At 42.6% G+C, this 61,277-nt stretch overlaps 2 protein-coding genes across 2 annotated transcripts; one reads left to right on the top strand and one right to left on the bottom strand.

Moving 5' to 3' along the window:
• Positions 1 to 610: 610 nt before the first annotated feature.
• Positions 611 to 15,185, bottom strand: LOC133516971 (ethanolamine kinase). The gene is made up of 7 exons (XM_061850057.1): positions 14,777 to 15,185; positions 14,543 to 14,697; positions 14,163 to 14,346; positions 13,255 to 13,343; positions 4,807 to 5,033; positions 3,873 to 4,101; positions 611 to 2,437 (listed from the first exon to the last, which is right to left on the bottom strand). The coding sequence occupies exons 1-7, from the start codon at positions 14,909 to 14,911 to the stop codon at positions 2,371 to 2,373; spliced, it is 1,086 nt and encodes a 361-aa protein (XP_061706041.1). The 5' UTR covers positions 14,912 to 15,185; the 3' UTR covers positions 611 to 2,370.
• A 1,506-nt stretch (positions 15,186 to 16,691) lies between these two features.
• On the top strand, positions 16,692 to 43,023 carry LOC133516979 (97 kDa heat shock protein). Its single transcript, XM_061850071.1, has 15 exons — positions 16,692 to 17,076; positions 17,475 to 17,715; positions 18,364 to 18,505; positions 19,121 to 19,257; positions 19,510 to 19,664; positions 20,033 to 20,235; positions 20,340 to 20,458; positions 21,284 to 21,430; positions 24,046 to 24,163; positions 24,264 to 24,505; positions 25,429 to 25,557; positions 31,264 to 31,473; positions 34,694 to 34,836; positions 37,748 to 37,916; positions 39,875 to 43,023. Exons 1-15 carry the CDS (start codon positions 16,961 to 16,963, stop codon positions 40,010 to 40,012), a joined length of 2,409 nt encoding a protein of 802 aa, XP_061706055.1. The 5' UTR covers positions 16,692 to 16,960; the 3' UTR covers positions 40,013 to 43,023.
• Positions 43,024 to 61,277: the final 18,254 nt, after the last annotated feature.

The following is a 61,277-nucleotide window of genomic DNA, read 5'->3' as shown; positions in this document are numbered from 1 at the left end:
TTCTGACTCTCACGGTAGAAGGCCGCATAATACCCAACGCCGAACTGCAAAATATTGGCTTGAAATCCAACATAATGTAATCACGGCTCTCCTACTGCTGGGCCCTTTGGATTCACTCGAAAGCGCAACTTGATAGGATGTTTTTGGTTTTCGGCCTTTGCGGGGGCCCATTATAACACTTAAATAAATCGCCTGGCCATCCACCCCGATGGCAAGATTTTTTACCATGAGCTTGAGGGCCTCCGCGTAAGGTCAAATCAAAGGCTTACGTTGAAGGCGTGTTTACGTGCCCTTAGCCCCTTACCATCTTACTCTTACGTCCCTTCGTTATTTGATGGGTACTTACATACGTACAAACGGTTTCAGAACAATACTCACTACGACTGCGATCCTGATACAGCCTATGCGTTTTTTTGCGTCCGATTTTGGTGCCCCCCCTAGACGTGGTGCCCTAAGCAAATGCTTATTTTGCTTAAGGTTTAATCCGGCACTGATCGTCTAAGATACGCGCGTATGGGCGTCTTTGGCGTCAAAGGAATGACTGTTGTATGCTACATATTTTTTCTCAGACGGGCGGTAGGCAATTAATTCTAATAAAAAGAAAATACAGTTTAATAATGCTTTGCATTGTATTAATTAATAATTTTATATATTAATTTATATATTACATATTTCTTAAAACAGGTTAGTCATTGGTATAATTTTATACACTGCCAAGTCGATGCAGAATTAGAGTGTCTGTCTACAGACAGCCGCACCGGACCGCGACCTTGCAGGTGCGGTCAAAATATCTCTTTCTCGCTCTCACTTATAATTGCGTCCTTAACGCACGTACGGCACGGCGGACCACCTTAGACGCGTGACACGATCGACCGTACGTACGTCGCGACCTTCAAGTGCGGCCGTCTGTAAACACTATTATAAAATAACAAATATTATAGCTTAGACGGGCTCTAGTGAAGTCCGAGCAGAAAAAAAGAGGGCGCTATTGATCTTCAACAGTCAACACAAGCTGCAAACATCCATCTCCTTCTGCCGCATATGCACAATTGGCAACATTTCATATTTCTGACCGATAATTTTATTGGTATCCTTATTTTGTTTAAAAGGGGAATACGCTGACAGTTTTTTTTCACTAGGGCTTGCATTTAATGTATAATATAAATATGTACTTTTTCTAAAAATAGCGTAACTACAGTTCTACAGTTCTACAGTAGAATAGACCCTTTAGTCTTATCTCGATCGAAAAAGCGATATTAAATTTAGGTAATACTTATGTAAATATTTTGTAAAGTGTTCAGGAGCCGAAGTGCTTCCGAATTATATACAAAATATTAGGTGTTATAAAAATGAAATGTTGTCAATTGCACATACTAAGAGACTCAGAGACGCCACAGGAGATCAAAGAGCTGGCAGCTTCGTCGCTCAACGCATCAGTCTAACGATCCAGCGAGGAAATGCTGCCAGCGTCTTCGGTACTATGCCGCAGGGGCCATTTTTAGGGTTCCGTAGTCAACTAGGAACCCTTATAGTTTCGCCATGTCCGTCTGTCTGTCTGTCTGTCCGAGGCTTTGCTCCGTGGTCGTTAGTGCTAGAAAGCCGAAATTCGGCTTGGATATATAAATCAATAAAGCCGACAAAGTCGTACAATAAAATATAAAAATTTAATTTTTTTGAGGGTACCTCCCCTACACGTAAAGTGGGGGTGAATTTTTTTTTTGCTTCAACCCTACAGTGTGGGGTATCGTTGGAAAGGTCTTTCAAAACTAATAGGGGTCTTCAACAAACATTTTTTGATAAAGTGAATATATTCGGAGATAAGCGCTCCGAAAGAGAAAAAAAAATGTGTCCCCCCCCCTCTAACTTTTGAACCATAGGTCCAAAAAATATGAAAAAAATCTTGGAAGTAGAGCTTAAGAAAGACATGAAATGAAAACTATAGCGGACATGATCAGTTTAGCTGTTTTTGAGTTATCGCAAAAAGTTTCTCCCATAGTAAAAAGACTTACTTTAATTAGGTACTGATTATGCAAATTTGCCTATTTGATTAACTCGCGTGAAAGGTACCGTTTCATCCCTTGGTTAACAATTTACTATACTTTAAGCTCCAGTTTAGCTTATTGTGACGGAAGAGTAACTACGGAACCCTACACTGAGCGTGGTCCGAGATGCTCTTGGCCGGTTTTATTAGATTTATTTTACTTTTATTTTAGATTTAATTTAGTCATATTTTAGTTTTAGTTTACATTATTAATTGTAATAATTACTTTTAAAAATTCATTTTATTGCACATACTCATAGTTGTTACATCAATTATATGTACATTTAAAATTATCGCTTATTATTAACATTGACACATACGACGCGAGATCAACTCAGTTGCTTGAAGATGTCATCTTTCAGTTCGAAATATCGGTCGAACCGTATCTTGGCGTACCTGCAAAGTATAAATTAAGTACATAAAAATGGTTGAACTGAATATGCGCCGTACAGCGCCATCTACTTCAGCTGTTAACCTCGTAATGATTTTTTGCCATGGCTTAGGCCACATTTGTGGGAATAGAATCCTTCCTATTTGTCTCGGTGGTCACAGATGAGACAAATTCTATTATTTTCTGTCTCCGGCGGACTTAATTAGGAAGGAATCGTTTCTATGTAATATATATCCATTATCCGCCATCATGATCGAGCCGAGGACAGACGGGAATACACTATCAAAAGCTTCTTAAAGATTCATCTAATATCCTATAGTATGAGAATCAAATAAAATGTTTTCTATACAATAATTATATTGCATGAAAAAAGTGAACGTTTTCATATGCTCTTTGCTCTTTTATACGCCACTACTTACCAATTCTTACGCTTAACCCATTCATGGCCAAGACCCGACGAGCGTACACAATACGCCGAGCCACCATACAAACGGTTTTTAGCTAAAACGCATGACTCAGCTTATGGGTCTCGGCCCTGGCGCGCACGGTAAATAAATCGCTGCTTATGAAGCCGGCCAGTTGAACAACATTATGCAACATTTTTACTAACCACCATTTTTTTGTGCATATAAAAAAATATTGTAGTTTGTAGGAATGAACATTTTCACTTTTTACATATTTAACTTGCTGTGTTTGTTGTTGTTTTATGCGTCAAATCTTGGAAGTTTAATTTGACCCTTGCCTTACCCCTCACACAAAACAAAATGTTTTAAAAATACTTGTAAATATTTGTCACACACTATTATGATAATACAATACAATATTAGTTAGTGGTGACTGTTTCAACTGCCTTGTTTTATATTGAAAGGAAAAAAAAGAATGAATATTAACATTATTGTTAGTAGGTAATTGCCTAAGATACAATATATACAACGATCACCATATATTAACATAAAAGTACAGTGGGAGAAAATCCTCGTTGCCTTACCCCTCACACAAAACAAAATATTATTACATTACGGTTTGGTAAATGTTGCGTGCCGTCATCAAAACAGTAGTCGGTTGTAAAATGGTACAATATCAAACAGCTTCAACATGAAATAAGCTTTAAAACCAGCCAATAAAGTTTATTTTCGCTTGCTACGGAAATATTTTTAGTTTTTACAAGTAGCGCCAACCTAAGGTGACCCATACCCTGAGCCATGTCAATAACTTCTAAAATACTTGAATAATAAAATACTTTAAATATTTTATAATTGCGAGTCACTGGCCCTGCGGAACTGTTTGTGCATGACCCATAAGCTGAGTCGCTGGCCCTGAATGGGTTAAGGATCATAAAATATATGAAGATTACGAAGACATCACAATTAGATCACTAGAAATCGAGAAAGGCAGAGTAAACTAATTTTCTATGCATTTCCTATCATTTGTTCGACTTACCTTCCAAAATCGAAATCAATATCAGAAAGTTCGAATTGCACCAAAGACCACGCCCCCCACATAAAATGGGAGGCCAACGCCAGTTGCTGGACTTCCTCGTACACTTTCTCCACTGCCCTTTGGTCTGGTGAATCCACGTTCAAAAACTCCGCCAAGTACGCAGCTATCCAAGACATCTGGAACTCCTTGCTAGGATATTTGCCGTAGTCGATGTCATCTATTGACAACCCTATAAACGGAGACAAGCTTTAAGCACCTACGATTTTTAATGATAATGATGCGTTTACATCTGGCGAGTACCACACCGGCAGGTCCGGCAGTTCCGCACCTCAAAAAACACTCGCGGAATTAAGCTACACGCTTGTGACTACAAAACAACAATACTACAATAAAATCCTAATATGCATGACAAAGGAATTATTCTATATTAAAGTACTGTGCCATCTACTGACCGCTCTCTTAAACCATCTTAGATTCCTCATGAGATTACCGTTTTATATACCGGTCAACCATCATCTTCTTATCTCTTTTCCTTGACCGCATTTATAAGTATGTAAGTATTTAAATTTATCAGAAACATAATTTTTAAACTGAAACGGGAAAACGATTAATCGCATGCACTTACGTTCGACGTGTTGTCTCTCTGTCGCACTTGTAAAATCTTACGTAAGTGTGACAGGGAGGCAACACGTCGAACGTGGTTCGCGGTAAGCCCTCTGTTTTAAAATTATGAATGTAAATCGTGTTAGTTGATTTAATCAACTTATCAGAAACACTTAAAAAGTGGTCGGAATTTCTACAAAATGCCTGAAAATGCTGGCTGAGTCTATAGAAAAAAAAAATAGTTTTCCACGAGGCACGGGAATAAAAGAACAAGAAACTTTGGTAGAATTCGCCAAATGCAAACACCCAAGACATTAAGAATTCAACTTACCAACAAATTCATTAAAATGATTTGCTATGTCAAACGCTTGATAATTATAAGCCGCGTATTCATAGTCTATAAAAGATATGGTTCCTTCATCTTGGTTGTGGATAACGTTTCCTAGAAGTAAATCATTGTGAGCAAACACGATCGGGCTCTCAGTTTTTGTTACATATGACTTTAATCGCTCGGATTCTATCCTTAGTCTGGTTAGTGAGCCAAAGCTATCGACAAATCTATAAGAGACGGACAGAAAATAATAACAGTCAATTTTAACTTGGTAGGTATAGTATAGGTATGTACCATGATGGACGGGGTGAGAAAGAGACGAAATGATATGAATGAGATTTACAAAGTAAATATCAGTAAATTCATTGTTTCTAACTGCACTAATAGGTACCTACCTACCTATTTTACTTTTGATCCTTAATAATATTTTTATTTGAAAAATAAATTAAATAGGTAGGTGTTTTATCAATCATGTAAGTGATACGGATGACCGTTTGAACTCATACTAAACAACGTTCCGTAGGTACGGTACCCATATCAATATCGCGGACAAACAGCCATTTTCTTTCTACTTCGGAGTTGGCCCCGATGTAGTGCCTCGCTTACGGCCTCGCGCGAGACCCCTTCGGGCACAATGAAAGAAAGGGGCCTCGTAGATGCGACTTCGCCCACGGCTAGATTAGTATACGCTACGCCACTGTTTGGCTCCATAGTAAAACTTGTAAATATGACATATTTGACCTAATTATTTCATACATCATCATAAGCTAAAAGCTGACTAGGTTCTGTAGAAGGAATGATTAGGAGTTAGGAGTTATAATCATATCTCCTTATTAAGAGGAAAGGGGACGACCACTTCTCCATACTAACGTAATCCATGAGGAGCGAAAAATAAATTCCATACAATTATTTTAATGCTCGTCCCTTATAATATTGAAAAATTCGTAACAATTAAACAAAGGGGCATGCTGGTTGATATACATCAAACAGTGTCAAAATATTATCAATAATGTTACTATCCAGAGAGGAAAATGAGGGCTACGTTTGTATCGAAAGGCGATTTCGCGCGGCCGTCCATTTTTTAATCATACGCTTTGAATTCGCGAGATAAATGAGTACGTTAATACTTGCGCAGTAAGGCAGTAGTATGTCACGCGTATTTAATAAGATACTATTTACCGACGTTCTGTCGTGGACAATAGCTGAAGGCATCAAGGCAATGGATTTGATAACGATAAGACAGGCAGGCGACGACGAGTGGAAATTTTGAAATATTTCTAGTCATTTTCTAGTATTGCGGACAATCACATTCATAAAAATATCAATGACCAAAACGATTGAGTGAGTAAGTCTAATTGTAATAAATTATTTCCATTATTACGGCCTTGGACATGTTTTGATTGATCAAGTTGTTGACGGGAAAAGAATAAGTACCTATATACCTACCTATTTAAATTATGAGAAGTTGTTTTCGTTACGTGGTTATCGTGTCACATTGATGCGGAGCTGCGTGAGGAAGCACATCCAACGTGAAGGCCGCTTTAGTGATAGTAGGGATATGTACCTGATATCTATATACAATTATTACCACCTAGTCTCTAATCCGTTTCTAATCTCCATGAAATAGAAGAAAAAAAAATATATTTTTACAGTACATATGGCGCTACATTACCGTACTAGTGCGATAATTGGCACATTACGTAACTATGTCGAAAATTGAAAGGGCCATATGCAGTGGCGGATTAACCGAACAGCAGAAAAAGCATATGCTAAGGGCCCCGCGCCCAGGGGGGCCCCGCACTCCGACCCTGACCATGCGACTTCGGCACGCGGAACCGGCCAAGTTCAAGTAGAAATCGCACTCCGCGGATCCTGTACTATCACATTTTATTTACAATGTATTTGTTTCGTAATCGTAAGTCAGTAACAACATTGATCAATTATTATTACTTATTTGTTATTATCATATATTTTTCTTTATGACGATACCAAATTAAAATAATTTTTAGGCTTACGCAAAGACTAAGAGCAGAGTTTAGCATAAAACCGAATGTGCAGTGTCTCAAAACTTTTGTGCATGGCTAAGCTGCAGGAAACAGCAGAGCTCGGAAACGAACAAAAGAAGATACTGTGTTAAAAACATATTAGTGAAAAGCAAGGAAGGATGATTTATTTATTTATTATTTCAAATAACACATTGCACCTTACAGCTAATGCCTAATGATGATCAGCTTTAAGCCCGTAGTAGGCCAAAGGACGCGCTCCTCTACGGCTGGCCGAGCGCCTAAAATATGCCGAGTTGCTGCAAAGCCGTTATAAAAAGAAAACAGCGGGGCCCCTATGCAGGGCTTTGTATTCGCGTAGGCCGGGTGTAAAGCCCTACATAGGGCCCGATACCCAAAGCATCCCAGCAAGTCGCACTTTCGAGCAAGAACTAAGGCCAAGCATCAGGCGAGCCGAGATCACATTGGTTCAATTCCAAACTCTGTTCTCCTGCAATTCCGCCTTTGCATGGTGGCGCGCCGCGATAGAACGCTCCGGGCCTCCGCCCTCATACGGAACTCGGCCTACGGCCTCGTTCACACTCTGGCATTGGTTTCATTCTAGGCTCTGCTTTCCTGCAGCTTGGCCTTCAGCTTCGCACGGGAACGCTACGAAATCGTTTGGTCCGGATATTCAGCTCGTGGGGCTCAGCCTTCGGCCTTGTTTTTTGGCTCACTTAGCCATTAGTTCCCACTTCTTATTGTAGATCCGACTCACGTTTCACCTATTTTTAGAAGCTTTTATTAAACTTAATACCTAATATTGATGTTGTTAAACAGTATCCCTACATGCTTTTATTTAACTTGCAATACTCGTAAGTTGTTCAAAATTTGCAAACTATTTTTTTGACCATTTGTCAAAATTTGTTGTTTAAAATTCACTTACTAGGGAAAAATCGGTGACAATACAATGTTGATCAAAACCGAAGGTTAGGAGGAAACCTATATCGAAGAAAGGAACTGTGATAAAATAACAACAACTAACAACTTCATTAAGATTAGGCACTTTTATAATGGCTAAATAAAATAAATAAATAAAAATTCTTTCGGAGCGATTATTTCCGAAAGTAATAACTAATAAAAAAGGTTTTTGGAGACCGTTATTCGTTTTGAAAGACCTTATCCAACCATATGCCACACTATAGGGTCAAAGAAAAAATATTTGGTATGGGAGGTACCCTAATTTTTGTATAGTTTTTATTTAACCGTTCTGTCGCAATGCATGATTTATGTATCCATGCCAAATTACGGCTATCTAGCACTAACGATCGCGGAGCAAACCCTCGGACAGACGGACATGGTGAAACTATAAGTTTCCAGGAGACTACGAAACCCTAAAAAATACACTGCATAATATGTTAAAAACTAATCGAGAACGAGTCGAAAAATATTAAGACATCGTAAAAATGTTGTGATGGTACTGAATCCTCGGGGTGCGAGTCCGACTCGCACTTAATCATTTTTTTTTTCGAACCAGGGGGCCCCGCAAGCTATTGTGCTAAGGGCCCCGCGCCTTCTTAATCCGCCCCTGGCCATATGTACTGTAAAAAATACATGTGCTAATAGGTAATTCGCAACTCGTATCGATTTAAAACACTCCCTTCGGTCGTGTTTTAATTTATCGCCACCCCTTTCGAATTTCCTATTTTTCGCACTTGTATCGTAATGTACTATTATATTTCACGTTAGTATGGGCTATTGACTCGGAGAAGGTGGGATTGGGAATCGGTACATTTATAATAGCTACTCGAATAGGGAGTATTACTGCAATATTCTGCCGCCAGAGTGCAGCACTAGCACCTATCGTAAACCATAATAGACTAACTTATACATACTATGCCTTAAGAGCCCTTAATCCTTGGAGCGTTCTCCGATTTCACGAAATAACGCTCGATAGATGGCGTTGGCGCTCGGTACGCGAGCGCCGGCAACGCGACGCGCGTTTCAATGCAGACTAGAATAATCTTGATAGTTTTCAATATAATTTCAAGGAACATTAATTTTAGTGTCATATGATATCATATGGGCACTCTTTATTTTATTGTATATGCACAGTAGTTTTTTTTATGTACACTACTACTAAGTGTACAGACTACAGAGTGTACTATAACCCTTGCTCTTTATTCTGTCTCTTTCACACCAATGGAAAATGAAGAAGTTAGTAAATGACTGCAGGTATAAATAAAGTATATTAGTGCGATAGAGAGACAGATAGCGTTTCGTTGTCGTATCGTAAACGATTGGCATGTTGGCCACACACTTGCTTGGTGCCTAGGCAAAATACCAATCGTTTGCGTATATTAGTGCGATAGAGAGAGAGTAGTGTTTCGTTGTCGTATCGTAAACGATTGGCATGTTGGCTACGCACCCATGATACCTAGCCAAGAAGCCAATCGATTGCGCATATTAGTACGATAGAGAGACAGATAGTGTTTCCTTGTCATATCGTAAATGTTTGGCATGTTGGCTACGCACCCATGCTGCCCAGCCAAGATGCCAATCGTTTGTGCATATTAGTACGAGAGAGAGACAGATAGTGTTTCGTTGTCGTATCGATTGGCATGGTGGCTACGCACCCATGCTGCCTAGTCAAGATGCCAATCGTTTGCGCACATTAGTGCTATAGAGTTTCAGTGTTATTTGAAATCACGTAAGGGTTTGTATTATTATTTTTGACTCGAATGAAGTACATCCAGGTTCTTATGATGGAGTCAGGAGTTGGTCACCAGAACTCCTAATCTACTCATTATAATTCCATCGTGCTTGGGCTCAAATGATTTGCCCTGACGAACACCATCGATCTAGATGAGGTCCAGGGTCTCATGACGGAGTCAGGAGTTGGTCACCAGAACTCCCCAGAACTCCTAATCTACTCATTATAATTCCATCGTATTTGGGCTCAAAAGATTTTCCCTGACGAGTCCCATCGATCTAAATGAAATCCAGGGTCTCATGATGGAGTCAGGAGTTGGTCACCAGAACTCCTAATCTACTCATTATAATTCCATCGTGTTTGGGCTCAAAAGATTTGCCCTGACGAGTACCATCGATCTAGATGAAGTCCAGGGTCTCATGATGGAGTCAGGAGTTGGTTACCATAATTCCTAATCTACTCATCATAACTCCATCGTGTTTGGGCTCAATAGATTTGCCCTCACGAGCACCATCAATCTAGATGATGTTCAGGGTCTCATGATGGAGTCAGGAGTTGGTCACTAGAACTCCTAATCTACTCATTATAATTCCATCGTGTTTGGGCTCAAAAGATTTGTCCTGACGAGTACCATCGATCTAGATGAAGTCCAGGGTCTCATGATGGAGTCAGGAGTTGGTCACCAGAACTCGTAATCTATTTATCATAACTCCATCGTGTTTGGGCTCAATAGATTTACCCCGACAAGCAGGGCTCGTCAGGGCAACTCTATTGAGCCCAAACACGATGGAGTTATGATGAGTAGATTAGGAGTTCTGGTGACCAGCTCCTGACTCCATCATGAGACCCTGGACCTCATCTAGATTGATGGTGCTCGTCAGGGCAACTCTATTGAGCCCAAACACGATGAGGATATGATGAGTAGTTTAGGAGTTCTGATGACCAACTCCTGACTCCATCATGAGACCCTGGACCTCATCTAGATCGATGGTGTTCATCAGGGCAAATCTATTGAGCCCAAACACGATGGAGTTATGATGAGTAGATTAGGAATTCTGGTGACCAACTCCTGACTCCATCATGAGACCCTGAACCTCATTTAGATCGATGGTGCTGGTCAGGGCAAATCTAATGAGCCCAAAAACGATGGAGTTATGATGAGTAGATTAGGAGTTCTGGTGACCAGCTCCTGACTCCATCATGAGACCCTGGACCTCATCTAGATTGACGGTGCTCGTCAGGGCAACTCTATTGAGCCCAAACACGATGGAGTTATGATGAGTAGATTAGGAGTTCTGGTGCCCAGCTCCTGACTCCATCATGAGACCCTGGACCTCATCTAGATTGATGGTGCTCGTCAGGGCAACTCTATTGAGCCCAAACACGATGGAGTTATGATGAGTAGAGTAGGAGTTCTGGTAACCAACTCCTGACTCCATCATGAGACCCTGGACCTCATCTAGATCGATGGTCTTCGTCAGGGCAAATCTTTTGAACCCAAACACGATGGGATTATAATTAGTAGATTAGGAGTTCTGGTGACCAACTCCTGACTCCATCATGAGAACTTGGACTTCATCCGGGTCAAAAATAATAACGCAAACCCTAACGTAATTTCAAGTGAAAATGCGTTTTTCAGAAAATCGCTGCCAAATAACACTAGACCTTACTCATAGTGTTGTGTTCCTGCCGGTGAGTAAGGTTGCCAGAGCTCAACGAGGGGCGGGAGGGGGTTAGGGTCGGCAACGCGCATGTAACTCCTCTGGAGTTGCAGGCGTACATATGCGGGCCGTATGCTTGTTTGCCACCGACGTAGTATAAAAAAAAAGTAACACTGAAAATCCATCAATAAGCGAGTCTGTTGTTAGGCATACAATGAACTTATATTAAGATTTTCTAATCGCAGTATATAGCACTTCTCGGAACTCCGTAGCTGATTACGAACTCAACGAATGCCTGACAATCGAGCACAGGTCCGTCCTCTAAGCGCGCTCCGCGCGGACTGAGAGCGGGGCGTCGCTGCTGCGTGATTTATACGTGTTTTAAAAAAATATAAATTTACGGCAATGTAGGTCCCATAGTTACGATTTTTTTTTTATAGGTTAACATAAAGTTATAGTTTGCTATAATATTATTTTTAAAGCAAAATATGCGTACAATGTGCGGAAATAAAATATAATAAAACCCTGTTTTCGCCAAAAAAATGAAGAAAACTCGGAAGGTATTTTATCAGTTTTTTCAAATGAATCTTCGATTGTTAATCATTCCAGCCCCTCGTACGAGATATGTTGAATCAAATTGTAGTCATTCATGTACCAAATGATTCTTGTTTATAGCAAAATTGAGAACCGAAACGCCACATCTCACTGCAAAATTTGGAAAAGACTCCCAAAAAACCTCATTAAAAAAGAGGTTTAAAAGAGAAAATGAAAATTAGAACTGTTGGAGCCCCTAGTTTAGGAAACGATTATTTAAGTACGTTATCAGTTTTTTAATAAATACTAATAGTTACGTCGTAATCTTGAATGAAAAAGGAAGCATTTTACAAAATACGCTCGTCTGTAGGAATAAGGACTCTTAAACTGCTTTTTGACAAGTTTTCACTTTTATTAAAATATATGACATTGATGCATCAAGGCGGTTTGTTTACGAAGGGCCTACCGGGAGACGCGAAAATCAAACTGTAGTTAGATAACAAAATTTCGATTTTCTTGTTTCGCGGTAAACTCAAAAATCGAAAAAAGACTAAAGTAGCATCAAATTGAGTAAAAAAAAATCATGATGTCAATATCCAGAGAGGAAAATGGGGACTACGTTTGTAATATAGAGAAGCGGCCGTCCACTATCCTCTTAAGCGTGCGCAACACGACGTTTCACTACGAGTATTACGAACGTAATGACGATATTCCCACGCATGTTTGAGATTATGATGATGTAAAAAGACACTAAAACAAGTCTTGGATACCAACAAGCCTTGTAGCTGTAGGCTTGCGAGTCGTACGTCTTGAATCTTTATTTTTTTTATATCATTATGGACGCATAATGTTTAGCAAGAGTAAAACAGTTCCTTATCAAATCGTTGAATAACCTCAAAACATGATTTTAAGATCGGTGACAACTAGGTCTAGGTGCGTGTGAGCCTTGGAATATCTGTGCTCAATTAGAATGACTCCTCTGGAGGCACATCCAAACTCCAAAATCGCATTTGTCTATTGCTGTACAATGTACAGTCAAAATCAAAAGTAACAGATCAGACTACGCGTCAAAATTATCTACCATTCTCTAATACAAAAAGATATGAGCACTGACATATTCGCTAACATCTGTGTAACTTAAGTTTCTATACATTTCGTTTGCACTAATATGCTAGTACGGGTGGCAGATAGGTACTTTCGCAGCGTTGTTTCATCCGCTACTATTGATGCTGACTGTACATCTGACCTACGTAATATTAGAGTTGCCGTACGTCCCATATACATGTCCTGTACCTGACCCGTTTTTGTCCTGTATAATAGATACTTACATAAATGGTCACAATCATCTGTATGTGTATGTAACCAGTTTGTACAAAGTGAGATGGCAACAAAGCTATGTGAATACGTATTTGCAAGACGAGAACCGCAATTTTGTATTGACATTGCCAGTTTTATCTCTGGCATTCTGCGGTTATCTCTAGCATTGAGAATGATTGAATTTTAGAATAGTGAGAATTATAAAAACTAAAAAATATTTTCCTTTCTTCATGTTACTGACCTCCTCTGTTTAGTTTCGTCCGTAAATGGCTCTGGTAATAAATTTAAAAATTGATCAATTTTATCCCATACCATTGGATTTTTTGACACCTGCAAGAAAATAAAATAAACAAATAACAAGGCCATTCTAAATTTTGTTTAACCTTTTGACTGCCAAGAGCATACTCGTACATGGCACCAAACATCAACCATAATGTGTATACTTACACATCAAAAAGTAATGGACAATTTCTGTAGTAAAGAACTCTCCGAACGTGTTTTGGTAATTTTACTATAGATAAACTTAAAATATCACATTGGGGGCTTATGGCATTAAGGTAGCACTAGTGATGAGACGTGTTTTTCAATTGCCGTTTCAGTTAAGATAAAATAACTAATGAATATCTATTGGGTCTCAACCTACATAGTTGTAACATATCTGTGAAGAAGCAGGTTTGATTGCTATTTAACACATAGTGATTATATGCTCTTTGCTATTTAACAACATCAATTGTCAATTATATGTATGTCATTGTTATTAATTCAATAATTATGAAAAGACGCATTAGATTTACAAAAACACACTGCAACATGACAGAAGAATGCTTTTCTTACCAATCACTTTTGTTGAAGTTGAAAGATCGTTTTCGTACACTAAGTGGATTTTCACAGAGAGAAGATATAGAATAACTTCTTACAATTTGGGACAAATATTAATTGTGTATCACAATTGTCATATATTAAATTGACATTTTTTTCTTCTAATCATCTTTTTTTTTTTAGTTTGTACCGCACTCATACCTACTCGTAAAAATACAGTTACATCACTAGTCTGTCAGAAACGTCAAATCCAACCTAAATGCCACGAGGCCTCGATATTTAGTCATAACAAACAAAATGCAGTAAAACAGTAATACTTCAATAACATACCTCAGGTCCCAACTGAACTTTATGCATTTTCGCCATTTGCTTTGCTACCAGTGGCCAAACTTTTGAATCCAACACAGTCTCCACATTTAGAGTTACACCTGGGTAGTATTGATAAGCCAATCCATTTTCAAATATCCCATATATTTTAGGTGCCAAGCCAAGAACATTAAGTTTCTTTATGTTCCTGGAAAAAACATGTATTTTAGTCAAACAATTGTATAGATTTAAAAACCATGATTTTCTATGATGTCAATTTCACCAGATGCATATTTGTGGTAATTGTAAGCTCACGTTTAATGTAATTCTATTTAAGTATATGTAACTTGACCAGTTTTTTTTTTATTAATAAAGAAACTTTATTTTTCATGGATTTTACTGACCTCAATTCAGCAGTTCTGTCAATAATTAGATCCGTTTTATTCCCATAGATACGAACAAGCACGACATTATTTCCACTGCTAATATTATCATTAAATTTAGCCTGGTATTGGTATTGGCATGCAACAAGTTTATTTGTGATACCATCAGTGTACAACTGTAAAAAATGATTTTATTTAGATCCTTCTAGACACAATAAAATTACCTCGGGATTTAATAATTATTACAGTACTTACCTTAAACTTTATTTGTTCCTTGGACCATTCGGGCCGTATAACTTCGAGAAGCTTGAATATTCCAGTATATATATCATTCTCATCAATTTGGACAGGCACAAAAATGTCTCCAGCAGGTAAGCAAACAGAACTCATTATCGGACCAAAACTTAACTCTTAAATCACTTTAAATAAGATATTTAAAAAAATAGGAAATTAATTAAAATTCGATAATTCGGTCGGCTGGGCAAAGACAGATATACTGCATAATACAACGCGGCAGCTGCTTATATATTATGCCTGCACAACTCGTTGGATAATAAATCTCAGTAAATTACATATTTGTTCAGATAATTTGTAGCCTATTACTGAGTACTTGATTCGCAAACGAAACGTCAGTTCGCTATGGGACTGACACTAATGACAGTGACATTGACGTGAGTGACGTGCTTGGTCGCATCATTTAAGTGCATTTTACATCCACACTTTGTCGCGAAAACCGAAAATCACAAATAGGGTTGTTTCCATCTACAAATTTCTGCCCTAAAATTTGTAGATGGAAACAACCTATCCTAACATATAGTATCCTAATAAATTCTTTTGGATTATAAGAACATGTTAAACTACTTTTAGGGGACCTGTAATGACCATATTTTTGTAAATATTGAATTTAAAATATCTTTTGGAACACGTCACGTGACCAAACTCGAAACACCATTGAAGATTCTGATGACGTCACAACTCTCGGATTGACACTGTTGACAGTTAGACGATAAACAACAAATAACATTGCAGCTACGGAAGGTGGAAATAAGGAACGAAATCTCCATATACCAAAAAGTGTCATCAAAAAACTTTAAATAGGTGGCGCTACAATACCTAGAGTACTTGAACAAAAAAATCAAATCATAGACAGCGCAATTCACTCCGTCAATAACGCCTAGGTTCTTAGCTACTCTAGCGCTACTCTGGAGAGATTTGGAACTATTATTTATAGCTGACAGCTGGACACTTTTGCAACAGTTCTACCATAAGAGATGCCTCTCCTCTTAATTCCACACTCCATAATTGCAGCATTGCAGCATTGGTTCTTAGTACACAATTTGATACTCAACCTTAGCCACTTCGGTGGTGGGCAAGCTGTGTATGTGTGCGTTTTAGGGTTGTGGACTGGTCGATTTTAATGTTATATATCGATAATCTCTACACAGCGGAACGGAATAGCGATTAATTGAAGCTTCAATATCTTCACTAAAAATTAACATCATTGAAATGCTAATGGAATAATAATTCTTTATGATATAATAGAAAAACTCAATTAATGCGGAAAACATATTTTAGTTGGTTTTGGCCTGTCTCCCATGGATTTCTACAGTTGATTATTGTAATATCAAACTCAAAAAATCATACTGGTTACTAAGAATATGAACAGTTGTGTTATAATGATTAAAGTAAAATTAAGATTGTAAAAAAATGCCATATGTGATATCGGTGAGTACGGTTGTCAGAGTTCAACGAGGTTGCGGAGTGTTAGGGTCGGCAACGCGCATGTGACTCCTCTGGAGTTGCAGGTGTACATGGGCTACGGAGACTGCTTAATATCAGGCGGACCGTATGCTTGTTTGCCACCGACGTAGTATAGTAATATGTGGCTGTGTATACATAAAATTTCAAATATTGTAAACGATGTGCTGATATTTTTAGAAACAGAAAAATATTATTTCTCTCGATTTCGGCCCTGATATCGGGCCTGATAAAGTGTGGATGGATGTGGATCAAATGTGGATGATGCCACTTTTGACTCGTGCTTGCTCCAAATCATAGATTAGTATATATTATTACTGTAACTCAAAAATCTTAAAATACCGCTCCGGACGCGAGCCTGGTGAGGCGCGAGCCGAGCCACGAGACGAGCCACTTGCCCACCGTCTAGTGACTCGGCTCGCCAAGTCACTCGCACGGGAATGTAAAAGCACTATAAAAAGTAATTCAACAGGCAACACTTTAATTCTGTCAATTTCTAGAAAATTCGGGCACGCAGCACATAGCAAACCACTAGCCATCGCGAGAGACCTGAGCGACAAACCGGCAATTTGTTCATCGCGTATTGAAAGTGATTTTCGACGTCGTGTTTTTCGTGCTTGTTAATTTGAGAGAGAGCTCCATTCGTCTTGCAATTCGACAAATAAATAATTTTGTGTTCCAATGGCTGCTATGTCTGTCATAGGTATTGATTTCGGCAATGAATCTTGCTACATTGCTGTGGCAAAAGCAGGTGGCATTGAAACAATAGCTAATGATTACAGTCTTCGAGGTACACCGTAAGTATTTCTTAAATTTAATATTCACTTCCTGACATGAAAACCGCAATCTTTTTCATTTTAATTATCCTCGCGATATTTACTCGACACTTTCAAGGATTTGATGATTTGCACGTCATGTTCATGTCGATACCTTGTATGGAAGTAAGAGTAGCCTATTTGGATAATGTACTTCATCAGACTTTTAAGTTCGTTGAAAATATATATTTTTATCAGTTCTTACAGTTGCCATTAACTTTTTCATTATATTTTTGTGGTTATTATGCTGTGTCACTCTCAGCAATTTCTTAGTGTTACAAATAGGAATTCTCTATTCATTTTTATCAGTCGTGAGCTATAAAAGGCGATTAGGTTACTCTCTTACCTTTTTGAGGTTAGATTTTTGTTTGCAATTTCAGATCATGTGTTGCATTTTCATCAAAAAATCGAATATTGGGAGTTGCTGCAAAGAATCAGACAGTTACAAATATGAAAAACACCGTTTTTGGGTTCAAAAGATTGTTAGGCCGGAAGTACTCGGACCCACATGTGCAAAAAGAGTTGAAACACTTCCCTTTCAAGGTGGAACAAAGACCTGATGATGGAATTGGTATCAGAGTCCACTATCTAGGTGAAGAAAATGTTTTCAGCCCTGAACAGGTATGATGGCCTAGTTAAAACAATTATTTCTTTTCTGAAATATGTTTTTGTATTCTTAATAGTTAGAATTTGAAGCCACTGATTAAGGTATGAAACCTCACTACAAAGCTATGTTAATTTGTTAAGGTTATGTTGAATGTCATCAGTTAGTATTGTATGAAATCAAAAAGTTATTTAGACTTGAATGGAAAACTACCTTGACATTTATGCTTGTTTGTTAAAGAAGAAACACTCCAGATAGATTTTCGTACATTGACCTGCCTGATGCTATCTCTGTTGCATACGCATAATTATATTGCTGTCAAAATCGCACAGTGACATTGACAATCATATAATTATGGGTCAGCAATAAAATTCTGCATATGCAATACAGATAGCAATAGGCGGGTCAATGTTGGAAAATCTATGTGGAAAGCGTTTCTGCTTTAGTACTAGATGGTGCCTTGATAGAGGAATCTATATGTTTGATTAGTCAGTCCTTGTTTTCTGTGGGGCAGGTCAGTTTTTTTGTTTAAAATTACATCAAGTCAGGTCAATGTAAATGCCTGTACAAAATAAGATCACAGTTCACACATCTTTACAATGCAAGTCTCGTCACAAGTAAGGATAATTGACATTATTTCACTTACTATTACATATATGTTCCAGATAACCGCAATGTTGTTTACAAAGCTCAAGGATATTGCAGCTACGGCCCTCGGTACTCAAGTGAATGACTGTGTCATCTCTGTGCCCAGCTACTTCACCAATGCTGAGAGAAATGCTCTGTTAGATGCTGCTGCCATCTCTGGTAATTCACACCTTTGATTACAATGTTTGTGTTTTTCTGTTGACCTCAAGAATCTGTTAGTTTCAAGAGATCTGATTCTCTGTCTGAGATATCTCTGTTTTAAAAGAAATCTATTTTAAATTTATTAAACAATTTAAACTGATTTCAACTAATCCTTTAAGTTGTACCACAGTTAAAATTATCTTATTCTACTGGAAAACATAAAGAGCATGCTAAATGTTCCAGGACTGGAAAAGTTAAACATTGAATATGTGTGCCTTGTTTTCCCATGTCATAAATTGTTAATTGATTGAGAGCTATTATAACTCTGAACCATTGGGATATGTTTGGTCAAGGGCATAAAGTTCATTTTGCACTACTCACTGAAGTATCATTAAATATACCTAGTATATGTAAACAATTACATTTTATGTATTTTAAATCAAAGCACTTTCTTTTATATATTTAAATGGCCCAAAGTTAATCAAAGAAAAATATCCTGTTTGTATAATCACATTTATTTGTTACGTTATTGAAAACAATATCTCTGAATTCACATATGGCTGATTGCATAGTTAATCACAAGTGAATATCAGTGAAACTGATATTGCATGATGAAATGTTTTTTGCTTCTAGGGCTTAACGTGCTACGTCTGATGAATGAAACCACTGCCACTGCTCTTGCCTACGGTATATACAAACAAGATCTGCCTGCCCCTGAAGAAAAACCTAGAAATGTTGTTTTTGTAGACTTTGGACATAGTTCCCTGCAGGTAATTTATAGAAAATATTTTAATATTGTTTTAACTTTTTGTAGGCTACATAATCTCAGAGAAACTTGTTGTCTAGTTGCATCTTTACTTAAATTTACTCTAATCAATGTATTTATATATAAAAAGCAATGCACAGTACAGACAAAGAGAAAACTGAAAACAGGCATAGCCATTTATCCTGGGATAATGTATCTGTGATTATAAAACTTTTTAGTTTTATTATTCAATGATTTTTATTAATGTTGTGTATAGGTGTCCGCATGTGCCTTTAACAAGGGTAAGCTGCGAGTGCTGGCCACCGCCACTGACGCCCACTGTGGAGGCCGCGACATAGACATGGCATTGGCTGAATACTTCTGCCAGGACATCCTAACTAGACTTAAGCTAGATGCTAGGAAAAACCAGAGGTACGAGGTTTGAAATTTGCGCCAATTTAATTCATGAAAATAATTATTGTTCTATATGAAAGGTTCATGTAAAGAACACAAGCCCCTAAATAATAATTGAAATTATAATAATAGCTTCTTCTAGCCTCATAAGTATGGTGGCCATACAAACTTTTTCTATTTTTAATTTGAACCTTTTTTGTATGGTAAATTGGTATCAATTTCGCTTGTTTGAGAAAGCAAACAAAAGAAAAGATTTTTGAAGGAGCATACATTTTAATGCACATTAGGCCTTACGCGGCTAGACAATCTACATTCATGTCCTGACTGGGTCACATGTGTCGAACTAGAAAGGGGGAAGTGTAGAGTTGAGTAATTTAATTTTTCAGGGCTTTCTTCCGTTTGCTCCAAGAGGTAGAGAAGCTGAAGAAACAAATGTCAGCAAACAGTACTAAACTGCCTCTCAATGTTGAATGCTTCATGGAGGAAAGAGATGTGTCAGGCGAGATGCAGCGCTCGCAGATGGAGGAGATCTGTGCTGACACCTTCAACCGAGTCGAGAGGACCCTAAGATCTATACTCCACAATGCTAGTGAGTTTATTTAATCAATATGATTATATGACACCCCAATCTATAGAACATGTTTATGCAGACAATTTTGTAACTTCTAAGTTATAATTGTTTTTTTTTTGTAGAACTACGCCCTGAGGACATCAACTCAGTGGAGATTGTAGGTGGATCTACTAGAGTGCCTGCTGTTAAAGCTCTGATTGAACAAGTATTTGGGAAAGTTGCTTCTACAACACTTAACCAGGTGAGTAAGATAAGTGTCAAATATGGGTTCTGTTACACACATGAGTTTGTTCTGCCCTAACCTAGGTTACAAACCTAACCTAATCTAGGCATTAACCTTGGTTAGGGTTAGGTGCGAGTTAGGTTAGGTGGCTGAGTAGCTTTTGAATTTAGATATTAGGTATTATCTACATAAAAAACTTTTTGACACCGTGCACATTTTTCCGTTCGAAACGAGTCTTGTATTTCTTTCCGATTTATTAAACAGATACTGTGTCAAAAATGTTTGTCCAATAGCTTTCTAGTGTTTGGTTTCATTCATGGTGCGAAAGAATTTATTTTAATCGTGTCATTCACTACGACGCTTGTTGTTATTAAAGGTTAGATTTGACAAATCTGCGCGTCATCGTGGATGACACAAACTATACGGTTACAACTACAGGCACACTTGAAAGAAATCATAAACCCTTTTCCAGGCATTAATAGGACGATTTATCGACTACATACGCGCCAATACAATTCCAACTTTAATATTTCGATTTATGGTTCAAATTCAATACGAGAAATGTGACTTGTCACCAAATGAATCATCTAAGCTGGATTAATTGAAATATATTAGGATTTTGGGAAATCCTCGTAGATTGCTGCGGCCTGGAAACGGGTTATTAATAAATTATTCAAAATAATGTCAAAAATTCGTTTGTTAAAGATAGACAAAAAGAAGGACGTGGGTAAGGTTCGTAAGTGAAATAGTACACCGTAAAATATTAATAGAAAAAGTATGAGTGTATTATTGTACCTAAAGGCCAATATGAAATGCCGATTAGTAGCCGTGTCCGGTTCACAGGACGAGGCGGTGTCGCGCGGCTGCGCGCTGCAGTGCGCCATGCTGAGCCCGGCCGTGCGCGTGCGCGAGTTCAGCGTCACCGACGTGCAGCCCTACGCCGTGCGCCTCGCCTGGGACGCGGCGCGCGGCGAGGACGGTGACCTGGAGGTATGTACCACTCTCGTCGCGCGGCTGCGCGCTGCAGTGCGCCATGCTGAGCCCGGCCGTGCGCGTGCGCGAGTTCAGCGTCACCGACGTGCAGCCCTACGCCGTGCGCCTCGCCTGGGACGCGGCGCGCGGCGAGGACGGTGACCTGGAGGTATGTACCACTCTCGTCGCGCGGCTGCGCGCTGCAGTGCGCCATGCTGAGCCCGGCCGTGCGCGTGCGCGAGTTCAGCGTCACCGACGTGCAGCCCTACGCCGTGCGCCTCGCCTGGGACGCGGCGCGCGGCGAGGACGGTGACCTGGAGGTATGTACCACTCTCGTCGCGCGGCTGCGCGCTGCAGTGCGCCATGCTGAGCCCGGCCGTGCGCGTGCGCGAGTTCAGCGTCACCGACGTGCAGCCCTACGCCGTGCGCCTCGCCTGGGACGCGGCGCGCGGCGAGGACGGTGACCTGGAGGTATGTACCACTCTCGTCGCGCGGCTGCGCGCTGCAGTGCGCCATGCTGAGCCCGGCCGTGCGCGTGCGCGAGTTCAGCGTCACCGACGTGCAGCCCTACGCCGTGCGCCTCGCCTGGGACGCGGCGCGCGGCGAGGACGGTGACCTGGAGGTATGTACCACTCTCGTCGCGCGGCTGCGCGCTGCAGTGCGCCATGCTGAGCCCGGCCGTGCGCGTGCGCGAGTTCAGCGTCACCGACGTGCAGCCCTACGCCGTGCGCCTCGCCTGGGACGCGGCGCGCGGCGAGGACGGTGACCTGGAGGAATGTACCACTCTCGTCGCGCGGCTGCGCGCTGCAGTGCGCCATGCTGAGCCCGGCCGTGCGCGTGCGCGAGTTCAGCGTCACCGACGTGCAGCCCTACGCCGTGCGCCTCGCCTGGGACGCGGCGCGCGGCGAGGACGGTGACCTGGAGGTATGTACCACTCTCGTCGCGCGGCTGCGCGCTGCAGTGCGCCATGCTGAGCCCGGCCGTGCGCGTGCGCGAGTTCAGCGTCACCGACGTGCAGCCCTACGCCGTGCGCCTCGCCTGGGACGCGGCGCGCGGCGAGGACGGTGACCTGGAGGTATGTACCACTCTCGTCGCGCGGCTGCGCGCTGCAGTGCGCCATGCTGAGCCCGGCCGTGCGCGTGCGCGAGTTCAGCGTCACCGACGTGCAGCCCTACGCCGTGCGCCTCGCCTGGGACGCGGCGCGCGGCGAGGACGGTGACCTGGAGGTATGTACCACTCTCGTCGCGCGGCTGCGCGCTGCAGTGCGCCATGCTGAGCCCGGCCGTGCGCGTGCGCGAGTTCAGCGTCACCGACGTGCAGCCCTACGCCGTGCGCCTCGCCTGGGACGCGGCGCGCGGCGAGGACGGTGACCTGGAGGTATGTACCACTCTCGTCGCGCGGCTGCGCGCTGCAGTGCGCCATGCTGAGCCCGGCCGTGCGCGTGCGCGAGTTCAGCGTCACCGACGTGCAGCCCTACGCCGTGCGCCTCGCCTGGGACGCGGCGCGCGGCGAGGACGGTGACCTGGAGGTATGTACCACTCTCGTCGCGCGGCTGCGCGCTGCAGTGCGCCATGCTGAGCCCGGCCGTGCGCGTGCGCGAGTTCAGCGTCACCGACGTGCAGCCCTACGCCGTGCGCCTCGCCTGGGACGCGGCGCGCGGCGAGGACGGTGACCTGGAGGTATGTACCACTCTCGTCGCGCGGCTGCGCGCTGCAGTGCGCCATGCTGAGCCCGGCCGTGCGCGTGCGCGAGTTCAGCGTCACCGACGTGCAGCCCTACGCCGTGCGCCTCGCCTGGGACGCGGCGCGCGGCGAGGACGGTGACCTGGAGGAATGTACCACTCTCGTCGCGCGGCTGCGCGCTGCAGTGCGCCATGCTGAGCCCGGCCGTGCGCGTGCGCGAGTTCAGCGTCACCGACGTGCAGCCCTACGCCGTGCGCCTCGCCTGGGACGCGGCGCGCGGCGAGGACGGTGACCTGGAGGTATGTACCACTCTCGTCGCGCGGCTGCGCGCTGCAGTGCGCCATGCTGAGCCCGGCCGTGCGCGTGCGCGAGTTCAGCGTCACCGACGTGCAGCCCTACGCCGTGCGCCTCGCCTGGGACGCGGCGCGCGGCGAGGACGGTGACCTGGAGGTATGTACCACTCTCGTCGCGCGGCTGCGCGCTGCAGTGCGCCATGCTGAGCCCGGCCGTGCGCGTGCGCGAGTTCAGCGTCACCGACGTGCAGCCCTACGCCGTGCGCCTCGCCTGGGACGCGGCGCGCGGCGAGGACGGTGACCTGGAGGTATGTACGTGCAGACCCTGGATGCTGCTGACGAGGATATCCTCGCCCCGTGCGTCGGTTGCGGAACGAGAACTACATATCGCTCCGAGTAGTCTGAACGCAATGTATGTATTTAATTTCGGCGTGGGACAATGAATTCTCAAGTTATACCGTTACACAACAGAATCATTGAATGTAACTTCCATAGTTAGTTTTTATTTAGCAAGTTATGATATGCAAATAACTATGCAACCAATGTTTACATTTTAAACAATAACTGTTTAAAAAAATGAAATTACTCGTTAAATGGTTAAATTATATTCCATTTTGTTATTTTATTTTATTTTTTATAATATCTTTTACCTCCCTAGGTGTTCCCAGCTTTCCATCAAGCACCATTCTCTAAAATGCTGACATTCTACAGAAAAGAACCGTTCTCAGTCAGAGCCTACTATACTGACCCCGTGCCCTATCCCGATTCGTTCATCGGTAAGTGGCGTCAAACATCTTTCTGTCCAGTTTTTTCACTTGGTTTTATTAGTTACAAAGCTTTTGTAATAGTAGTACTCTAGAAAACATTTTTCCATAGGTCAATGGAACATAAAGGATGTTCAGCCAACCTCTGAGGGCGAATCACAGAAAGTAAAATTGAAAGTGAGAGTGAACATTCACGGAATCGTCACTGTCGCGTCAGCGTCGTTGGTAGAAAAGAAAGCGGACGCCCAGAGCGACAGCATAGAAATGGAAAACGAGAACGCGAACAACCAGGAAACGCCCATGGAAACTAACGGGTCACAAGAGCAACAGCAGAATGGGCCCGAGAACCAAGAGGTGAGGGAAGACGATATGCAAGGGGAGCCTCAGCAAAGACAGTCGTGGACACAGAGAGTAGGATCGTGGTTCAGCGGGGTACGTGTCGGTAGCGCGAGTGTCGAGTGATTTGCGAGATGTTTGCTGACTTATTCACGCTCTCACGTCTATTCAATCTGACTTTTTACCTGATGTAACTAATATCAATACTTGCGTAGGAAAAAGCTGCTCCTAGCCTTGAAAAAAAGTCCGTCTTACTGTAACGGAATTTAGATGCTTCGTGTTTCGAAGTAGGCCCTCAAATTGTGCTAGTGGCGCCCCCTACGCAGTTTTGCGTAATATTCCCTATTGGTTAAATAACTGATTCAAAGTAATGCTATTGGAGCTAGTTGATTGACTGGTAAATAAAACAATAAGATTGAATAGACCTTCTGTAGCTTCACACTTTATTCTTGTATTATTTTATTAGACAGATATTGTAGTAACCCCGAATGAGCCAGCAGACATCCATGCTTTGTGTCATCCCCCTCCTCGCTCCGAGGCCCCATTTGCACAGTACTTTCATAAGGCTTTTGAATATCGCCTTTTAATTCCTTTTATTTTCATGCATTCGTCAAGTGAAGTTTCTTTACAGTTCTGTCTCTGTGTCCGCGCATGTTTTTGTCCTTACGGTTATATTTGTTTCTAACTTTTCTCTGGCAGCGTTGCAGATGAAGATGTAGTGAAGTAAGCTTTCTTTTATCCTAGTAGTTAGTGTGGATTTTGGAACAGCTCTGGTGCAAATGGGTGCACCGCGCCGCTTGGAAAACTATCCTCTTCTTTTTATCCTCTAGGCAGTTAAGCTGCAATAGAGTCGCGCAATAAACATAATCATTTTTCCAAGCAGCGTTGGTGATGGGGAAATCAGTCTATGAAAGATGTGAACCGTTCGTGTAATATTTCAGGAATCTGACGATAAAAAGGACAAGTCGAAAGACAAGAAGAAAGTGTTAGTAAAGACCGTCGAGTTGCCGATCGACGCGCGCACCCACGGCTTCTCGCAGCCCGAGCTCAACTCCTACATGGAGCAAGAGGTAAATAGACGTGTTATTTTTACAATTAAAGAAAATGTTAGAGGGGCGAATCAACTTTTTGACACACAGGACAACACAGTTTTGAGCGTCTCTTATGTCAGCCCAAGATAACGCGTCACATAATATTAAATAAAACCGGCCAAGAGCATGTCGGGCCACGCTCAGTGTAGGGTTCCGTAGTTACTCTTCCGTCACAAAAAGCTAAACTGGAGCTTAAAGTATAGTAAATTGTTAACCAAGGGATGAAACGGTACCTTTCACCCGAGTTAAACAAATAGGCAAATTTGCATAATCAGTACCTAATTAAAGTAAGTATTTTTACTATGGGAAAACTTTTTGCGACAATTCAAAAACAGCTAAACTGATCATGTCCGCTATAGTTTTCATTTAATGTCTTTCTTAAGCTCTACTTCCACGATTTTTTTAATATTTTTTGGACCTATGGTTCAAAAGTTAGAGGGGGGGGGACACATTTTTTTTTCTTTCGGAGCGATTATCTCCGAATATATTCACTTTATCAAAAAATGTTTGTTGAAAACCCCTATGAGTTTTGAAAGACCTTTCCAACGATACCCTAAACTCTAGGGTTGAAGCGAAAAAAAAATTTCACCCCTTCTTTACGTGTAGGGGAGGTACCATAAGAAAAATTAAATTTACAGTACATATGGGGCTACTTTATAGCACTAGTGCGAGAAGTAGCATATTACGTTACTGTGTCGAACATTTAACCCATTCATTGCCGACGCCTCATATTTTTACTCATCACGCAGTGCCGCCGCCTTCCACGCGACGACGCGAATTCGCGTCCGCGGCATTACGTTAACATTTCATGGACGCGAGTTCGCGTCCGCGGCATTAGGTTAACCTATTTCAAGGGCGCGAATTCGCGTCCGCGGCATTACGTTGTCAAGGACGCAATTTCGCGTTTTCGGCATCGTAAGTGAAATTTTTGCGCCTAAAAACAGTTTTTGTCGAAAACGTATTCAGTATAGACGTGACGGCCGTATACTTCAGACGTATATGAGTTTTTAATGGTTTTTAGTAAGATTATAAAAGTTAAAGAAAGTGTTTAAAGCAAGTGTTTAGATAATGGACAAAAATATTAAATATTAAATGCAACCCATTTTATTATAGTTAAATATACAGTCGAAAATGTTTAGTACCCCTGGACATAAACATGTCTGCGTATCTAAATTATTTTAGTAGTTTGTATTATTAATTGCCACAATCACTTATAAAGTATATGGCACATGATTAAATTACTATCATTAAATATTTTTCGCGATAAAAGGTAAATGACAATTACCTAATATAAACATAATGGACGGGAATCCGCCTCCGCTTCACCCGAAATGAAAATGTTGAGTATTACAAATGTGTTTATTTTAATAACCGGTAACAGTATACAATTTGTCTTTAAAAATTACATCTCGGGATAAGTTTTTTTAAATAAGTGTTTTTCTAGCAAAAACTATTTTTTCTAAATTACAAATGCACTGAATCCAAAAACCGAAGTATAATATTCACCTTCAAAAAATAAATAAATAGTTGTTTTCTAGTAAAAAAACGAGGCCGCGAAATCGCGACCCCGGAATTACGATCGGACGTGAATTCGCGTCTTCGGCATCCGAGATAAGAATTATGAAAATTACAAATGCACTGAATCTAAAAACCAGCAACAGTATAATATTATCCTTCATAAATAAAGTAACATTTTGGTATCAGCATTTAAGTACAGTTGTTTTCTAGCAAAAAAAAACACAACTCGAGGACGCGAAATCGCGTCCTCGGCATAACGATTACACATAACATGGGACGCGAATTCGCGTCTTCGGCATCCGAGATAAGAATTATGAAAATTACAGATGCACTGAATCCAAAAACCAGCAACAGTATAATATTATCCTTCATAAATAAAGTAACATTTTGGTATCAGCATTTAAGTACAGTTGTTTTCTAGCAAAAAAAAACAAATAACTCGAGGACGCGAAATCGCGTCCTCGGCATTACGATTACACATACATAGGACGCGAATTCGCGTCTTCGGCAATGAATGGGTTAAAGGGCCATATGTACTGTAAAACGTTGTACGATACATGTGCGAATAGGTAATTCGCAACTCGTGTCGATTTAAAACACTCCCTTCGGTCGTGTTTTAATTTATCGCCACTCGTTTCGAATTTCCTATTTTTCGCACTTGTATCGTAATGTACTATTTTAGATTTTATTGTACGACTTTGTCGTCTTTATTGATTAATATATCCATGCCAAATTTCAGCTTTCTAGCACTAACGACCACGAAGCAAAGCCTCGGACAGATAGACAGACAGACAGACGGACATGGCGAAACTATAGTGAGAGTCAGAATGGCGGGTGTACCTAAATAAAATCAAATGAAAAGCATACCATATTTTTGTACCTGATTTGTACTATTTAGTACCTCCTTTAAAAAAAATTGTACCTCACGGTTCATAAAGTTATCATCAAAAAACAGGTCACCCGCCATCCTGACAGTCAGAATGGCGGGTGTACTTTATTACGCTATGTTCCCGTGGTTATTGATAAAATCTATAAATGCCAAATTTTTGTACCTTCACATTCAATTATAATAGTTAGGGCGGCGAATAGGGGAATTTTCGGTAATACTCGAGCGTGGCAGTTTAAGATATGAGATAGATACTAGATACCTTAGACCTAATAGAACCACCTTGTAAAGTATTTAGCTCTATATGTCAGATTAAGATATTGGGGGTTGATTTTAGTGTTTTAAGACTAAATTTAACTAATCTGACGATAAGTCCTTGACGCCGCCGAGTTATAGGGTCGCGAATTTGTAAAAAAGAAACGTCAATCCGGCATTCTCGAGCGCAATTATTTTTATTTTTATTTTGAAGAATATAATCTAAAACTTACTAAAAATAAAAAATCTGCCGGTTTCCGCATGACCGGAAGTGTGGAGGAGCCATTTCGTCTTCCGAAAAACGCGTTGCGGCATATAAGTCGCGAACGATACATTTTACAAAAAAAAAAAGGTTAAATGAACAAAAAAGGTAATTTTATTTTACACAAAAAAGGTCTCTTTACATTTTTGTCTAAAGTTAAAACTTTTTGACTTGAAGCATCATAAAAACTCAAACTCCCGATCCCGGTTTTTTGAGTATATCTCGAAAACTGAGGGTGTTAAAAAAATTGATATGAAAGAACGATGATTAAATTATGTGACTTTTATTATATCTATAAATTATTATTTTTCTAAAGCTTCTCGACAATTTTCGTGGACTCGGAAAAAGTTACGCGTATCTGTATACAAAAGTATTATTAACATGATAACATGTACAGTTTCATGTACTTCGTACTACATTTCATCTACATTTACGTTGGTTGCATCTATCGCTTTATTGTCATTCTTAAAATCCCCGTTTTATCAAGGAGAAAGAAAGGAAATAAAGAAACCAAAAAAACTTTTTCGGTCAGATTAAGAGAACCCACCAACATTTTTGTCAGATTAAGAAAATATGCTTTCAGGATACCGAGATAAACCTCCCCTATGAAAATCTGACGCGCTCGAGTATTTCAAAAAAAACTTTTTTTTTTGCATTTTCAAAAATTCATCGTAACTTATCGTCACACCGAAATCGTCACTTTTTTTAAAGGGAGCTTTCTTGGGGCCTACTTAATACCCCTTCCGAAAATCAGACGCGCTCGAGTAAATTTTTTTTTTTTGCATTTTTGACTACTTTATATTCCTACCCCCACCAAGCAAACCGGCAGATTAGTATACCGTTGTTATCAGAGGCACTTGGGGCATACGTAGTATGAATATCTGACGCGCTCGAGAATGCCCAAGTAACTGTTTTTTTTAACATTTTTGAAAAACCGTACACGCCAAACCCACCGCTAAAATGGTTTTTACCATACGAGCTTTTCTTTTCGAAATTATTTTATCTTTCGATTTTGATAGGTCTCGACGGCGCCGTTGAATTACGCCATTTAGCTACCTCGCCTCCCTAACTATAATATGAGCCATTTTATTTGTGGTTTCCAAGTTATACTCATTTTATATTTTGCTTGCTATTACAATTTTGCAGGCGTTATAATTTTTCACGTTATCGATCTCATTTTTAAGAAAAAACGCTAAGGTACAATTGTTTTAATTACGCCAGGATTTAGTACCTTTAATGTTTAATATGTTAAGTTCAAATAACTCGGAAAATCATGTCTTAGAAAAGAGCAGGCGCAATTTCAAAGAAATCTTCCTAAGAAAAATCATGCACTTAAATGTTCGTTTTTCACTCTAAGGAATAAGGGCTCTTAATCAAATAAAAGCCGCAAATTATGCGTGTTTGTCGGAATATTATTGTGATGAGTTTTATATTTCTTTGGATATCAATGATGTCCTTACTTTGCTGAACAATGCAAAGTACCATATATATTTCTTCTATGACTACGACTAGTGGCTCTGTGAGATGTATTCCTCGCGATAAGATCGATATGCTTAAGCATGTAAAAACAAAAAGATTCTTCGTTGAGTCATTTTCACAGCGTACTCACAATGGTCTTAAGAGCCATAGACTGTAGTGGCACTTAAGTCCGTTACGCTAATTACCACCATATCGAACATTTTCCAAAAACCGAAACGATAGAAAAAATATATTTTTTCAGATTTTTGCTCATATCTCGAATATCTTTATGAATATTTTATAATTACTTTGGACAAAAGCTTTACCATACAATTATTTTTATATATTTATTTTTACTCTACAACCAATAACTGCACAACAGTCAAGGTATTGAGGTATGGGAGCGTGTACGTGCCCGACGGGTATGTGTGGCGCCGGCGTCGGCTCGGTCTGGCGCCGCTGACGCGCGCTGTGCGGACCCTCAACGTAATGGCGGAGAATATTGACCTATTCTCATGTGCTCTGAATGAATTCACAAAGTCGGCATTGTATGTATTATCTTATAGATGTAATGATATACTTTAGATTGTATTTTTACATATATATAAGTAGTTACATTATTGTCTTAGGTTTAGTACCTGTAAAAATAGTTGTGTGACAAGTTGAGTACAGTTGAGAGACAAAAAATAGACGATTTAAGAAAACGTCGTTTTTTCGTACATATATGTTCATCATAACTCAATTTTTTTGTTTAGAATAAGCAAGCTTAGTCACCTGCTGACCAAATATAAAAAAAAAAAGTTTGTAAGATACTGGTAGGTTTGTAGGCAGATGTGTGCTATCCAGAAATTCCAGACGTAGTTAAACCTAATCTCCCTGATTTTGGGATGGGGTATGGTATTATAGTAGCACACAAATAAAATTGTACAAAGCATCTAGGGTCCAAAAACTATTTTCACACGACACATATTGTTAACGTTAAATATGGCTTGGGCCAATTTAAGAAAAAAATACTCGTCATACCTATTTTTCTACTCCCCTACCCCCATGGTGATCATACGTGATTCTTTTCAGACCACTTTCCCGCCCTTACTTTGTATGACGTTATTAATTGATAGCCCCTCATAATTACAAAGACGAAATTTTACATCGAAGTTTAAAATTCAAAATTTCTATGAGAATCGATCCCTTGGGCCTATGTTTTCAAATTTGCCGTCTTTTTGCACTGATAAAGCTGGTTTGCCAGAATATATCTTGGATTTTTCTTATCCTATGTAAAAGTTCCCCTCACATTGGTTCCCCGCAGGGCAAGATGCAGGCGCAGGATCGGCAGGAGAAGGAGCGCGCGGATGCGCGCAACGCGCTGGAGGAGTACGTGTACGAGCTGCGCGGCAAGCTCGGCGACGGCGAGGCGCTGCACGAGTTCGTGGAGCCGGCGCAGCGCGCGCGCCTCGTGGCCGCGCTCGACGCGCTCGAGGCCTGGCTCTACGAGGAGGGCGAGGACCAGAACAGACAGGTACAGACTGGGATCAGTACGTGTGCGAGCTGCGCGGCAAGCTCGGCGACGGCGAGGCGCTGCACGAGTTCGTGGAGCCGGCGCAGCGCGCGCGCCTCGTGGCCGCGCTCGACGCGCTCGAGGCCTGGCTCTACGAGGAGGGCGAGGACCAGAACAGACAGGTACAGACTGGGATCAGTACGTGTGCGAGCTGCGCGGCAAGCTCGGCGACGGCGAGGCGCTGCACGAGTTCGTGGAGCCGGCGCAGCGCGCGCGCCTCGTGGCCGCGCTCGACGCGCTCGAGGCCTGGCTCTACGAGGAGGGCGAGGACCAGAACAGACAGGTACAGACTGGGATCAGTACGTGTGCGAGCTGCGCGGCAAGCTCGGCGACGGCGAGGCGCTGCACGAGTTCGTGGAGCCGGCGCAGCGCGCGCGCCTCGTGGCCGCGCTCGACGCGCTCGAGGCCTGGCTCTACGAGGAGGGCGAGGACCAGAACAGACAGGTACAGACTGGGATCAGTACGTGTGCGAGCTGCGCGGCAAGCTCGGCGACGGCGAGGCGCTGCACGAGTTCGTGGAGCCGGCGCAGCGCGCGCGCCTCGTGGCCGCGCTCGACGCGCTCGAGGCCTGGCTCTACGAGGAGGGCGAGGACCAGAACAGACAGGTACAGACTGGGATCAGTACGTGTGCGAGCTGCGCGGCAAGCTCGGCGACGGCGAGGCGCTGCACGAGTTCGTGGAGCCGGCGCAGCGCGCGCGCCTCGTGGCCGCGCTCGACGCGCTCGAGGCCTGGCTCTACGAGGAGGGCGAGGACCAGAACAGACAGGTACAGACTGGGATCAGTACGTGTGCGAGCTGCGCGGCAAGCTCGGCGACGGCGAGGCGCTGCACGAGTTCGTGGAGCCGGCGCAGCGCGCGCGCCTCGTGGCCGCGCTCGACGCGCTCGAGGCCTGGCTCTACGAGGAGGGCGAGGACCAGAACAGACAGGTACAGACTGGGATCAGTACGTGTGCGAGCTGCGCGGCAAGCTCGGCGACGGCGAGGCGCTGCGCGAGTTCGTGGAGCCGGCGCAGCGCGCGCGCCTCGTGGCCGCGCTCGACGCGCTCGAGGCCTGGCTCTACGAGGAGGGCGAGGACCAGAACAGACAGGTACAGACTGGGATCAGTACGTGTGCGAGCTGCGCGGCAAGCTCGGCGACGGCGAGGCGCTGCACGAGTTCGTGGAGCCGGCGCAGCGCGCGCGCCTCGTGGCCGCGCTCGACGCGCTCGAGGCCTGGCTCTACGAGGAGGGCGAGGACCAGAACAGACAGGTACAGACTGGGATCAGTACGTGTGCGAGCTGCGCGGCAAGCTCGGCGACGGCGAGGCGCTGCACGAGTTCGTGGAGCCGGCGCAGCGCGCGCGCCTCGTGGCCGCGCTCGACGCGCTCGAGGCCTGGCTCTACGAGGAGGGCGAGGACCAGAACAGACAGGTACAGACTGGGATCAGTACGTGTGCGAGCTGCGCGGCAAGCTCGGCGACGGCGAGGCGCTGCACGAGTTCGTGGAGCCGGCGCAGCGCGCGCGCCTCGTGGCCGCGCTCGACGCGCTCGAGGCCTGGCTCTACGAGGAGGGCGAGGACCAGAACAGACAGGTACAGACTGGGATCAGTACGTGTGCGAGCTGCGCGGCAAGCTCGGCGACGGCGAGGCGCTGCACGAGTTCGTGTAGCCGGCGCAGCGCGCGCGCCTCGTGGCCGCGCTCGACGCGCTCGAGGCCTGGCTCTACGAGGAGGGCGAGGACCAGAACAGACAGGTACAGACTGGGATCAGTACGTGTGCGAGCTGCGCGGCAAGCTCGGCGACGGCGAGGCGCTGCACGAGTTCGTGGAGCCGGCGCAGCGCGCGCGCCTCGTGGCCGCGCTCGACGCGCTCGAGGCCTGGCTCTACGAGGAGGGCGAGGACCAGAACAGACAGGTACAGACTGGGATCAGTACGTGTGCGAGCTGCGCGGCAAGCTCGGCGACGGCGAGGCGCTGCACGAGTTCGTGGAGCCGGCGCAGCGCGCGCGCCTCGTGGCCGCGCTCGACGCGCTCGAGGCCTGGCTCTACGAGGAGGGCGAGGACCAGAACAGACAGGTACAGACTGGGATCAGTACGTGTGCGAGCTGCGCGGCAAGCTCGGCGACGGCGAGGCGCTGCACGAGTTCGTGGAGCCGGCGCAGCGCGCGCGCCTCGTGGCCGCGCTCGACGCGCTCGAGGCCTGGCTCTACGAGGAGGGCGAGGACCAGAACAGACAGGTACAGACTGGGATCAGTACGTGTGCGAACTGCGCGGCAAGCTCGGCGACGGCGAGGCGCTGCACGAGTTCGTGGAGCCGGCGCAGCGCGCGCGCCTCGTGGCCGCGCTCGACGCGCTCGAGGCCTGGCTCTACGAGGAGGGCGAGGACCAGAACAGACAGGTACAGACTGGGATCAGTACGTGTGCGAGCTGCGCGGCAAGCTCGGCGACGGCGAGGCGCTGCACAAGTTCGTGGAGCCGGCGCAGCGCGCGCGCCTCGTGGCCGCGCTCGACGCGCTCGAGGCCTGGCTCTACGAGGAGGGCGAGGACCAGAACAGACAGGTACAGACTGGGATCAGTACGTGTGCGAGCTGCGCGGCAAGCTCGGCGACGGCGAGGCGCTGCACGAGTTCGTGGAGCCGGCGCAGCGCGCGCGCCTCGTGGCCGCGCTCGACGCGCTCGAGGCCTGGCTTTACGAGGAGGGCGAGGACCAGAACAGACAGGTGCGCCTCCCGGATCATTCAGTCGTTCGTTAATATAATCCAATCGAATCGAATCCGGTCCGGCTGATACAAGTATATCTACATCTAACTGAGCCTCTTGCTCTGCCCGAGTAGGATTCAGTCTTTAAAAAGTAAAGTAGACAGGTCCATTCTCAAGCTGTCTCATCGAAATAGGTTCGGTAGTTTAGCCGTAAACGATAGACAGAGCTATAAACCAGGGGTTCCCAATCTTTTTCAACATGCGGCGCAGTTACAAGTTTAGTATTTTGCAACGGCGCCCTTGTAAATTTAAAATCACTGTCGAAAAAGAGTGACACGACGCTATATTATTTACCGATGCGAGCGCTCAAATAGGTACCCGCGAATATTTGTGGTTTCGGATAATGATAGAACTCACGGCGCCCCTCTTTACTTTCTACGGCGCACGAGGGCGCCGCGGCGCACACTTTGGGAACCCCTGCTATAAACATTTGGTCGGTGCAGGTGTACGTGGACAAGCTGACGGAGCTGCGCACGGAGGGCGAGCCCATCAAGCAGCGGCGCCTGGAGTTCGAGCTGCGGCCCGGCGCGCTCGACGACTACTCGCTGGCCATACAGCTCGCCAAGAAGGCCGTCGACTTGTACAAGTAATACTTCATTTCTCATGCTCTCAAAGTGGGTCATTGTTGTTCTAAGTGTGCAGAAAGTGATACATTTCAACTGTAGAACATTTTATTTTTTTAAGTATGTTTTGGAATAGTTATGAACAACGCTAACCCAGACCTTATGTTTATTAAGTATAGAAAATGTCGAATATAAAGAGGGGCAAATTTCCAGTCTCGTCAGTAGTATAGGCCACCAAACGAAGGAAAAAACGGGGAAATAAATGTGTATAAGCGAATTATGGCATAGTTGTAGATAAAGGTACCTTACATAACATACTGAAAGTACTGATGGATGGGGGTGGCGCTAACGAAAAGGTTTACAGGTCCCTCTTTTAGTTCTTAAATAACTCGTAAACGGTGGCCCATAGCAAAAATGTTCTTTCACGCAAATAATGTGAGAGTCAGAATGGCGGGTGTACCTAAATAAAATTAAATGAAAACCATACCATATTTTTGTACCTAATTTGTACTATTTAGTACCTCCTTTAAAAAAAATTTTACCTCACGGTACTTAAAGTTATCACCAAAAAACAGGTCACCCGCCATCCTGACAGTCAGAATGGCGGGTGTACTTTATAACGCTATGTTCCCGTGGTTATTGATAAATTCTATAAAAGCCAAATTTTTGTACCTTCATATTCAATTATAATACGAGCCGTTTTATTTTTGGTTTCCAAGTTTTGCTCATTTTATATTTTGCTTGCTATTACAATTTTGCAGGCGTTATAATTTTTCAAATTATCGATTTCATTATTAAGAAAAGATATTTTTTAGATATTTTTAACATTGTATAAAAATAGCATAGCTACTGCGAAATACACAACACGTTCGATATCTTCTTTGATATATATATATACCCATTGGTAGTTGCCTTATTTTTTAGACACTATTCAACAGTTAACGTTTTTATTCTTATAAGTAAGTACCAGTGTTGGGCGTAATCAATTACTTGTGTATTTTTAACTACAAATTGGATTATAAGTAGTTGAATTGTTTGTAGTTGATTACGTGTAGTTACAACTACTTGTAATTAAGATTACTTTGTAATTTGTAATCGAATTTACATTAATTTATTATCAAATTTACTCAATTACTTTTTGATAGGCAAAGAAGACTAATTTAGTACTTTAGTACTCTCTCAGTAAAGAAAAGTAATAATACTCGTATAAGTCCCTTTGTACAAAATCTTGTAAAACTAACAATCCTTTTTAAATGAAAAGTCTAACTTGATATGTTAAGATCAACTTAAAATTCGTTCATTTTCCTGATTATACATAGATGATCGAAAACATTTCTTTGAGTAAAAGTAATTTGTAATCGCATAAAGTAATTTCACCGTGACAGCCTTCATGTGGAGGGTACCGTCTATCAGGGTGTTGACAAGTTCCGCTACCTCGGATGTACAGTCACCGATACAAACACCCGGGAGGAGGAGATTGCACTGCGCATTAAAAACGCACTACGATGTAGTGCAGCCCTCCATAAAGTGTTGGTGTCCAGGCTTCTCAGTAAGAGTACAAAACTAAGAATCTATAAAACCGTCATTCGGCCTATTCTTATGTACGGCTGTGAGGCCTGGACACTAACTCAAAAAGAGGAAAGTCAGCTCCTGATAGCAGAAAGAAAAGTGCTCAGGAAGATCCTGGGACCTGTCCGAAATGACGACGGCTCCTGGAGGATCCGGAAAAATGCCGAGATCGAAGAGTTGGTGGCTGAGCCCAATATCATCGGCGTAACTAAATCCCACAGACTTCGCTGGCTCGGTCACCTACTCAGAATGGGGGAGGATCGCGTAGTCAAGGAAGCGTACTTGGGGCGACCAACCGGCCGTCGACCGATCGGGCGCCCAACCGGCCGTCGACCGATCGGGCGCCCAACCGGCCGTCGACCGATCGGGCGCCCAAGGTACCGCTGGTGTGATGTCGTGGAGGCGGACCTGCGTCGGCTGAATGCCAATTCATGGCAGGAAACCGCGCTGGATCAGGACAGGTGGCGTTCTCTCGTTTCGGAGGCCAAGATTCTTTTTGGATCGCTGAGCCAAAGCACTTAGTTAGTTATAAAGTAATTTATTACAGATTAAAATTACAAAATTTAGTTATTAATTCGATTACTAACTACAAAATGTAGTTAGTAATCATTAATCAAAGGTTCAACTACTTTTTCCTAATAATTGTAATTTGTAGTTAAAACTACATCTTGTAATCATAATCGTTAATCTGTAATCCAACTACTTTTTACCCAACACTGGTAAGGTAAGAACTAAATATATGTAATCAAGAAATTATGATCTGATTTGGAATTGTTAATCTTAGACTGACTTATCGATAACATATTTTTCGATGTTTCATTTTCTCAAGCACTCGTTATTGCCACAAATACTTCTATGTCTGGCCATTATGCTTTTTCTTTTTTTTTCTTCTCTGTGTTTGTTAAATATTATTTTAGGGTCTTCTCCTAAAGGGGAGCGAAAATTTGATAATTTTTGCGCTACGAAGCATGGTTTAGGAGTTACAGCCCTATAATGTTTTTTTTTGTTATGCAGAAACCGTGCGTCTTAGCGCAAAAATAATAAAATTTTCGTTCCCCCTTTAATTGTCTCAAAGTAATAATAAAAAATACAAAAAAAAATCGGAATGGCGTGCGTCGTAGCGCCAAAATAATCACATTTTTATTCCCCTTCAGTACCCGACGCACTGAATAACCTATCACATTAGGACATGAAACAATCATCATCGTCCTATTTTTTTAAAATTATTATTTCATTACAAGTTTGAGAAAAGCACAACACAAATCTCGGCGAGAAACGGGGTTGCAGGCCAAGTAGATATAGACAGCCGAGCGTAGTCGTTCGTTTCCCGTCCTCTATAGTAATGTACTATTTTTACCCTCGCAGAGCGGGTGACGCGAAATATAACCATCTGACGGAAGCCGACATGCAGAAGGTGTCGGAGGCGGCGGGCGCGGCGCTGGCGTGGGTGGAGGCGGCGCGCCAGGCGCTCGCGCGCGCGCCGCGACACCTGCCGCCCGCGCACACCACGCACCAGATCCGCCAGGAGCGACAGGTATGGCGACATGCAGGAGGAGTCGGAGGCGGCGGGCGCGGCGCTGGCGTGGGTGGAGGCGGCGCGCCAGGCGCTCGCGCGCGCGCCGCGACACCTGCCGCCCGCGCACACCACGCACCAGATCCGCCAGGAGCGACAGGTATGGCGACATGCAGGAGGAGTCGGAGGCGGCGGGCGCGGCGCTGGCGTGGGTGGAGGCGGCGCGCCAGGCGCTCGCGCGCGCGCCGCGACACCTGCCGCCCGCGCACACCACGCACCAGATCCGCCAGGAGCGACAGGTATGGCGACATGCAGGAGGAGTCGGAGGCGGCGGGCGCGGCGCTGGCGTGGGTGGAGGCGGCGCGCCAGGCGCTCGCGCGCGCGCCGCGACACCTGCCGCCCGCGCACACCACGCACCAGATCCGCCAGGAGCGACAGGTATGGCGACATGCAGGAGGAGTCGGAGGCGGCGGGCGCGGCGCTGGCGTGGGTGGAGGCGGCGCGCCAGGCGCTCGCGCGCGCGCCGCGACACCTGCCGCCCGCGCACACCACGCACCAGATCCGCCAGGAGCGACAGGTATGGCGACATGCAGGAGGAGTCGGAGGCGGCGGGCGCGGCGCTGGCGTGGGTGGAGGCGGCGCGCCAGGCGCTCGCGCGCGCGCCGCGACACCTGCCGCCCGCGCACACCACGCACCAGATCCGCCAGGAGCGACAGGTATGGCGACATGCAGGAGGAGTCGGAGGCGGCGGGCGCGGCGCTGGCGTGGGTGGAGGCGGCGCGCCAGGCGCTCGCGCGCGCGCCGCGACACCTGCCGCCCGCGCACACCACGCACCAGATCCGCCAGGAGCGACAGGTATGGCGACATGCAGGAGGAGTCGGAGGCGGCGGGCGCGGCGCTGGCGTGGGTGGAGGCGGCGCGCCAGGCGCTCGCGCGCGCGCCGCGACACCTGCCGCCCGCGCACACCACGCACCAGATCCGCCAGGAGCGACAGGTATGGCGACATGCAGGAGGAGTCGGAGGCGGCGGGCGCGGCGCTGGCGTGGGTGGAGGCGGCGCGCCAGGCGCTCGCGCGCGCGCCGCGACACCTGCCGCCCGCGCACACCACGCACCAGATCCGCCAGGAGCGACAGGTATGGCGACATGCAGGAGGAGTCGGAGGCGGCGGGCGCGGCGCTGGCGTGGGTGGAGGCGGCGCGCCAGGCGCTCGCGCGCGCGCCGCGACACCTGCCGCCCGCGCACACCACGCACCAGATCCGCCAGGAGCGACAGGTATGGCGACATGCAGGAGGAGTCGGAGGCGGCGGGCGCGGCGCTGGCGTGGGTGGAGGCGGCGCGCCAGGCGCTCGCGCGCGCGCCGCGACACCTGCCGCCCGCGCACACCACGCACCAGATCCGCCAGGAGCGACAGGTATGGCGACATGCAGGAGGAGTCGGAGGCGGCGGGCGCGGCGCTGGCGTGGGTGGAGGCGGCCGCCCGCGCACACCACGCACCAGATTTGATTACTAATATTTTCTATAAGCGTTAAGGATACGATCTGCTTATAACGCAACCTGAGACTGATACGTCGCTAGCCGCGGATGCCTGGTCTGCTTGACCACACGCCGTGTGCGGTGGACGATTGCCACGTATCATACAAAGAGTATTAGACTGCACTACACTCATAAGTAGCATGTCTTTCTTTTCTTTGGTGATCATTTCTATTATTGACAATAGATACCGCGGGGGGTAGACGCCGTCTTGCTATGTTTGAATGCCGGTTGCCGTCCGCGGCGGGTGACCTTCGCCTCAAATAGTCGTCCCGCGTGGCGGGTGAGCCGGATCACGCATTACGGCCGGATTGCGAACATAGAATTCGGATGCCGTAGATCGCGGGCGCCCGGCAGTCACCCGCCGCGGACGGCGTCCGGTCGAGGAGACCGCAGCCTGAGCGTTTCGAAAAGTGAACCATTACCAAAGTTGAAAAATCCTCTTTCAGAACTTCGAAAGCACCGTGAATCCGATCCTCAACAAACCGAAGCCTAAGGAGAAGACGCCGCCGCCCGCCTCCACCGGCGACGGCCAGGCGCCCGCGCCCGAGGCCGCGCCCGCGCCCGACCACATGGACGTCGAGTGAACCTCCCGCCACCCCGCCACACCGCGACACCTACTCACTACTCATTCTTATTCACAGTGAATATACTATCATTTTTTTATGGCTCACATATTCAGTATCACCGTGACGATGTTATATTTTCCTACAATTTAAACCGTACCGCATGCACGGGGAGCGTTCACGGAGACTACCGCTTTGTCGAGTACCTCACCGATGTTCCACTGTGCGAAAATAACATCTGCGCGCGCACACTAGTCCCTATTTTAGTTGTAGTGATGTGGCGTCGACGTCACGTTAGGTCTTAATCCGAGATTTTGGACTCATGGGTGGCCGCAGCGCGGGCTGCTGCGTGCCATGCTACCTGTGCCTCACTTTTTTAAGATACAGTTCTGATGCTATGCGTGAGCGTTATAAGATCTATCACTATCACTGTCGGTTACGGCAAATACCGGCAACTGACAACTCGTCGTTTTAAGTATGTGACTGTGCTTTTTCTGGTGGAAAGAATATCCATAACCGACAACCTTCTTTCATAACTTGTTGGAAATAATATACTTGTCTTTATGAATACGTGTCGCTTAATATATCTTATAAATGTCTAGAGCTGAAATTATTGACTCGATACTATCCGATTGGAATCGATTTAGAAACGCTGTATGTATTATGTAATTGTATTATATTACTAAAGAGCGATTTTTTCAATGTCTGCGTTGTTCTAAATTAGTAAAGTTAGCTAAATTGTATATCTATAAATTAAAATGGAGTCTGTCTTGATAATATACTTGTACATTACAAAAATATAGAATTTAATGAACAGGTCGAGCCCAGTTTCGAACAATATCGTTGCGACGAGCTACATAACTAACTTAGGGTATGTAAGGACCACTTCTGTATCATCGCGGAGGTTGAGCTGCTAGACTGTTGGAACGACAGCGCGGGTGAAATTTTAAAGATTCGCTTGTATGTTGTATAGGTCAGATATGTGATATTATATGTATGTATCGGTCGAGTTTCGGCTCTCAACATAGCCACTGAATATAGTTCATAGTAAAAAATATTTATTTTGTAAATTGACCGAAAATTTTATGTCTGCTATTTATGCCTCCATTAAGAGCGAGATCTGCAGGGTAGGGTATTATTGCCATTGTACCCTTCCATTGGAGTTCGATGGCTAACACGATTTTACAGTAACAATAATTCTATTTGAAGTAACGCTGAATAGCATTAACCATTAATATGATTAAATTAAAATTGTGAATGAATGTCATTTGTACCGTTGTTTTGCAGTCCGCTCGTGTGATCAATCATTTATGTTGTTGACTGTGAGATAGTTATTGAAGAATTGGAAAGTGAGGTATTGTTTAGTATGCTCTAAATATCGTTTAGCGTAATTTTATTTAGTTAATGGTCTTAACTTAAAAATGTAACTGGATTTTAATGGATACTAAATTGGTACTGGTTGAATTCAGCACGCCACAGCACAGCTTTTCCAATCAGTACTGGCTTTAGATTTCCTTTTAACCGAGTTCATTCCACGAAAAAAGTTACGCGAGTCACCAAGTCACCATTGCAGTGCGTGTTTTTGTATTCATGATGTAACTTTAAGTGTAATATAATGAGTGGGATAAAACGAGAGACTCAGAAGTAAACCACTTCAATTTGCATCATGATAAAACGAAACACGCAATCAAATAGTGACTCGCGTTGCTCTTGACGTGGAATAACCAAGTGCACATATAAAGTGGTAATCACTGAGAACACTCATGTAGTCTGACACTGCATTGAAAATGACGGCTTCGTATCTAAGTACTTTACAATGAAGTTTTTGACAAAAATATTTACATAGTTAGTGCATTTGTCTGTAATAAATAACCATGTTAAGCCATGGTAACTTTCTTTAAAATAATCACTTTGGCTATGTACTATTTAACTTAAATTAAAAGTAGAATTTGGATGAAAACCCATGCATTGCTTGTTTTATCATATGATGCTAAGCACGTAATGTAATTTCTCGCATTTATTTACAATGTGTTTGGTTTTATTTTAGAATTGTTGAACTAGAGTGGAACAATCCCAGCACGTAGTTCACAAATTTAATATGCCAGCCAGCCCACAGATGGAGTTGCTCTTGGAACCATGTACAAATACTAGAGATGATGGTCAGGTATATCAACAAAAGCATATATAAATTACTATCTACTTTAACTTTTCTAACTTCTAAGAACGTTTTTAATGATACAGAGGACCATCATACGCTCGCAGGATTCAAATTCGTTATATGTCTCATAGCATTTACTTTCTTAAGTCTTATTATTGTGGTTATTTCTGTGATGAAATAATAGTCATTATTTTGTCAATTGGACTTTTCCTTCCACATCTAACAAAATTGAATACATGGGAGCTTTAACGTGTCAAAAATAGAACCACTACCACTAGAGTTCAATGAGTTGTCGTATTATTGGCACGCTGCGAGTACCCGTGTATGTACGTTGTGAAACCCTGTAATTTGTATCTTCGAACAAGTATGCATTCATTAGTACGAGGCGGTTTAACTTTTGTTTTATACACATGTTATAAGATTAACATTAGGTGATTATTATATTGTAATAAATGCACAGCATTTAATAGTGGAAGAAACCGCAGTACTTTTTTTTTACTAACGTTGCTAAACATTGCAATTTTGTGCATATTAGTCTGACGTCTTATAAACGCCGAGAGAGGAGGTCACGTTTTCGCTACCTCTTCTTCTCTTTTAGGTTTTGGTGAGATACTATCTCAATATTCGCAATAAGAATATTCTCACTATACAAACCGCCTACAAAATGTTTAGGTGATCCTATTTAATTATTTTTGTTAGCACGAGTATGTTTGAATGTGTGCTTAAAATATTTTTTAACTTAACATTATCAATGTAACACACTGGAAACGGTCCATTGGCCCATTATTTACATTCTAGCAAATGGTTCAACCATTATATGTTATTTTGTGCATTTTGAATGTTAAGAGCTTAGTAAATGAATGATTTAACAATACTTACTGTTTTATTTCCTTAAACCTTTTAATGGTTATGGTCATTTTATTTGTGGTTTCCAAGTTTTACTAATTTTATATTTTGCTTGCTATTAAAATTTTGCAGGCGTTATAGTTTTTCAAATTATCGATTTCATTTTTAAGAAAAAACGCTAAGGTACAATTATTTTTATTACGCCAGGATTTAGTACCTTTAATGTTTAATCTGTTAAGTTCAAATCATGTCTACTTTCTTATACTATTTAAGTGCTATATTCAGAGTGCGGTTCTCAAATCTTTTAAGTAATTTGTAAACAATTATGATGTCAATATTATTAACTGATTAAACCAAGCATGAGCACAACAAAAAAATCATTAATTTGAATATGGTAGAAACTTTGAATATTAATTGGTATCCCCAAGTTGTTGACATATTTTCGAGATATTTTGAAATACGTGAATGGTGGTGCTCAGCATTTAGTTGCGAAATATTTAAAAAAATTGGTAAAAAATGTTGTGACAGGTTATAGAAGTGAAAGTATAGTGAAAGTTTTGCTGATTGTGGTATATATTTTCACAGGTGAACCACAATGATTCAATTTTACGATAAAAATGCAAGACTATAATTGTCAAACTCAATAGGGTGACCTACCCGCCAGGCTAAACCGGTTGTCAATTTTAGTTCTGAGATACAAAGAGAGCGCCTCTAGTAGGATAAACGAACTTATGAAAGCGACATTTTTAGGGTTCCGTAGTCAACTAGGAACCCTTATAGTTTCGCCATGTCCGTCTGTCTGTCTGTCTCTGTCCGAGGCTTTGCTCCGTGGTCGTTAGTGCTAGAAAGCTGAAATCAATAAAGCCGACAAAGTCGTACAATAAAATCTAAAAATTTAATTTTTTTGAGGGTACCTCCCCTACACGTAAAGTGGGGGTGAAATTTTTTTTCTGCTACAACCCTACAGTGTGGGGTATCGTTGGAAAGGGCTTTCAAAACTAATAGGGGTCTTCAACAAACATTTTTTGATAAAGTGAATATATTCAGAGATAATCGCTCCGAAAGAAAAAAAAAATGTGTCCCCCCCCCTCTAACTTTTGAACCATAGGTCCAAAAAATATGAAAAAAATCGTGGAAGTAGAGCTTAAGAAAGACTTTAAATGAAAACTATAGCGGACATGATAAATTTAGCTGTTTTTGAGTTATCGCAAAAAGTTTCCCCTTCATAGTAAAAAGACTTACTTACTTTAATTAGGTACTGATTATGCAAATTTGCCTATTTGTTTAACTCGCGTGAAAGGTACCGTTTCATCCCTTAGTTAAAAATTTACTATACTTTAAGCTCCAGTTTAGCTTATTGTGACGGAAGAGTAACTATGGAACCCTACACTGAGCATGGCCCGACATGCTCTTGGCCGGTTTTATTTTGTATGGAGTTGTCGTTCGTCTCCTAGTGAGTATTGTATTCTTTGTGATAGATTGTTTTATAGGGAGCGTGCATGAACTGTAGGAGGCAGCACAGGAGCCGTCATATTTTTGGCGCGAGCGTAAATGTGATGTTTATTGTTCCGATGTAGCCCACAAGATGGCAGCACTTACGCACAAGAAAACACGTGACGTGTAAATGTACATGTATATGGTTCCGATTCAGGTCACAAGATGGCAGACCCTCCAACGCGCACGGTCTCTATCGTAAGTACGTCTAGTAAAAATAATGTATATTACTGTAATGTTCTGCCGCCAGAGTGCAGCACTAGCACCTATCGTAAACCACAGAGTAACTTATACATATTGTGCCTTTAATTAAAAAAAAAAGTTTTCACAGATAATTAACAAGATGACATTGATGCAATGGCGGTTTTACAAAGGGCTTACCGGGAAACACGAAAATTTAGTTATCTGCCTCTTTATCCCTCAAATGGGCAAGAGTGATAGAGAGGTATTTCTACGAAAAGCCGATTTTCTTGTTTCGCGGTAGACCCACAGATTGTGATGGATATGGATTGTGGTAGTTGCCCCGACTGCATAGTTTTGCGTAATTCTTCCAATTCGAGTACATTTACGTACCTCGTTCTTTTGGTGTTTGAAGTGAGTTTGAATTCCATACGCTACCATGTCACCGCTAGAAAGTATGACATGTACCACGAATAGCCATTGACAATTATTTTGATTGAATGCTCGTACTCTTTACAAATTAGTGTCAATTATGACATATTAATGAAAATAAGAAGGTCAAACGGAACTTGAGCGGTCAAATGTTATTATAAACTAAATGTTACACAAATTCCCGAAAGACATTTATAATTGGTAGTAAAATACCAATCTTCATCAATTTGATGATATCTTCTCAATGACTTCTGTTGAAGTCCTATAAATTGTCTTCCGCCTCTCTTATTTCCTCCCAACTGTGGGCCGGCCGCAGATGGTAAGAACAGGCACGCGTTCCCGGGGAAACGTACAGGTTCCATTTTATTAACATTGACGCTTTTACATTGTCTGGGATTGCTATCAATGGCAATAATTCCTGGGATTGCTTTCAATGGCAAATGGCAACATCCACCAAAGACGCAGACGTTTCTGTCCTCCGGCGTCCTAGTTAATAGACGATTGTTTTGTAAAATATCCATTTTCATAACACTTCTAGCATTACAAGTAGGTACAATGACGTATCATTGATTGCTAATGAATGATTCTTTTTAGGGTTCCGTAGTCAATTAGGAACCCTTATAGTTTCGCCATGTCCGTCTGTCTGTCCGAGGCTTTGCTCCGTGGTCGTTAGTGCTAGAACGCTGAAATTTGGCATGGATATATAAATAAATAAAGCCGACAAAGTCGTATAATAAAATCTAAAAATTTAATTTTCATTAGGGTGCCTGACCTACACGTAAAGTGGGGGTGAACATTTTTTTTTTGCTTCAACCCTACAGTGTGGGATATCGTTGGAAAGGTCTTTCAAAACTAATACGGGTCTTCAACAAACATTTCTTGATAAAGTGAATATATTCGGAGATAATTGCTCCGAAAGGAAAAAAATGTGTCCCCCCCCCTCTAACTTTTGAACCATAGGTCCAAAAAATATGAAAAAAATCTTGGAAGTAGAGCTTAAGAAAGACATTAAATGAAAACTATAGCGGATATGATCAGTTTAGCTATTTTTGAGTTATCGCAAAAAGTTTCCCCTTCATAGTAAAAAGACGTACACCCACAGTTCATCCCTTGTTTAATAATCTACCATCAGTAGTCCTATCCGCCCAAGATTTCGAGTTGAAATTTTTATGTGTTAGAGTTACCGGTTTGAAGTGAAACTTTCGGGGTATAATTATGATTATATTAGCATGTGTTTTTCAATTCAATTATTTGTCTACCTTTTGTTCTTTACAAAGGCCACTGGGCCACAATTACTAGATTAGAAGGAATTAAGTGATGTAAAATTAATAACTTTTTTAGGATTAATATGTTTATTTCAGTTATTTTTCAATTAAATGACTTACTTCTATTACAGTTATTATTTAATCAGTCTCATATTACAAGGCTTAGGTTTGGTTTACTCATTAAATTCTTATAATAATAACAATGTCTCCATGATCTATTGTAAAATCTGCATCCGCTTCTCCGTCATCTTCAAACTCCGAACTGTCCAGGTTACCATCGCCCATAAAGGCTTGGATTTCTTCATCCCGCAAACCTGTGATTAAAACACCTTACGTATAGGTGATCAATGCAATCCTGAACCTCTGGCTAACAATACTGGGTTAGAATAGTGCTAGATAAGTGTATCTACACAGACTAGACACGAAAACTTAGTAGTGTAAAGAGTATTAAATTATTAGTGAAAAAGTAGCATTTTCATATTAGTAATATTTCATAAACCAGCATAACATAAAGCCACAAACTAAAAACATTAAGATATTTTTAGTACTAGCTTCAACCCAACCGACTTCACAAAGTACATATTATTTCAAACCAAGATTTCGAAGAATTTAAGCTATAAAGATGCGAAATAATTATCTCCATTTAAGAATTACCCATTCATTAGCAACTTTTTGCATAAAACATACTCGACAGTCACGGATTATCATAATAAAATGCGATTTACTTACCACGTGTTCGTGAGCCAGCCATACCGCCATCCATTTATTAAAAAAATGTCATCTGTCAATTGTGACAGCTAATGGTAGCATACCGGAAACTGTTCCCTAATATTTCGTTCAGAAATCGGAATAAATTATTTCTTTGACCCGCGAAATTTCAAAAATCTATACAGAGTTTATTAAGAGGAATTCCTAGTTGCGATTTTTCCATACAAACGCTCTCGACTGATTCCTCCCTGGATTTTTAACCTAGAGCAGTGTTTTTTTCAAATAAGATCAATATCATCAATATCTGTGCCGCTATGTTTTGCTTTTTTGGATTATTTTATTTTGAAGAAAGATACAGCGCCTCGAAAATCGCAAAAACGGCTAAATTGAATTGGCTGTAAAAAAAGGCACAGTATACAAATATGACAAAAAATATCCAAAAAATCAAAACATAGCGGCATAGATTATTTCTTCCTCTTGCAATATCCAAAATTTCATAACGATTAGTTGCGTTTTGGAGGAGGAAACAGTCGAGAGCGAAACCTCGATTTTTGAGTTGTTTGCGAGTGAATTTCGGTCCGAGCTGCAGTTGTCCTTATCGCACGAATTGGAGGCGGAGACAGTTTCTAAATATACGTACACAGAAGGAATAGTGATGGGCATAACATCCTTATTAGGGATTGCAGAACCGGTACTGTTTTAAAGAACCGGGATTTCCCGGTACTTTCGGAACTGGTCTAATTATTTCATTATTTTAAATAAAACGACAGCATTTTGCGATTTGACCACCTTTCGTACTATAATTTAATAATCACATTTTCTTTTATTACGTAGTAGGCAATTTTTTTTAGAAATATAGTATTTTACATTGCTCACACTTAATTACACACAAGTAAAAGATAACTACTATGATGTTTGCCACTAGATAGCAAATTTAATGAAATTACATTGACGAGGGGATTTATATATAAGTATTGCAGTCGTATTGTATAATCCGCCGTATTACATTACGGCTAGCCGATATCAAAATAAGGGCCATTTTGAAATGCGGCGGTTCAACGATTAAGGTATGTTGGGTAAATACCGGATGCGGGTGAAGAACGTAGGACATTCATTTCCCCCTAATTTGGCTTTATTTTTTAATGTTGGTAACATTGTGTAAGACGCCATTTCATTGCGCCTCGACTGTCAGTGTCCCCGCGTCGCTCAGGGAGTCGGGCTTGTGCTATGTGCAATCACAGAGAGCAAGGTAAATTTCGCGAATTCTTCCTTCTATCCGATCTTCGCTCTGTAATTTATTTTGCGTATTGTGATGAAACTGTGTTTGTTTTTGTAATTGTGTTAACAGACCTAGCACTGCTGTAGACCGATATCCGATCTTGTCACTTCCAGGTAAAGATCGGACCAGAAACAATCAGATCTTTACCTATTTAAAAAACAGCAGTGATTATCAAACTTTAAATTTTCTTCAATTTACCTACTGACCTTAATTATCACATTTATTGTTTTCTTGATCAGACTTTTGTACCATTATTTTTATCCAGTACCACTACCAGCGCGACGGTTACTGACAATGTAATTTTTTTAATTTCCGCAACACAAAGGTTGCCTTTCAGCGATAAGACCGCATGTTGTTTACCTGTGCTTGTGTATAAAGGCGCATAATTGTGATCGTTCCGTACACCTTTATTCACGGAATCCATTATTGGTGGGTATTCGGGCGAGGAGACCAGGTTCGTCGAAATAAATGTTGTTCCGAATAGCTTTTCAACGTATAATCAACTTCAGTATTAAATTACACTTGTAACACAGTATTTGATTAGATTAATTACGATTACAATTAATATGGCGTTCCACCGTAGCACGTGAGGCGCGAGCGCAACATGGCGACCTTCAAATCACAACTGTCAGTCTCAATCAGCATGGCCGCCACCCCAGCGCTCGGTGTTACGTCACTTTGACAGTTCTAACGTTTCGTTCAGAAATCGAACAGACGACACTAGCGTCATCAAGCCAATTCTCTTGATGCGCCGTCACGGCCAACCCTGACCGTCGTACGCCCTCGTGCGATTAGTCACCCAATGGAGCATCTGCAAAAAAAGAGTAAAGCTTCAACATCTGTTCGCTCGACCACTCCTGACTGATAAGACGAATGCGTGGTTCATAAGTCGCTAATGTCAAACTCAGGCGTGGTAAGCCTGCTTACACAAATTTATGATCATCTCAGAACCGACTTAAGCTCTTAGGTGTGGACCGGGCGCTCACGGCCCTTTCGACCAACCTACTCTTACTTACTTAGTAGCCCGGGCATTCTCAGGCCCTTTCGACTGACACACATCAACACATGGCGTGAACCGGGCGTACTGGGCCCCTTCGAACAGCCTACCCTAACCTGCGGCGTAGACCGGGCATGCTAGGCCCCTTCGACTAGCCACCATCAACATGAAGCATGGACCGGGCGTTTGCAGCCCTTCCGACCAGCCTTGAAAACACACTCGTGACGCGGACCAGGCATCTAAAGCCTCTTCGACCGGCCATTACCAACACTGACAAGATTGTGGCACAGGCATACACGGCCTTTTCTGCCAGTACCAACACCAATGGCCCATATTCGGCAGCTTACTACTGACTAACCTGAATACAGAATATAAGTTATGTACAAGATCCTAATAAAGACTACTCAATTTTATTGGACTTACTTTTATTTGCGCGCTCTTCCTTGTTAAAGATGACTAATCGATCTTCGTTATCTGAATCAGAGAGGGTGTTTGAGCCAGCAGTCATGGTGCTATCACTAAACACCGAGAGTGTATCACTGTCGCTATCGTCATGGTCTACTTGTTCCCTATTAATCGCCGTCTCGGCCTCCTCATTGTCTATTAAATTATTAGCAATTTCAACCAAACCCTCAAAACCCTTCGGCACTAAACGCAGATTTTCGTGCGAATATTTGTAGACACGATTACCACCAGTGATAGCCCTCAACTCATATCTGTCGTTTTCTAGTACTTTCGTGATAACAAAGGGTCCGCGAAATTTTCTGGATAACTTAGTTTGATTTCGCTCACTACACTTTATAAAGACGTAATCTCCTTTCGAAAAGGCTTTTACTTGAGCCCTACCACGATTAAAACGTTTGACATCAGCTAGGGCTGCTTTTTGGATACTACGCGCGGCTTCATCTCGAATTTCGTTTAAGTTAGCGCGTTGGGGAGGCTTTATATTGGGACAGGTTTTAGAAAGGCCTAGTGATTGGGTGCTTATGCCAAACATAAGTTCAGTTGGGGTATATCCTGTTGTTCTTGAACGTGTACTGTTCAGTGCTAATTGCACGTTGTCAAGCTCTTCTCGCCACACCTTATTGGAATCGTTTTCTATAATGGTAAGGAGACTTTTTAAGGTGCGCATGATACGCTCAACCTGACCATTAGCTCGAGAAGAGCCGGTCGCTATCAGGTGCAGTTCAATGTTGTGCTCGTTGCAAAATTCTTTAAAACTCGAACTAATGTAGCACCGCCCCTGATCAGCTATGACTCTTTTCGGTGCTCCAAATAATGAGACAGCCTTCCGCAAGGCTCTCACGGCACACGCCGCATCTAGGGACTGAGTATACTCGAGTAAAACGTATTTTGTAAAACCATCGATAATGACTGACGCGTATTCTTTTCGATCGCTTTTGCCACGTAGTTTGCCCGTGAGATCGATGTGTATAGTGTGCCAGGGTACCGATATCTTAGGGATGGGGTGCATTCTTACTTGTTGAGCTCCTGATGGTCCTTTGGAGGCCTTGCACACTATACACGAATCGACGAACTTGCGGACATTTTTTGCCATTTGTGGAAACCAGTACTGCTCATAAATCTTGTCTAGAGTTTTGTCATATCCTAAATGTTTGATTTCACAGTGAACATGATTAATAAGAGTCCAAATAAGTGATCGTGGGACAATAGGCAACCAAGAACTCATCTTATTACGTTCAACCTTCCTGTAGAGGATTCCATCACGTACGTCGTAAGTATGAGCTAAGCCTTCTGGAAGCTGATTATTTATATGCTTACTTATTAGGTCCTGAATTTCGGGGTCACGTTTCTGTTCTACTTGAAGCCAGCTATCATGAAGTTCGACAAAGTTAACCGCTTTGCAGCGAGTGTTTCCACTCTTATTAAACTCGCAAGTGTCATTAGCCGTCGTCGGTGAAGCAGGGAGAGGGTTTCGGGACAAGTAGTCAGCGTGCTCCATATTACGACCTTCTTTGTACACGACATCAAAGTCATAGGCCTGTAGGTACGCCCACCAACGGTGGACTCGAGGAGATAAGTCAACCTTGGCTTTAGAGGCTTTTAGGGAATTGCAGTCGGTGAAAACCGTAAAATGCTGTCCATAAAGGTAGTGTCGGAAGTTCTCGATAGCGCGCACCACCGCCAATGTTTCCAGTTCATACGAATGATATCTAGATTCCACCTCGGTGGTGCGACGACTGAAATAAGCAACAACATGTGGTACATTATTTTCCCTCTGAATTAAGATACCCCCATAGCCTTCCGAGCTCGCGTCTGTATGGAGTTCTATCGGAACATCGGGATTGAATATAGTCAGAACCGGTTCGGAAGTTAATATTTTCACGATTTTACTATGGACCTCTTTGTGCCGGTCGGTCCAAGTAATACGCCCCTTTAACTTTCTGAGCGGATAGAGCGGACTGACGAGGGTAGCAAACCCGGGAATGAACCTCCTAAAATAAGACGCTAACCCCAAGAATTGTCGGACTTGTGTAGCTGTAGCTGGAGCTGGCGCGTCAACGAGCGCTTGTATTTTTCGCGGGTTAGGTTTTACCTCGCCAGCTTTTATTGCATACCCAAGATACTGGACTTCAGTTTTCATAAATTTACATATCTTAATGTTGAAGGAGAAGCCGGCTTCAGAGAGCGCTCCTAAAACAGCATCCAAACGACGTAAGCCCTCGGTAACATCTGGTGAAAAGCAAAGCACATCGTCCATATATGCAAGCGCTACATTATCTTTAAGAGATTTCAATGCTTTGTTAATGCAACGCTGGTAGACAGACGCAGCATTTCGCAACCCGAACGGCATTGTCAAGTACTCATATTGACCTTCCGGGGTCACGAAAGCAGTACGTTCTACCGAGTCAGGCTCTACTAGTATCTGGTGATAGCCAGATGCCATATCTAGTGAGGAAAAGTAATAGGCACCAGTAAGGCGATCTATTTGATCGTCAATCCTCGGCAGAGGATAGTGCTCCGGTCGTGTATTCCCATTAAGCTCCCTATAATCGACGCACATCCTGTCAGAACCGTCCTTCTTTTTCACCAACAGGATAGGACTCGCGAACGGAGAAGAGCTTTCGCGGATAACACCAGCATTTAATAGTTCTTCTACTTTGCCTTTGACGATGTCTTTTTCCGCGACGGATAGCCTATACGGCCTACGTTGGACGGTTTTATGTGGATCAATCGGGTCAATTTTTAAACAGCCTGTTTTTACGCGACGTGTAGGGATACCTTCAATGAAGTATTCGCTATACTTTTTCAAGATGTCTAATAACGCTTCTTTTTCCGCGCCTACTAGATCCGTATCGATCTCGCCTAGATCAAAGACTCGTGTACTACTACACAGATTTGCTTCTTTACGGATAGAGAACCTAAGGCAATCACTATCGATTTCGGCATAAATACCCAGTGCTAATACATCTCTGCCTATTATAATTGGTTCCGGCATCACATGGTCTGGCACGACATGAAATAGAAGGGGTAGGGTGATATCTTGAACTACCACCGTGCTCATGATTTGTTCAGTACAGCTAATATTATCTCCTATTCCTACTAGACAGAAGGGGTCATTATGCTTTGTGCCGGTCAGCCTATCTTTAAAACTACATTTGATCAATGAGCAGGCAGCACCTGTATCAAAAAGGAATGAAATAACCTCACCAGACGATGTCGACAGGGTACCTCTGGCTGACCGCCGCTCGCAGATGTGAACCTCCTTGCGTGCAATCGTCTCACTCGCTGATTTCTTCTTTCCGTCGGGGCAAGTGGTGCTGATGTGTCCCGGCTTTCCACAGGTGAAGCAGATCTTCTCTTTTTCTTTGTCTGGTATCTTTGTGGCCTCCTTTGGTTTTATGGAATCGCGGCGCTTGCGGCAGTCTTCAATTTTATGTCCTCGATTTCCACAAAAGTGACAGGTGCCAGAAAAGCGCGTGTCCATCGCGCTATTTGAACGAGTCTTCTTTGAGTCCACTTCGTTGGTTTCATGGTCATCGTGGCGTCTCTTGAGTGATATACCGCCCTGGATTCTGCAAAGCTGGGCTCTTGTTGAAATCACGTGCGAGTTCAATTCTCTGCGGATTAAAGGGTCTTTCTGCGACAGAACCGAAATAGCAAATCCTGTGACGACTTCTTCATTCATATCCACCTTTGGAACACATTCAATAAGATTCCATAGACGCACAGCTGCTTCCGTAGCGGATTCCTTGCTTCCTATTTGAAACTTAAGGATATCATCAAAATAGTCCTGCATTAGCATCTGACGGTTAAATCTAGCAAGCAATGTTTCTTTTATACGGGGCCATGTTAAGTCATCAACCTTTAGTGAGGTGAGGCATTTAGCGGCGCGTCCCTTTAGAGCATGTGTAAGAGCTAGCAGTAGCTCAGGCCCGGCCAGATTACGGCTATTAACTACGAATTCGGTCACGTTGCACCAACCTTGTATGTCTGCGTCGGTTTCGTCTGGGTCAAACTTGACAAACTTTGCCTGAGCATGGACTGAAGGTGTATTCTGTGTTGCCGCGAGTAGGCGAGATAAAAGTGTTTCCATGTTGCCAAAAAAATTTGCACTTCCGTTGTCCGTCCTTGGGGGGTCGACGGTTACGTTATTGGTCCCCTGAATATCAGGCCCTCGGCATCCCACTTCTGATAAAGGCGCATAATTGTGATCGTTCCGTACACCTTTATTCACGGAATCCATTATTGGTGGGTATTCGGGCGAGGAGACCAGGTTCGTCGAAATAAATGTTGTTCCGAATAGCTTTTCAACGTATAATCAACTTCAGTATTAAATTACACTTGTAACACAGTATTTGATTAGATTAATTACGATTACAATTAATATGGCGTTCCACCGTAGCACGTGAGGCGCGAGCGCAACATGGCGACCTTCAAATCACAACTGTCAGTCTCAATCAGCATGGCCGCCACCCCAGCGCTCGGTGTTACGTCACTTTGACAGTTCTAACGTTTCGTTCAGAAATCGAACAGACGACACTAGCGTCATCAAGCCAATTCTCTTGATGCGCCGTCATGTATATGTTTTCTTTTGTATTGTTTTCTTTTATTGAGGTGTGCAATAAAGGGTATTTATATTGTATAGGGATGATGATACATGTTGAAATTTATAACAAAATCGAGTAAAATAGATAGCAAATGAGCAATTTTTCGCAATAAAGTACCTACACATAAGGATGCATATATAGATGTGCACGCATACATACATTGCTAGTTTCGGATACAAAATAGAGATAGGGCTCGAAATTAGTTTCCTTAAAATACTTCAAGAGGGCTCTCTTTTCCTATATATTTACTTTACTCTTTACATACGATCCTTACATTTTATAAAAAAAAAGATTGTATATCAACTATATATATATATATATATACATAATTGCAAAATTAAACCAACAAAATCGCAATTTTAATTATTTTCCATACTTCAAGATGGGCTCTCAGTGACCTTGACCTTTTTAAAGAACTACTTAATCTTTTTGATTTCTAAGTTTGATTCTTATTTTTTTGGCGACCTTCATTAAAAATGACTGGGCACGATTATTTTTTATTTTGATTTTTGTCCCTCCTACTTAAGTACTTCATATCTTCCAGTACATTCCATTCAATAAACAATACATTTACACTTTCCCTAAACCTGTACTGTTCACGAAATCTTAAATTGTCAAAACTTCGCAACGTATCTATTATTTTAGTGGTTTTTTTTTATTACTTCGGGTAAACCTTACAATAAGAGGTTTCTTAGCACATTGTTTATTTATCAAATTGCCTTATGATGACATAGGTATCAAAGTTTGAGAGCCACAATTTTACAAATTTTTGTATCAGGGTTAAGATCGGATACAAAAGGGTAGACATCGGACCTATTTCTTTGTGATACCTTATTCTCTTTCCATTAGAAGCAACTTTTTTTCACCATCCAATGTTCTCCCTTGATGGCAAAACACTCGTTACCCTAAAAAAAGTATGTCTCATCTTTACACAGGTACAAAACTAAAACCGTTCTATATTGAAGATTACCAAAATTCAGGCCGAATCTACGGTTATTATTTAACGATTCGCTACGTACTTCAAGAATCTGTCACGTGTTGAGATCTTGAAAAAAACATTTTTTCACGAGTTCTCTCAATTGGTCCCAAAATTGTCCGGCATTATCCCAACATACTTTACCCAGATTGTCATTGCGATACGTTCTTCAATAAGGCGGCCCAAGTTTAGCCCCATCGTACTACAAGTTAAATAGATTGTAGTTTAACCATAGGTATATTTATACCTACTTACAAAATTTCACAACACACCATGATCACTCCCAACTTACTGATACGGATAGGTACAGTCAAGTGTAAAAATATGGGTGTACACATCTTACTCAAAAATATGTCCCATAGCATCTTATTCGAGTGTAATAAGAGCGTAGTACCATATTTATGAGACGATTCTTTCGATACATATTTTTGCACTTGACTGTACGACGACAACCGAAGCTGAGACATCATTCTGTTTTACAGTTTTTACCTATATGGTAATTAATATCAATCAATCATTTATTATTTCGTCATCATAGGTGTAAAATACATTTAGTACAGATGATAGGGTGTTTGGTATTAGGGTGTAATAGATACAGTATAATATAAAAATGAAAAACAATATTACGTGGTAACAACAAAAACAACTTGCGTCGGGCAGCGCAGAATAAATTCCGTCCGGCTCGCAGGCGATGTCGACGGAACGACGCGCAATGAGCGAACGCACGAGTCTCGCGTCTGTGTGCGCGCACTCACACTTAGATAGCTCCGGCTCCCGCCCACCGCAGCGCGACAGAAACATAGCTTCAAAAATTCGAGATTTGAAAAGTTGCTCAGCTAGGAATTGCTCTTAATATGACCTTCTGAAAGGCGCATGAGCGGTAATTGAAAGTTACTTGAAAAAAGTTCTGGGCTGGAGTCGCCATGTTTATTTTGGTTTATCAAAAGGCGCGTGGGCGCCACGAGGATATAAGATTCATTCAGTACACCAAGGTTTGTCAAGGTGGGAATAAGAATTTTCTCTTGTTACTACCAGAGCGGCTAGTTGTAACAACGGTGACAAAACATTACCCGTGTTACAACGTACAACGGTAGTAAGACTGGTAATAACACGGGTAAAGCACGTAATAATTTGAATTATAGCTCTTGCAATTCACGATGGCGAGTGGCGAGACTCTTATTGGTATGATGACAAGGTCTAATTTTGATAAATCCACTCTCCATCGTGAATTGCAATAACTGTACTATGTTGTTTGTAGCGTCAGGAAAGGGTATCATTTGCCACTTGATAAGATTAAAAAAATTATAAAAGGTTACATGCAGCGACATGCTATATCGATAAGTAGGTGTATTGGAAACAGATCCTCTGAAAACTCAAGTGCACTAACAGGCTGAGTGCATATATTGACCACATGTTTTTCTTAATGATTTCGTTTTTTTTTGCCGTAGATATGTTCCCCAGTGCATTTACAAACATGGTAGTGTATTTAACTTTCACGTAGCATATCTGTATAATTGGGATCTTATAAAGGGTTAAAGGATTTGCCACACTGGATGCGTTCTGCGGGCTGCGGTCAGGTCAAATTGAACGCAGCCCGCAAAAACATCGTCGGTCTCTATATATTTTGTATAGGTATGCGATCTGACCGTGCGAGCACGCGGAAGGAACGGAAGGGAAGGACGCGTACGGGCAGATAGGCGGGCGGCGGTCACTGTCAGTTTAACGTTCCCATATAACTTACATCTTCTTCTAACTGAAAACAGTATGGATTGACACAACACAACAATTTCCCAAAAAAATGTCTGCCGAACGAACAGAGGAGTTTATAGATGCCGTACGACATCATCCATAAAAGTATAAGTTGCTGAATTCTCCAAGTTGTGCACGCGTTTTCTTGTTTTGCTACGACTATGCAACCATAATAACACAATATTTTCTTCTTCCTCGATCAAAACACAACAAAAGAACGATTCATGCAGTCAAATAACGCTGTTTGCCCTGCCCGCATTGCCCGGTTTGCTGACCGGTTTCGCTGCCCGGACTGCTGACCGACTGCCCTGACCGACAATGTTGTTCATACATAATGCGGGCTGCGTTCAATTTGACCTGACCGCAGCCCGCAGAAAGCATCCAGTGTGGCAAATCCTTAAATGAAAGACTGCATGCCTGCCGTTTAAACGATATCAAATTTGTAATTACTTTTTTACCCAAGGATATAACAATATATTTTTACAGTAGCAATACATAATATATAATTAAATCAGGGGAATACTTCTTTTAACACGTGCTTTAGCGTTGTGAGTGCTAGGCCCGAGCCTTAATGCTTTCTAAGCTTTTAATACCTAGGTGACTAAATTGCCATGCTCTTACACAGTCCACAATATTTGCTCCTAATAATATATTATGTGTGCAATAAACGAGAGTGTGAGTTTAACCCTTTTCCAGGTAGTACGATTTATCGACCACATACGCGCCATTACAATTTCAACTTTAGCATTGCGATTTAAGGTTCAAATTAGATTGCAGTTTCTAGAAATGTGACTTGTCTTCAAATTAATCGTCAAAGCTGGATTAATTGGAATATATTTGGATTTTTTGGGAAAACCTTGCAGATTGGTGGGGCTTGGAAAAGGGTTAAAATCCGAAGGCTTTGGGGGGTGTCCTGAAGGATTACTTCCCGTTTTGCTGGATGCTTGTTTTGCCGGATTCCTGATTCGCCGGATTTACTTTAGTTCACGTCATAAATGTTACAACCCTACTAAACGAGAATCTAACTAAGCAAGAATCCGGCGAATTAGGAACTAATCCCTTAAAGTAGGGTAAAGGTAACATGAATCCAGCCTTGTAAACTACGATTGTACTGGATTTATTCTCTAAACATGCTTATACACTTGTAGTTGATATTGTTACTGGCTGGCAGCAATAACAATATATTACCTACCTATGCTGTATGAAAGTCTGATTATAGAAAGTGCAGTGTGTAGCTACATCTTTCAACATACCCTATTTCATAATGAAAAAATCATATATAAAAAATAAGCCGTTAAGCCACGAGCCTAATTTCACAACACTATTTTCTCACTATATACTTATTTTTTCTTCTTCTTGGGCTCGCACTTCTTTTCTTCAGGTGGCGGGGGCGGTGGTGGGTTGGGGTCGACTTCATTTAGGTAGTCTTTCGGATTTTTTCTTTTCGATTGTAGAAACGCATACTCTACGGAAGCGTACCATGCATAGCCCAAAACGAATGCTGTAAAAAATGTATTTATTTATTATTCAAGGCAAACATTTGGGCCAAAATCATAGCGTGCACGTTGAGTCCCTTTAGCGCGCAGTCGCTTTCACATAAGTAACTACTGATATTTAGGTTGTTGCTATAAATCACGTATCGCCTCAACAACACACAACACTACACAGCACCATGCTCCCGTTACCAATATTAGTTTGGCGTGTAGGTACTTAAAACTAACTTACAAAGACGCTTAAAAATCCAAAAATTGAGACCATTGTATACCTATAAATGTGCGAAATGATGATTAGTGATGCGGATTGGGACTTTTCCTTAACTCGTTTCCTAAATTTGTTTGTTGTCGGTTAAAATACACTTACGTGGCAACCAGTAAAGTATAGTAGCAGTAGTCCTCGGCAAAACATTCGGAAGTCCTCTACTTATTAGTCCGGCTAAAGGTTTTAGTTCATGAGGTGACAGTCTGTAGTAGACTATTCCGCGAATAGTCGCTAATTCGCCGAAATGTTTGCCCATTATATTTATTTCAATTTAAAAAAGCTCAAATTAACTCGAAACTGTCAAATATTTATGACACACGTGAAATCGAAATTAGAACTAATAGAAATATTTAAATAGGTGGATACTACTAAAGAGTACATTCATTCACGTCCCGTATTGAGTTGCGTCCAAAGAATACAATACTCACTAGGGATGCGGTTGCGTCCAAAGAGTAAAGTAAGTAATGTAAGTATAGATATAGGAAGTTGCGTCGTCGCTGCGTTGACTTTCGTCAAACCCCCAATAGACCGCGGGCCAGAGCATATATCGTCAGTTAGCGCCTCCCGGCTGATACTTTGTCAGATGATAGTTTAGATGCTATCATGAATTAAAAAACCGTCAGCCGTATGTATCACGGTGGAATAACGTTAGCAGGTCACAAGGAACATGTAAAAAATACGCGCCTTTATGTCTGCAATGTATGCGTAATGCGTAAATTGAAACGCCGTTTATTTGAAATGCCTGATGGAATGCTACATGCAAAGTTTCATGATTTTGTTATTATTATCATTAAAAGGTAAAGCACTTATTTTTTACATGTTCATGCGACCAGCTGACGTTCTTACCACCGCGATACAGCCGGTTGACGATTTTTTAAATTAACAATAGCATCTAAACTATGGAATGTGGGTTTAAAAGGAGTGAAATCTCTAATGGTAGAACATAGGTAGAACTGTTGCTAAATTGTCCAGCTGTCAGCTATAAATAATATAGTAGTTCCAAATCTCTCCAGAGTAGCGCTAGAGTAGCTAAGAACCTAGGCGTTATTGACGGAGTGAAGTGGGCTGTCTATAATTTGGTTTTGTTTTTTCAAGTTGGTTCATGGAGGGTTGGATGATGACACTTTTTGGTACATGGAGATTTAATTCGTTACCTCCACCGTCCATAATTTAAACTATCACTGACAAAGTATCAAACTATGGAGTGTGGAATTAAGAGGAGTGACATCTCTTATGGTATAGCTCAAAGATACGGAAGGTGGAGATAAGGAACGAAATCTCCATGTACCAAAAAGTGTCATCAAAAAACTTTAAATAGGTGGCGCTACAATACCTAGAGTACTTGAACAAAAATATCAAATCATAGACAGCGCAATTCACTCCGTCAATAACGCCTAGGTTCTTAGCTACTCTAGCGCTACTCTGGAGAGATTTGGAACTATTATTTATAGCTGACAGCTGGACACTTTTGCAACAGCTCTACCCTAAGAGATGCCACTCCTCTTAATTCCACACTCCATACTCAAAGAGCATATAATCACTACGTTTTAGTAGAACTGTTGCAAGTGTCCAGCTGTCAGCTATAAATAATAGTTCCAAATCTCTCCAGAGTAGCGCTAGAATAGCTAAGAACCTAGACGCTATTGACGGAGTGAAGTGCGCTGTCTATGATTTGATTTTTTTGTTTAAGTATTCTAGGTATTGTAGCGCCACCTATTTATGGATTTTTGATGACACTTTTTGGTACATGGAGATTTATTTCCTTGCCTCCACCTTCCGTATAGGGAGCGTGCATGAACTGTAGGAGGCGGCACAGGAGCCGTCAGATTTTTGGCGCGAGGCGTAAATGTGATATTGTTTGTTCAGGTTTAGCCCACAAGATGGCAGAACCTACTATGCACAAGAAAACACGTGACGTGTACATGTGCATGTTTATGGTTCCGATTCAGGCCACAAGATGGCAGACCCTCCAACGCGCACGGTCCCTATATCAAACGGGAGGCGATGAGTAACAATTTTTTTTTTTACTTGTTTAAGAATAAGAATAAGAATAATAATTATTTATTGTCACAAACATACAAGAATACAAAGACGTTAAAAGAAAAACAAACAAGTAGACACGTTGAATAGAAGAGCAGCAACAATAAAATTAACATAATTTCTTAAGTCTATCCAAATTATGCAAACAATAGTGTGACAAAAGGGATGGACTCAGCATTTGCTGTGTTAGCAAGCATTTGCAGACTGGCTGTCACAGCGCTGGTTTTCAGTTCACCCCTAATTATAAGTAAATATTAAAATATATATAAGTATTTTAAAATTTATTAACAACTAAATCTAAGTTGACTTAGCAAGGGTAAGGCATGAAAAGA

The sequence above is a fragment of the Cydia pomonella genome, chromosome 4, assembly GCF_033807575.1.
Source record: "Cydia pomonella isolate Wapato2018A chromosome 4, ilCydPomo1, whole genome shotgun sequence".
In the NCBI taxonomy this organism is placed as follows: Eukaryota; Metazoa; Arthropoda; class Insecta; order Lepidoptera; family Tortricidae; genus Cydia; species Cydia pomonella.
The sequence above is the reverse complement of the archived record's forward strand: the minus strand, read 5'-3'. Positions and strand labels throughout refer to the sequence as shown.

What these genes read in the sequence shown, in the direction of transcription:
- LOC133516979 (XM_061850071.1), top strand. Translation starts at nt 16,961, where the DNA reads ATGGCTGCTATGTCTGTCATAGGTATTGATTTCGGCAATGAATCTTGC. An exon ending in TTGGACATAGTTCCCTGCAG is followed by an intron (nt 19,258 to 19,509) that starts GTAATTTATAGA and finishes TGTTGTGTATAG; the next exon opens with GTGTCCGCATGTGCCTTTAA. An exon ending in ATCTATACTCCACAATGCTA is followed by an intron (nt 20,236 to 20,339) that starts GTGAGTTTATTT and finishes TTTTTTTTGTAG; the next exon opens with AACTACGCCCTGAGGACATC.
- LOC133516971 (XM_061850057.1), bottom strand. Translation starts at nt 14,911, where the DNA reads ATGAGTTCTGTTTGCTTACCTGCTGGAGACATTTTTGTGCCTGTCCAA. An exon ending in GACAGAACTGCTGAATTGAG is followed by an intron (nt 14,347 to 14,542) that starts GTCAGTAAAATC and finishes TGTTTTTTCCAG; the next exon opens with GAACATAAAGAAACTTAATG. An exon ending in AAGTTCAGTTGGGACCTGAG is followed by an intron (nt 13,344 to 14,162) that starts GTATGTTATTGA and finishes ATTTTCTTGCAG; the next exon opens with GTGTCAAAAAATCCAATGGT.